The following is a 72,089-nucleotide window of genomic DNA, read 5'->3' on the forward strand; positions in this document are numbered from 1 at the left end:
CTTCTCAAACAACCAGCTTTTAGTTTTATTGATCTTTGCAGTTGTTTCCTTAATTTCTTTTTCATTTGTTTCTGATCAGATCTTTATGATTTCTATCTTTCTGCTAACTTTGGGTTTTTTTGTTTTTCTTTCTCTGATTGCTTTAGATGTAAGTTTAGGTTGTTTATTTGAGATTTTTTCTTGTTTCTTGAGGTAGGATTGTATTGCTATAACCTTCCCTCTTAGAACTGCTTTTGCTGCATCCCGTAGGTTTTGGACCGTCCTCTTTTCATTGTCATTTGTTTCTAGGTATTTTTGATTTCCTCTTTGATTTCTTCAGTGATCTCTTGGTTATTTAGTAGTGTATTGTTTAACCTTCTTGTGTTTGTATTTTTTACAGTATTTTTTCATATAATTGATATCTAGTCTCATAGAGTAGTGGTTAGAAAATATACTGGATACAATTTCAATTTTCTTAAATTTACCAAGGCTTGATTTGTGACCCAAGATATGATCTATCCTGGAGAATGTTCCATGAGCACTTGAGAAGAAAGTATATTCTTTTGTTGTTGAATGGCATTTCCTATAAATATCAATTAACTCCATCTTCTTTAATGTATCATTTAAAGCTTGTGTTTCCTTATTTGTTTTCAGTTTTGTTGATCTGTCCATTGGTGAAAGTGGGGTGTTAAAAGTCTCCTACTATGATTGTGTTACTGTTGATTTCCCCTTTTATCACTGTTAGCATTTGCCTTATGTATTGAGGTGCTCCTATGTTGGGTGCATAAATATTTACAATTGTTATATCTTCTTCTTGGATTGATCCCTTGATACTTATGTAGTGTCCTTCTTTGTCTCTTGTAATAATCCTTATTTTAAAGTCTATTTTGTCTGATATGAGAATTGCTATTCCAGCTTTCTTTTGATTTCCATTTGCATGGAATATCTTTTTCCATCCCCTCACTTTCAATCTGTATGTGTCCCTAGTTCTGAATTGGTGCTCTTGTACACAGCATATACACAGGTCTTGTTTTTGTATCCATTCAGCCAGTCTGTGGCTTGGTTGGAGTATTTAATCCATTTACATTTAAGGTAATTATCAATATGTATGTTCCTATTACCATTTACTTAATTGCTTTGGGTTTGTTATTGTAAGTCTTTTCCTTCTGTTGTGTTCCTGCCTAGAAAAGTTCCTTTAGCATTTGTTGTAAAGCTGGTTTGGTGGTGCTGAATTCTCTTAGCTTTTGCTTGTCTGTAAAGGTTTTAATTTCCCTGTCAGATATGAATGAGATCCTTGCTGGGTATAGTAATCTTGGTTGTAGGTTTTTCCCTTTCATTATTTTAAATATGTCCTGCCATACCATTCTGGCTTGCAGAGTTTCTGCTGAAAGATCAGCTGTTAACCTTATGGGGATTCCCTTGTATGTTATTTGTTGCTTTTCCCTTGCTGCTTTTAATATTTTTTCTTTGTATTTAATTTATGATAGGTTGATTAATATGTGTCTTGGCATGTTTCTCCTTGGATTTATCCTGTATGGGACTCTCTGCACTGCCTGGACTTGACTGACTATTTCCTTTCCCATGTTAGGGAACTTTTCAACTCTAATCTGTTCAAATATTTTCTCAGCTCCCTTCTTTTTCTCATCTTCTTCTGGAACCCCTGAAATTCGAATGTTGGTGTGTTTAACGTTGTCCCAAAGGTCTCTGAGACTGTCCTCAATTCTTTTCATTCTTTTTTCTTTATTTTGCTCTGTGATAGTTATTTCCACTATTTTATCTTCCAGGTCACTTATCCATTCTTCTGCCTCAGTTATTCTGCTGTTGATTCCTTCTAGAGAATTTTTTATTTCATTTATTGTGTTGTTCATTATTGTTTGTTTGCTCTTTAGTTCTTCTAGGTCCTTGTTAAATGTTTCTTGTATTTTCTCTATTCTATTTCCAAGATTTGTATCATCTTTACTATCATTACTTTGAATTCTTTTTCAGGTAGACTGCCTATTTCCTCTTCATTTGTTTGCTCTGGTGGGTTTTTACCTTGCTTCTTCATCTGCTGCATATTTCTCTGTCTTGTCATTTTGATTAATGTACTGTGTTTGGGGTCTCCTTTTTGCAGGCTGCAGGTTTGTAGTTCCTGTTGTTTTTGGTGTTTGCCCCCAGTGGGTGAGGTTGGTTCAGTGGCTTTTGTAGGCTTCCTGGTGGAGGGGACTGGTGACTGTGTTCTGGTGGGTGGTCTTGTCTTTTTGGTGGGCAGTGGTGTGTTGGGGTGTCTGTGAACTTAGTATGATTTTAGGCAGCCTCTATGCTAATGGGTGGGGTTGTGTTCCTGTCTTACTAGTTGTTTGTCATGGGGCTTCCAGCTGTGGAGTTTGCTGGCCATTGGGTAGAGCTGGGTTTTAATATTGAGATGGAGATCTCTGGGAGAGTTTTCACCATTTGATGTTACATGGAGCTGGGAGGGCTCTGATGGTCCAGTGTCCTGAATTTGGCTCTCCCACCTCAGATGCTCTGGCCTGACACCTGGCTGGAGCACCAAGACCCTGTCAGCCACCCAGCTCAGAAGAAAAGGGAGCAAAAAAGAAAGAAAAACAAATTTTAAAAAAATACAAATAAAAAAATTATTAAAATTTAATAATAATAATAAAAAGAAGAGAGCAACCAAACCAATAAAAAAATCCACCAATGATAAGAAGCACTAAAAACTAAACAAGATAAACATAAAAATCAGAAACAAATCAGTCAGAGACAGCAAACCCTAAGTCTGCATTTGCTCCCAAGGTCCACCACCTCAATTTTGGGATAATTTCTTGTCTATTCAGGTATTCCACAGATGCAGGGTACATCAAGTTGATGGAGATTTAATCCACTGCTCCTGAGGCTGCACAGAGAAATTCACCTTTCTCTTCTTTGTTCACACAGCTCCTGGGGTTCAGCTTTAGTTTTAGTCCCACCTGTGAGTGTCACCCTCAGGCATCTGTTCCCACCCAGACAGGATGGGGTTAGAGCAGTGGCTGATTAGGGGGCTCTGGCTCACTCAGGCCAGGGGGATGGAGTGTTACAGTCATCATAATTGGAAAGTGGGGCGAGACTGCGGTGGCAGAAGCTGCTGTGATGTTGCCGCAGCCTGAGGCATGCTGTGTGTCCTTCCAGGGAAGTTGTCCCTGGATCACGGGACCCTGGCAGTGGTGGGCTGCACAGACTCCCGGCAGGGGAGGTATGGATCGTGATCTGTGCTTGCTCACAGGCTTCTTGGTGGCTGCAGCAGTAGCGTTAGTGATTCATGCCCATCTCTGAGATCTGAGCGATAGCTGTGGCTCACGCCCGTCTCTGGAGCTTGTTTAGGTGGTGCTGTGAATCCACTCTCCTTGTGCACCCCGAAACAATGGTCTCTTGCCTCTTAGGCAGGTCCAGACTCTTTCCCAGACTCCCTCCTGGCTAGCTGTAGCGCATTAGCCCCCTTCAGGCTGTGTTCACGCAGCCAACCCCAGTCCTCTTCCTGGGATCTGCCTTCTGAAGCCTGAGCCTCCGCTCCCAGCCCCCACCCTTCCTGGCGGGTGAGCAGAGAAGCCTCTCAGGCTGGTGAGTGCTGGTCGGCACCAATCCGATTTGCCCTTTGTATCCCTATGGCTGCGCTCTCCTCTGTGACTCTGAATCTTCCCCCAACCCACCCCCTGTCTCCACCAGTGAAGGGGCTTCCTGGTGTGTGGAAACGTTTCCTTCTTCACAGCTCCCTCCTAGAGGTGCAGGTTGCATCCCTATTCTTTTGTCTCTGTTTTTTCTTTTTTCTTTTGCCCTAGCCAGGTACGTGGGAAGTTTCTTGCCTTTTGGGAAGTCTGAGGTGTTCTGCCAGCATTCACTAGGTGTTCTGTAGGAGTTGTTCCACATGTAAATGTATTTCTGATATATTTGTGGGGAGAAAGGTGATCTCCACATCTTACTCTTCTGCCATCTTGAAGGTCCCCCCCCCCAAAGACATTTAAATATACAACACTTTCTAAGAAAATGTCCAGCACAGAAATCTAGGTGAATTTCCAACAGTGCTCACTGGTTGATTCCAGATGTTATAAATGTACTTTGTATAGCATATACTTTGTATACATCTTATGGTAGGTGCTTGTCCTGGCGAAGCTTACATTTTTTTCTGAAGAAAATATGAAGCAAAATTGTGACTAAAATATAATCAAGAATTCCCTTTCTATGGTTCTTTATAGGGTAACATGAAAACACTCAGAAAGGAGTCAATAATTGCATTTAGAATTTCTGAGCGGGTATACCCGAGAGATGACATTTGATCTGTGTGTTGGCAGTTGAGTAGATTTCCTGCATAGGAAACTTTAGGTTCTTTGCTGAAAACTAAGGTATCATTTAGATCATTAGTAATCACCTATATCAGATGAAATGTACTGAGACATGTGAAGACAAATATGGTATGGCCACAGTGTCAGATACCACTTGGCCATATTAGTTCCCAGCATTTAGAATTTAGGAGATGACAGAGTGTTCTATTTATGATTTCCAGGGTGTGCATCATAGAATAGACTCAATAAAAAATTGTTGAATTGAATTATACTGAATTGAATGGCTTTCTGAGATTCATATGCACCATTCTTGGGGCTAACTAGAGCTTAGCATGGTAAGGAGTGCTATGTCATTAGGTACATCTTCTGATGGAACAGAATCAATTTAGAAGGAAAAAACTAAAAGCAAGGATGAGATCACAAACCTCCCAGGGGCACTTGTTCTTTTTAGTGGCTCTCAGGAAGTAAGAGTCTCCCCTAACCCTAACCATAACCATAACTCCTGTGCCAGGAAATAGATGTTCACCAATGATTTACATTCTCCCTACTTCCCCATTGCCTGTAATGTAAAGTTGTCATGAAAGGGCTCCCCAGCCAGGGGCTACATATCCCAGGCCCCTTTGCATCCAGATGGGGCCATATGGTGAGTTCTCAGCAGTGGAATGTGACTGGAATTGGTGTGTGTCACTGGCCCTCCTTACACTCACATACACATTGGTCCAACTGCCAACTGCCAGCACCTGCATTTCTTTTCCTGAAGACTTTGTCCTCCAGGGCTTGCTTTGCCCACTCACACAAGCAGGTTGGAAATGCCTGGGAATTACCCTCCCCTAGAAAACAGCTTTAAACAAATGATTGACAACATGGATATAAACCCATCTTCCTCATCCTTCAAGTGAGAAAACTCTGAGACATGCGATTTACACTGGGTCCCAGAATTTCCCCAACAGGATCAACCTCTGGTTGCCCATAGTGGCACCTTGCTTGATAATATACTCTTTATTTGTTTTCTTCCCTTTTTCACTTCCTCCATTGCCCTACCAGCATTCAAACCCATGTCTCAGAGTCAGATTCTGGACAATGCAAACTAAGATTATACATTTTCTCCTAGACCCCACGTTTCTTTCTCTTGTTTTACTCTTTTGATTTATTGGAGTACAACCTCTACTAGCTTTCTAGAAAAGGTCAGTAGAAGGAACAAGTTTTGATTTTGATCTCGTGTGTCAAAATATACCCTTCACAATGGATTTTAAATTCAGCTATATGCATTAAGAGATAAATATTATATATAATAGATAAAATTATAGTAATTTTCAAAATTATTTCCCTTCAAATTTGGAATGTATTAGTCCACTGTTTCTCAGTTTCTAGTGTTGTTCTTGAGAAGGCCAATATCATTAAAATCTCTCCTCTTTTGTATGTGATATATTCTCTTTCTGAAAGATTTCAGAATCTTCTCTCTATCCAGATTTCCTACAGTTTAATGATTAAGTGCCTTAGTGTTGTTTATATGGTTGTTTTTCCATTCATTGATCTGGGCTCTCAAGGAATTCTTACGAACTGGAAACTCCTGTCCTTCAGATCTGCAAATGTGTCTTATTATTTCTGTATAATTTCCTCCTCTTTGTTTTCTTGTTCTTTTTCCCTGAAACTCATTATTTGGATGTTTGAACTCCTGAATAGTTCTCAAATTTCCTTTATTTTTTAAAAAAACTTCATCATTCTTGTATTAAATTTTGTGGAACATCTCCTCAACTCTCTTTGCTTATCTTTCTATTATTTTCTTTTAGATATATCATATGTTTGATTTCAAAAATCTGCCATTATAAGCAGAAGACCTGGAATCATATCTAAATATGTACAGTTTTTAGAGGAGGGTTATTAAGGGGGAAAGAACAAAAATATGTTTTCAGGTACATACCTCCTATGGACACATCCAGTAGTCACTGCTACTCTCCTTGCTCACCTGGCTCCCAGCCTGAAAAAATTGTTACTGTCAATAATAATGATAATGGTATTGATACCTGTCAGTCTAGTTAGGAAGATGGAAATGACTCTAGTTATTTCAAATGGAATTTAACCAAGGGAATTGTTTAGAAAAGTGTTTGAAGGACCCAGGGAATCAAGATGGAAAAGGACGAGATGTTACTCAGAGATTAGTACCTGAGAGGTGCTAGTACACCCCTAGAGCTGCAGGGACAAAAGGGATGGTGGTGTTTTGTGGAATCCACATGGGTTGTGCTGCTGAGGGTATTGGGGTGTCATTAGCAACACAGCTGTTATCAATCCCCCACCACTGCTGCTCTACAGGAAGTCAAGAGCCTGCCCTCCTGCTGACTCTGCAGGGGCCCTGGAGCCCAGTCTTGCTGAAGCTGTTGGAATTGCTGCTGAGACTTTAGAACCCATAGTTGTTTGTTTCTGCTGCTACAGCTGCCATAACCATGCTTCTAGGGCAGCACCTGGCAGTCACCTACATTTGCTTGCCACTGTCACTGCTGCTGTAGCTGCTGCAGGAGCTCACGTTTCTGAAGTTTTGGGCATTCTGCCTGTCACTTCTAGTGACAGAAGCAAAGGAAGGAAAATGGCTTGTCTTTTCTATTGCCTTTTACTCCACCAATATCTCCCAATGGTTAGCAGAGGATAATCAGAAACTGGCAAGGGAGTCTGGGTCACACTGCTTTGAGGTAGGAAGGTTGGAAATGGAGCTGAGAGTCAAAAGGCAAATAACCAACATCTACACTTTTTATGCACTAAATAGGTACCAGGACTATATCTACATCATCTCATTTAATCCTCACAACAAACCACTGAAAGTAGCTACAGTTGCTACCCACATTGTAGAGATGAGGAAACACTCAGATGTTTATGTAGCTGGGAAGATGGCAGATTCAGGATTCTAACTCAGGTCAGTCTCCAGTAAGTCGTGGGCTCTTCATCATTTTGCTTCCTACAGACCTTCAGTGAAATACCCTTCATGCCTCATGGCTGCCCTGGGCGCTGCTGTCATCCTCTGTATTAGTGATTGCTGTTGGTCTTCTCCCCTTCAGGCCAAGAAAAGCCCCTTCTGATTTTTTATGAGCAGCTTTTTCACATAGTAAAGCTTTATCCTAAGTGACCCAGCAGCCTCTTGACCCTTGCCACTCCAAGTGGATCCTGTGTGCCAGCAGAACTGGCATCACCTGAGAGAAGTTAAAGTGCTGAATTTCAGTCCCCATCTACCCACCCTGTCCTCTTGACTCAAAATCTGCATTTTCACAGGAGTGTCAGTTGATTTTCATGTTCCCTAGAGTCTGAGAAAAGGTGCTGTCTACCTCATCTCTCTCCTGCCCAGAGCATGTCCATATATTCTGGGAGGTGGGGAGAGATGGTGGGGTGCATGTCACAGTATCACACTGTACTTGAAGTCATTGCTGCCTTATAAATTCTGCCTTGACCTTTAGATTGATCCACTTTGCCAAAGTTTTTCTTCATTTTGCTGATTCTTTCTCAGTTACCACAATGTCTCTGTTGTTGATCTGGCATGTTTGGGGAATCCTATTCCATCAGATGGTCTGACTCCAAGTGTTCCCTAGTCCAAGGTCTCTTTTATCTATACATCCCTGAACCTCATATAGACCTGCCCAGCTGTCTGCAGATATGATTCAATGCTTCTAGACATGCCATGATAGAAAAGAGTCCCACCCTCCAGCACTCTGAGATAGCAGGAAGCTTATTTTACCATGATCATATTAGAACACGCCCTAATTCCCACTCTAATTGCACTATTCATTCCCTATAGACGGGGAAACAGGTGGTTGTGTAGCAGCAAGCAGAGAGAAATGAGAGAACATAGCCTCAACAGCTCGTATTCACTCCTGTTTCTTGTTCTTTTGTCTGCTCTACGTGTAATGCCAGTTCCCCAGCCTTGCCTGCCCCTCCACCACGGGTGACAGAATTTATATATTCTACTTGTGTGATTAACTTCCCTCAGTTTCCGGGAGCTGCTACCGAAATCCAGACATCTAGAGAGCATGGTATGAATAGACTTTTCAGGGAAACGATAGTCATATTTTCAAGCAATACATCAATGTTTATTCTGCTTCTTGAACAGCTTCTTAATTCTCATTGGAGTTTATTAGTCACCCTTGTTCTCAGTTGATTAAATTTGTTTGTAGTTGCCTCCAAGATTATATTGACAGATATTCCTCCTTACAATTTAATAGCAACATTTTTGCAGCTGACAGAGTAAGACAAATGGAAAAAGTGAATGCACCACACTATATAAATCTGATTCGTCTTTCTTCCCGTCTCCTTGTTTTTGCCATGATTGGGAGCCAAATGAACAGAGTGACACTGGGTTTTAGTAAGATAACTCTATTATTTTTGATTTATGGTTTCATATTTTTGAAAGCCAATACAGTAAAAGTAAAGATAAAAATTAGCTGGTATAATTTGTACAGTCACTATATATATATATATATATATATATATATATATATATATATATATATATATATTTTTTTTTTTTTTTGGCCGTATGTGGGCCTCTCACTGTTGTGGCCTCTCCCGTTGCGGAGCACAGGCTCTGGATGCACAGGCTCAGCGGCCATGGCTCACGGGCCCAGCTGCTCCGCGGCATGTGGGATCTTCCCGGACCGGGGCACGAACCCGTGTCCCTTGCATCGGCAGGTGGACTCTGAACCACTGCGCCACCAGGGAAGCCCAACAGCCACTATATTTTATGAGTTAGTTGTTTTGGAGTACATTATGACTGGCACAAATTAAAACAATATGGAGGAAAAAAATATAAGGTATTTAAAAAGTCTATTCTGGTTACATTTAACTGGTTCTCTTTAAATACGGACACTTCCAAGGAGTAGGAAGTGCATATGACATGCAGCATGAGAGCAGCTGGTCCGTTGAGCAATTTTTATTTAATTTACACAATATAGTGTATGTGTCTACTATGTGCCCATTACCGTATTGGGGATAATTTTTGTAAGGTTGCAAGGAAGAGACAAAATCAAATAACCTTTTGTAGAATAATAGAAAAAAAAAAAGGCTGTCCTTTGTGATCTTATAGTCACTTTGAACCACAGTTCTCCAAGATTAGTTGCAGACTGAACCATGTGGAGAACCAGGTCATCAACTCAGCTACACTGTCTGCCATGACTTTCCCTTTGTTCTAGCAGGTGGATGCCCACAGTACGTATATGAATGAGTTGATTTGCTAATAAACACCACAAGTACCCCTAAAGGATGGAGCTTGTAGACACAGTTGGCCTCTTGAGCATTTTGCCTTTCTCTGGGGTTCTGGTCTGGTGCCCACATAAGCAGAGTTGGTGCCTCTGCTTGGCCCAAGTTACCAGCCATGGCAGCTTTGCTCGGACAGCCCCAAATTTGTGATCATGAGCAAGAGGCACTTATGCCTTTATGGATTCTTCTCCACCCAGGGATCAAGAGATCCGTTTCCCTCCAAAGTTGAAGAATTTAAATAGTTTTTTAATAAGCTGCCATTTGGGTGTTGCGTGAATCACACAGCGTAAGTTCCAGAGGGGCATTGTTTTATTCACTGCTGTATCCTCAGTGCCTAGAGCGCCATTGGGTCATAATGGGCCCTCCATAAACATCTGTGGAAGAAATGTATACAGGTGGCACAATGGTTATGTTTAACATTGTTGGCTAAAAGGTAGGGTCAGGATGTATGAGGTAACCTCAGTAAACTGGAGAGTCTATGTTCTGCCTTTTTAAGTATCTAGGATGAGGGGCGTTTATACCTGCCTGCCTCCTAGTTGTGCTGAGAGGATTATTTAGGTGGTGCTGTTAAGTACTACAGGGTTAGAAAATGCTCCACTCAATTGAATGCTGCTTAATTAGTGCTTATTGTGTTTGCTAAGTTCTTAGGGGTGTGAAGAAGTGCAAGCCCTTCTCAATGCCCTTTATAATCCCATTTTTGTTCTGATAGATGTAGCCCTATGCTCACTCCTTCCCCACTGCTTCACTCTTCCCTCGGTTCTCTCTTGTGGGGCCAGAGCAAGATGGTAAGAGTGCCATCCTGATTGGCTTGTGTGTGCTGGGGGACCGCAGGGGAAGACGGAGGTGGTGAGTCCCAGGCTGTGTCAAACAGGCTTACCTATTGCCGTAGTGGACAGCACAGAACCTGGAAATATGATGTGATGGTCTGTATGCTGAGCAAAAATAAAATAGGAGAATAAGCTTAAGATCAATATCTGGCATGTCCCAAGAAGGGCAGACGTAATTACTGGAAATGGTCTGAACACAGTGGTCAGAAGTCAAGTTTTTAATAGAGGACGTTGGCTGATATTTAGGGACAAGGGTGAGCGCTTAAAGTTGCCACTCGTGGTGGACACTATTAAGTGCTCACACACTTACAGTTTGGGTTCTTTTCCCATCGATGGAAACTCTTCTCCCACGGGCTTCCAGTAACATTCCCGATGCAATGACATGTGCTCTCTCTCTCTTTTTAAAATATTGGGGTATAGTTGATTAACAATGTTGTGTTAGTTTCAGGGGTACAGCAAAGTGATTCAGTTATACATATACATGTACCTATTTCTTTTCAAATTCTTCTCCCATTTAGGTTATTACAGAATATTGTGCAGAATTCTCTGTGCTCTACAGTAAGTCCTTGTTGGTTATCTATTTTAAATATAGTAGTGTGCACATGACATGTTCTCTTTTGCTCCAGTCCCTTATTTCAAAAAACCTTTAAAATATTTTCTCCTCAGTTCCTCCTGCCAATACATAAAGATCCTATCTCAGATGACACTCAACTTTTCTGTGCTTAAAAATTAGTTCTTGGGCTTCTGGGTAAATATGATTCATTAGAAAGTGCATTTACATCTTTCATATTAAGTTTACAGTAAAGGTGTAAACCTGAGACACACTCACAAGAGCAAAGAGGGTGAGAGGAATGCCATAGCAGATAACACACCTGTATATTTCTGTAATTCAAAACTGCAAGGGTGACAACAAATGAAACTGAGCAGAGGAAGCCTCAGCCTAGAATACACACCATGGCGCTCCGAAGTGGTATAGAATCCCAGAGAAGATTCACCGTATGGAGCAGAAATGTGATATGTGGCTAAAATGAGGGGAAATAATTAAAAGTCTGAACAGGCAGTCCCCACATCCTTCTCCAACCTGCAGAAGTGAGGCACAGGTATCCTAGCAATTGGCCCCAGATCAAAGGATCGGGGGAATGTTTTCCTTAAAGGAAATCAGAATGAACCCTAAAATGAGTGGAAGTACCATAGATGAAAGCCCTTCCCACTCTGGCACATGGAATGGGCTTCAGTCATAACAGGTGCCTCCCCACCTGATCATTCTGAGATGCCTGCCTTTGACAAGCCCCTCAGGCCCACACAGCTGCCAGCCAGGCTTCCACCCATGACTGGATGCCCAGGGCCACCGAATATTTGAGGAAAGCCTGTATCATGGAAGAGAAAAGACCAGAATAAAGAGACTGGCAACCTGACCCCAGAAAACATATTTATAATTTCACTAATGTTCTCCAAGTGGATTTAAGAAGGTAGTGCATCTGTAAAACAGGAATAGACTTATCTTTAAAAGTCAAGAGAGGGGGCTTCCCTGGTGGCGCAGTGGTTGAAAGCCCGCCTGCCGACGCGGGGGACACGGGTTCGTGCCCCGGTCCGGGAGGATCCCACATGCCGCGGAGCGGCTGGACCCGTGAGCCATGGCCGCTGCGCCTGCGCGTCCGGAGCCTGTGCTCCTCAACGGGAGAGGCCACAGCAGTGAGAGGCCCGCGTACCACAAAAAAAAAAAAATTAAAAAAAATTAAAAAAACTGAATTCCTACTTGCTACCATATACGATAATAAATTATATATGGGTTAAAGACTGAAAAGTAAAATAAAAAAATAGTTCAATTGTTTGAAGACAGTTTAGGAGAAAATCTTTGTGACTTGGAGAAGAGGTAGATTTCTTAAACTAGAAACCCCTATTCTCAGTATCTCTATGCCAAAGTAAACACAATGAACAGTTTACCTGTATGTGTGTGTGTATTTCTAGATTTTCATATTCATGCAATGTATTTGTATGTAGATACACACATTTTAACCCACACACCCCTCATATATGTGTGTGTGTGTGTGTGTGTGTGTGTATTATATGTATATATATCATTCTCTTTATTCAAACTATAGCACACTAGATGCATGTTGGGAACCTTGTTTTTGTGTTTTTTTACTTAATATCATGATTTAGTAATTTTTTTCATGTTAATGTGTATTGATGAACCTCATTATTTTCAATGACTAGTGTTCCATCACTTAATATGTCATATTTACATAACTAGCTTCTTATTGACTCACATTTATGTTGTTTCCAGTTCTCAGTGTTACAAACCACTCTTCAATGAACATCTTCATAAATGTTTAATGTACATTTTTTTAAACATCTTTGAGTATAACTGTTTTACAATAGTGTGTTAGTTTCTCCTTTTAACAGTACATTTTTAAAAGTATATTCCCAGCTGTAGAATCGCTTTATTTTATCATTCTAAAATACCACATTCATCATACTATATTCCTGCTCAGGAATTTCAGAGGCCCTGTAAGATCTAGAATGAAATATATACACTCTAAAAGCTGGCCAACCACAAACTGCCTCAGTTTACTTTTCTATGTGTACTTCCCTTTACGAACCCCCCATGAACACTCAGTTTGATCAGGTACCTCAGGAACTCTCATCTGGTCACATCATGCCCATTTGTGTCCCTGGGCCCCATCTAGGACTTCTTGGTTATTTTTCAGCCAGTCCAAATCTTCTAAGCAGCAGAATGCTGGGAACGTGGCATCAAATAGACCAGGCCTGGTCCTGACTATCACCCCAGCCACTGGACCCTGGGCAAGTTACTTGGCTGGACCTTAAATCTATAAGATGGAGATAATAATGATCAATAATGCTGAATGAGATCATGCTTATAAAGGCTGGCATACAGTGCTTAATGAATCCTAATTTGTCTTCTCTGTGTATTCCTTTGGATTGAGAATAAATTCCACCTTAGCTGTAAAAATCACTCCCGGGCTTCCCTGGTGGCGCAGTGGTTGGGAGTCCGCCTGCCGATGCAGGAGACACGGGTTCGTGCCCTGGTCCGGGAGGATCCCACAGGCCGCGGAGCGACTAAGCCCGTGAGCCATGGCCGCTGAGCCTGTGCGTCCGGAGCCTGTGCTCCGCAACGGGAGAGGCCACAACAGTGAGAGGCCCGCATACCGCAAAAAAAAAAAAAAAAAAAAAAAAAAAAAAATCACTCCCTACCTCCCATCCTCATTTTAGACCATGTTAATTTCTCCACCTGTGTGACCTTGGGCACTTCTTGTCAGGTACATTCATTTCCTTTAAGTTAAAAAATAATATCGAGCTCTATGAGATGGCAAAACTCATGTAAAGTGCTTCACACAAGACTCGACACATAGTAAGTGCTCTATAAATATTTCTGCAGCTGTTGCTATTGCAAAGGCAACAGTCACTCATGCCCCAGCAGTAACAGCACTTCCACTGATGACTTGTTTGTTCACGGAGAGAAAGACAGGCAGTGAAAGTCACGGTGAAGGGCATACCCTCTGGACCCACTGCCTGGATTAGAATCCTAGCTAGACTGTTTCCAGCTGTGTGACCTCTGGTTTCCTTCACCTCCCTTCTTTAGGATGCCCATAATAGTTATCCACCTGTAGAGTTGTTTTCAGGATCAAATGAATCAAACAATAAAAAGAATGTAAATACCTGACACATAAAAAAACTTTGTATGCTTTCACTGGTGCTGATTTATTTTTAGCCTTTTCAGTCCTGACCGCCCCACCCTCTACCCCACCCCACCGAAGAGTATTTTCAAAGCTCCTAAGGACAGGATGTATATTTATACCCATCTTATCACTTCATGAGGGAAAAATAAAACAACAGATGGCATAGGGTAGGCCTAGTACCATGCCTGGAGCACTGTAAAAGCTCTGTAATAGCTGGTTTCCTTCCCCTTATCTTATCTACCACACCTAATAAGTAGTTCTAGGAATTGCTCTTTAAGCATTTTTGGAAGAGAATGAATGAATATCGATTTTTCCTATATGCCAAGGAACACCATTAAATATAGAGCATTATAATTCACAAGACTGCCTGTTATTCCATGAAATTCTGGTTTGGTAAGGTTATGCCCTATTTTTTAACTTACATCATTTGCTGTGTATATCCTGACTGCCCCAAAGCTTCTTGACATATTTTGTTCAAAGCCCTGAGTTGCAATGTAGTGTTTAAATCAGACATTGTCTTAATTTTCTTTTAGCTTCACCTTCATTTCCTTCCCTGTTTTCTCTGTTCCTTTCCTTCTCTCTCTGGCCTACTTGCATTCATATTTAAATCACTGAACTGTTACTAAATGGCAAAATAACTTTTCTTTACAAAAGGCTAGCTAGAATTGTTCTCGATTGTTTCTATCTGCAACATTTTCAACATTTCAACATTTCACAGGTGAAGCTATGAAATCAACACGGGGAAGCAACCATCAAAATGCCTTTGATCTTGAAGTCATCTTGAGTTTGACAAGTATAATGTAAAGTTAACCCCTGAATAAATCTGAAAGGTAGTAACATATAGGATGACCAAGACACAGATTGTTAGGTTGACTCTGTAATCTTTTTGCCCCTGGCATTATTGAGATATAATTGGCATATAGCATATGTAAGTTTAAGGTGTACAGCATGATGATTTGATGCAACTATATATTACAAAATGTTTAACACAATAAGGGTAGTTAACACATTCACCACCTTACATAATTACCAATTGTGTGTGTGTGTGTGTGTGTGTGTGTGTGTGTGTGTGTGTGTGTGTGTGGTGATAACCTTTAAGATCTATACTCTTAGCTGGTTTCAGGTATATAATAAGGTATTGTTCACTGATTCCCAGAACTTATTCATCTTATAACTAGAACTTTGTATTCTTTGACCAACACCTCCCTGTTTCCCCCAACTCCTAGTCCCTGGAAGCTATATTTTTGTTCTCTATTTCTGTGAATCTGGCTTTTGTAGATTCCACATCTAAATAAAAACATTCAGCATCTCTCTTTCTCTACCTGACTTTTTTTCAGTTAGCATGACACCTTAAAGTTTCATCCATGTTGTCACAAATGTCGAGGGTTTTTTTGTGTTTTTTTTTTAATGGCTGAAAAATATTCCACTGTATATATGGAATTACACATTGTATATATGGAATTAGGGTTAGGGCTAGGAAACATGTATATATCACTTCTTTTTTATTTATTCATCCTTTGGTAGACACTCAGGTTGTTTCCATGTCTTGGCTATTGCTAATTGTGCTGAAATGAATATGGAGGTGCAGATATTTCTTCAAGATAATGATTTTATTTCCTTTGGGTATATACCTAAGTGTGGGATTGCTGGATCATATGGTAGTTCTATTTTTAATTTTTTGAGGAACCTCCATACTGGCTTCTGTAGTGGCTAAACCAATTTACATTCCCACCAATAGTGCTTGAGGATTGCCTTTTCTCCACATCCTCACCAACAGTTGTTATTTCTTATCGTCTGAATAATAGCCATTCTAACACTTATGAGGTGGTATCTCATGTGGTTTTGATTTGTATTTCCCTGGTGATTAGAATAGCTTTTCATGTACCTGTTGGTCATTTTTATATCTTCATTGTAAAAAGTGTCTATTCAAGCCCTCCACCCATTTTTTACTCAGATTATTATTATTACTTTTTTGTTAATCAATTGCCTGAGTTTTTTATCTATTTTGGATATCAAGTCCTTATCAGATAGATGGTTTGCAAGTATTTTCTTTCATTCCACAGGTTGCCTTTTCATTTTATTGATTGCTACTTTTCCTGTGCAGAAGCTTTTTAGTTTGATGTAGTCCTACTTTTTATTTTTGCTTTCATTGCTTACACTTTTGGTGTCATATCCAGAAAATCATTGTCAAGACCAATGTCAATATCAAAAGCTTTTACCATATGTTTTCTAGGAGTCTATGGTTTTGGGTTTTTAATCCATTTTGTCCTTTAATCCATTTTAAGTTAATCTTTTTAAGTCATATATAGTAGGATTCCAATGAAACTGAAACCTGTGTTTCTCCAACTTTCCCAACACTATTTATTGAAGAAACTATTCTTGGCTCCCCTGTGAGATATTAGTTGACCATGTATGCATGAGTTTATTTCTGAGCCCTCTATTCTGCTCCACTGATCTATATATCTGTTTTTCTGCCAGTACCATACTAGTATATAGTTTTGATTACTATAACTTTGTACTAAAGATTGAGATCAGGGAGTGTGATGCCTCCAGCTTTGTTCTTCTTTCTCAGACTTGCTTTGGCTATTCAAGGTATTTTGTGGTTCCATATGCATTTTATGATTGTTTTTCTACTTCTGTGAAGAATGCAATTGGAATTTTGATAGAGATTGCATTGAATCTATAGGTGACTTTGGATAGTCTGGACATGTTCACAATATCAATTCTTCCAATTTATGAACATGGGATATTTTTCCATTTATTTGTGTCTTCAGTTTCATTCATCAACAACTTGCAATTTTCAATGTACAGATCTTTGACCTCCTTGGTTAAATTTCCTCAATATTTTATTATCTTTGATGCTATTTTAAATGGAATTATTTTACTTCTTTTTCAGATAGCTCATTGTTAGTGTATAGAAAGAGAACTGATTTTTCTGTGTTGATTGTTGTATCCTACAACTTTACTAAATTTATTAGTTCTGACAATGTTTTAGTGGAGTCTTTAGGATTTTCTATATATAAGATATCATCTGGAAACAAAGATAATTTTACTTCTTCCTTTCTAATTTGATGCCTTTTATTTCTTTTTCTTGCCTAATTGGTCTGACTAGGACTTCCAATACTGTGTTGAATAGGAGCAGTGAAAGTGGGCACCCTGATATAGAGGAAAAGCTTTCAACCTTTCAATGTCAAATATGATGTTACCTGTGGGTTTTGTCGTATATGGCCTTTATTATGTTGAGATATGTTCCTTCTATAACTAATTTGTTGAGAGTGTTTATAATCAAAAGTGTTGAATTTTGTCAAATGCTTTTTCTGCATCTATTTAAATGATCATATAATTTTTTCTTTAATTTTTTAATGTGGTATGTCACATTTATTGCTTTGTGTATTTACACCATCCTTGCATCCCAGAGAGAAATCCTACTTGATCATGGTGTATGATCCTTTTAATATGCTGTTGAATTCAGTTTTCTAGGATTTTATTGAATTTTTTTGCATCTACATTCATCAGATATTGGCCTATAATTTTCTTCCCTTGTAATGTCCTTTTCTGGTTTTGGGGTGAGGGTGATGCTGGCTTTGTAAGATGAATTTGGAAACGTCCCCTCCTCTTCAATTTTTTTGAAGGGATTGAGAAGAATTTGTATCCATTTTTCTTTAAATGTTTGGTAGAATTTACCAGTGGAACCATCTGGTCCTGGGCTTTTCTTTGTTAGGTGATTTTTTTAAAAAATACTGCTTCAATTTCCTTACTTACTTACTTCAATTTCCCATTCCTTACTTGTTATTTGTTCAGATTTTCTATTTCTTCATGATTCTGTCTTAGTAGACTGTTTCTAGGAATTCATCCATTTCTTCGAGGTTATCCAATTTGTTGGCATAAAATTGTTTATAGTAGTCTCTAGTGGTCCTTTGTATTTCCATGGTGTCAGTTGTAATGTCTCCTCTTTCATTTCTGATATTATTTAGTTGAGTCTTTTTCTTTTTTTCTTAGTCTGGCTAAAGGTTTGTTAATTTTATTTATCTTTTCAAAAAGCCAGATCTTTGTTTTGTTGATATTTTATACCGTTTTTCTGGTCTTTATTTCATTTATTTCTTCCTTGATCTTTGTTATTTCCTTCCTTCTGCTAACTTTGGGCTTAGTTTGTTCTTCTTCTTTTTTTAAATTCCTTGATGTGTAAAGTTGGGTTGTTAATTTGTGATCTTACTTTCCTTAATGTAGGCATTTGTTGCATAAACTTCTTTCTTAGAACTCCTTGTGCTACATCCCCCAGATTTTGGTATGTTGTGTTTTCACTTTTATTTGTTTCAAGATATTTTTAATTTCCTTTTTGATTTCTTCCTTCACCCATTGGTTATTCAGGAGTGTGTTGTTTAATTTCCATTCATTTGTGAATTCTCTAGTTTCCCTCTTGTTACTGATTTCTAGTTTCATACCACTGTTTGTGGTCAGAAAAGATACTTGGTATTATTTCAGTCTTCTTAATTTGCTAAGGCTTGTTTTGTGACCTAACGTATGATCTATCATGGAGAATGTTCCATGTGCTCTGGGAAGAATGTGTGTTGTGCTGCTGTTGGATGCAATGTTTTGTGTATGTTGGTTAGAGCCATTGTTTCTAAGGTATAGTTTAAGTCCAGTGTTTCCTTATTGAATGTCTGAATAATCCATTGTTGAAAATGGGGTACTGAAGTTTCCTACTATTGTTGCATTATTGTCTATTTCAGATCTGTTAGAATTTGCTTAATATAGTTAGGTGCTCTGATGTTGAGTGCATATATATTTACAGAAAATGTTACATTCTCTTGATGAATTGACCCCCTTATCATTATATAATAACCTGTTTGTACCTTGTTACAATTTTTGACTTAAAGTTTATTTTGCCTGATATAAGTATAAGTACTGCTGCTCTCTTGGTTTCCATTTGCATGGAATATCTTTTCCAGCCCTTCACTTTAAGCCACATGTATCCTTAAAGCTGAAATAAGCCTCTTATAGGCAGGGTTTTGTTTTTTAATCCTTTCAGCCACTTGATGCCTTTTGATTGGAGAATTTAATCCATTTACATTTAAAGTAATTATTGGCATATAAGGACTTACTAATGACATCTTATTGTTTTCAGGCCTGATAATAGGTTCTTTTTCCCTTTCTTCCTTTTTTGCCCTTACTTTGTGAATTGATAATTGGAATGCTTTGAGTCTCTTCTCTTATATTTTGTGTATCTACTGTAAGTTTTTGCTTTGTGATTACCATAAGTCTTATATAAAACATCTCGTACATATAACACTATTTTAAGATGATAACAACTTAACTTTGATTACATACAAAAATCTCTACCCTTTACTCCCCCCATCATATTTTATGTTTTTTTTTTTTTATTTGCAGTACATGGGCCTTTCACTGTTGTAGCCTCTCCCATTGTGGAGCACAGGCTCCAGACATGCAGGCTCAGTGGCCATGGCTCATGGGCCTAGCTGCTCCGCGGCATGTGGGATCTTCCCGGACCGGGGCACAAACCCACGTCCCCTGCATCGGCAGGCAGACTCTCAACCACTGTGCCACCAGGGAAGCCCATATTTTATGTTTTTGATGTCACAATTTACATCTCTTTATAGTTTGTATCTATTAACAAACTATTGTAGCTATAATCAGTTTTAATACTTTTGTCCTTTAACCTTTGTACTAGAGTTAGATGATTAACAAATCACTATACTACAGTATTAGAGCATTCTGATTTTGACTATATACTCACCTTCACCACTATGTTTTATATTTTCATGTTACTAATTAGCATTCTTTAATTTCAGCTTGAAGAACTCTTTCCAGAATTTCTTATAAGGAAGGTCTAGTGGTGATGAACTCTTCCAGCTTCTGTTTATTGGGAAATCTTCTTCACTTCTGAAAGACAACTTTGCCAGGTAAAGTATTCTTGGTTGGAAATTTTTTTTTTCTTTCAGCTCTTTGAATATATTAGCCCACTTTCTCCTGACCTGCAAGGGTTCTTTTGTGAAATCCACCAGTTGTCTTATGGGTGTTCTTTTGTATGTATGGGACTTTTTTTTATCTTGACACTTTAAAAATTCTCTCCATCTTTGATTTTATTATAATGTGTGTCTTAGAGATATCATTTTGGGTTGAAATTTTGTGGTGACCTATTAACTTCATAAACTTAGACATCAAATCCCTCCCCAGATTTGAGAAGTTCTCAACCATTATCTCTTTGAATAAGCTTTCTTCTTTCTCCCTCTCTTTTCCTTCTTGAATTCCCATAATGCACAGATTTCTTTTCCTTTTAGTGGTATGCCATAATTCACATAGGCTTTTTTTCATTATTTTTTCTTTTTGCTCCTCTAACCCAGTGATTTCAAATTACCTGTCTTCTAGTTCACTAATTCTTTCTTCTGCTTCATAGACTCTACTGTTGAAGCTTTCTGTGTAACTCTTCTGAGCATTTATTTTACTCTTCAATTGTAGAATTTCCTTTTTTTAATGATCTCTATTTCTTTGTTGAACTTCTCACTTTGTTCATGCATTGTTTTCTCCATTTATTTAGTTGTTTGTGTTTTCTTGCAGTTCACTGAATTTTTAAAAGAGGATTATTCTGAATTCTTTGTTGAACAGTTCATAGATCTCCATTCCTTTTGGTCTAGTCATTGGAGATTTATTAACTTTTTTTGGTGGTGTCATGTTTTCTTGATTATTCATGATCCTTGTGGCCTGTGTTGGTGCCTGCACATTTGAAGAATAGGCACCTCCTCCAGGCTTTACTGACTGGCTTCAGCAGGCAAAGGCCTTCACCAGTCAACCTATCCAGAGATTTTGAGTGAACTGCCTTGTACTGTCCATGGGTGGGCTTGCTGCTGGAGTCCTTGAGTGGGCAGATCTGGTTTCTGGGTCAGCAGGTCATCATGTCTTGTGTTTGGTTTTGTGGGGACCATTGTTGTGCCTGAGTCTGCAGTGATAGGCTTGGTACTTGGGACCTAGGAGACTAGGTCCATAGGACCTTACCTGAAGCCTGGGTCCTCAGGGGCTAGATTGACAGGTATAATTTAAACTCCTGAATGAATCTGAATGGTGATAATGTATAGGATGACTAAGATACAAGTTATTAGGTTGAATCCATAATCTTTTATATTAGCAGGGATAAAAAGGCAGTGTTCAAATTATGCTCAAACCCTTGGTTTGCCACTTGCAAACTGTATATTTAAGGTCAAATAACTGAACCTCTTAGATTCCATTGATACATCTGTGAAATGAGGACAATAATATTTCTTACTCCACACAGTCATTGTGGGAATTAACTAACACTATATGCATTTATAATGTACATAAAATACTTAATACATTGGTTGTGACATTGAAGGAGCTATACAAAAAAACACATTCTAGTGCAGTGGATTTTCAGTTAGGTTAGTTTCCCTGAAACACAGAGTCTAAGATGGAGGTTTGCCTGCTAAAATTTTATTATGGAATCATTTGGAGATAACACCTATGAGGGAGTGAAGGAAATAAGTTTGGATAAAGTTGGGCTGTAATTAAGTCTCAATAAAGACTTCAGCTGATTGCATAGGGTTCTCCAGAACTGGGATGACCCTTCAACGAGATCCCCATTGAGGCAAGAGGGCTGGTCCTTTATACCCCTGAGTAGACCAGATCTGAGTGTGAGCTATCCCCAGAAGTGGTCTGTTCTTGGGTGAGATAATTCTCTGCTGCTGAGGGCAAGCACTAGAGACAGATTGAGCTGACTGCTTTCAGCCACCAAAACTCCAAGCCATTGGGGAAGTGAGTGTCACAGTCTTGAAGGGGGATTGGGTTGTGCACCACAGCATCCAAGATGGGTTCCTAATGATAAATGTATAATAATTGTATATGACACATCACTTTATTTTACTACTTCTTCTAGACAATATGTTCCTATTGGGTAAGAGCTATGCCTCTCTTATCTGCCTGGTACATAGGAGGAACTCAATAAATATGTCTTAAATAAATGGAATTATTTATAAAAACTTTTTAAAAAACATACTCTTTCTAATTCCTTAAATGTAGGATAATCTATCCTCAGACATGCAGAAATTACTGATATTTTTATACTGTGGTATCGATTTTCTTTATAATTTAACAAGGACACAAAATTCCGTGAACAAAACAGCACTCTAATTCCCCTTATTTTGGATATGTAAAGGCAAAGGGTAAACTGAATCTTCCCAAACAATTTATTACCATGTTTGTTAATTTGATCCAATTTATAATATTGTTTACTAAGATCCCTATCTTCTGAATTAATAGTTAAGTAGAGAGATGGGATGAATACTAATGTGATGTAGTGAAACATTGTTTGTAGAATCTAAGAAGTGCCCTTGTAGGTGATCAATATATTATTTTTTTCATCTTTTGCACATTTGAAAATTTTCATAATAGAATTTTGCAGAAAAATAACTCCTTTTTCATTAAGCTGGGTATAGGTTTGTGAAAATATAGAACTGGGTTAGTCCTTAAGTGAAATAAGAGACAGAGCACTAGTGTAAGCCAAGCATTTTGGTATGTAGAGCATTGTAACAAGTTAAGGACATCTCTGTTTGAACAGTGTCCACTATGTGTTCCTAACAACAAATGCATAATAACTTTATTATGACACATTGCTTTACTTTATTAATTTTTCTAGACAGTATGTTCGTGATGGGTAAGAGTTATGTCTGTCTTGACTGCCTAGCACATAGGAGAAATTCAATAAATATGTCTTAAACAAATGAAATTGTTTATTAAAAAAAAAACCCTGCTTAAAAAAACATTCCTGAGTTTTTATTAGTTGTTCCTTTTAGAGGTAGTAGATGAAGGACATCTTGTAACAGTGACAGGTATATTATGGAAGGAGACAGCAGAAGATTTAATTATTGAATACTTTTGTTGATTTATCCATACATGTGGTTATTTCAGATTTACGACTTCGGATATCCTGAACTTTAGCACGTTACCCTCATGAATCTGTGATATTTTTTTCTTTGTCACCTATTTGTACAAATTGATGAAAACTTCAAGGAAAAAAATATGCATAAATAAAAATGCATGCCCATTATTTTAAATAAAATAATTTTGTTTAGTATTTTTAGAAAGCAGTATGAGCTGTGCTTTTATCAAACTCAGTAAAATTTTGACCATTATCCTTTTTTTTTTTTTTTTGTGGTACGCGGGCCTCTCACTGTTGTGGCCTCTCCCGTTGTGGAGCACAAGCTCTGGATGCGCAGGCTCAGTGGCCATGGCTCACGGGCCCAGCCGCTCCGCAGCATGTGGGATCTTCCCAGACCGGGGCACGAACCTGTGTTCCCTGCATTGGCAGGCGGACTCTCAACCACTGTGCCACCAGGGAAGCCCTTGACCATTATTCTTTAAATATTTTTTGCTGCCATTATACTTTCTCCTCCTCTTCCTCTCCTTTTCTAACTTCTCTCCTCTTCTTCTAGAACTCCAATTATGTTTGTGTTATACCTTTTTATACCTTTTGATATTGTTCCATAGGTCCTAAGCTGTTCATTTTTTTCTATCTTATTTTCTTTCTGTTCTTCAAAGTGCATGATTGCATATTGGTATTTCATTGAATTCAGTGATTATTTTCAGGGTGCCAATCTGTGATTGAGGCTATCAAGTGACATTTTTTCAAATATTATATTTTTCAATTCAGTTTGGTGCATTTTTATAGTTTCCATTCCTATTCTGAGATACCCTCTCTGTTCATTCATCATGACTGTGTTGTCCTTTACAATATTTATAAAAGCTTCTTTAAAGTCCCTGTCTGCTAATTTCAACACCTGGACCTTTGGTATTGATTTTACAGACTGCTTTTTCCCTCAAATATGAGTCACACGTTTTTTTTTTCTTACTTCTAGTAACTTTTGGTTATATGCTGAACATTATGAATCATAAATTAAAGGGAGGGGCTTCCCTGGTGGCGCAGTGGTTGAGAGTCCGCCTGCCGATGCAGGAGATGCGGGTTCGTGCCCCGGTCCGGGAAGATCCCACATGCCGCGGAGCAACTAAGCCCGTGAGCCATGGCCGCTGAGCCTGCGCGTCCGGAGCCTGTGCTCCGCAACGGGAAAGACCACAACAGTGAGAGGCCCGCATACCACAAAAAAAAAAATAAATAAATAAATAAATAAATTAATTAATTAATTAATTAAAGGGAATCTGGATTATGCTATCTCCCTTAAACAATGTTGACATTTTATAGCTGACAGATAAATCACTTGTGGATACTTTTGTTCTCGCCAGGCTTGGATTTACTCTTTATTAAAGCTTTATTTATATTTAATTTTAAACTTCATTCTAGGGCATGTCCTTACACTAGAGCAGGGTCCTTACACTTCAGAGATCATTTCCATGAAGTCTCAACTGAATGACAAGTTAGGTCACTTCACTTTGGCTAAGCTGGGACTCCAATAAATTCCAGTACTGTATGCCCTCTAGTATTAGTGTCTAGCTCTCAGCCCTGAAAACACAATCTTTGCTAGGCCTTGTGGGGTCTCACTCTGCACACATGCTGCCCAGCTGTTGGCTAAACACCCACAGTCCACCCCCACAGACACTTCTGGGACCCTCATTAGCATAGCTCCTTTTCTCACGTAACATGCCTTATAGGTTCCAGATGTCTCAGCAGCCTGGATCACCAATCTCTTCTTCTTCAGGTCAGTGAGACCACCCTCCTGTTAGCTCTACTTTCCTGCCACTGGGAAAGTTGAGGTGATTGTGAGGTGATCATGATCATGCTCATGACTTCGCTTTCTCGTCTTTCAAGGATCACAGTTTTATCCAGACTATTGCTTAATTTCTGAAACAATGACTTTACATATTTTCCAATTTTATAGCTCTTTTTGGAAAGAAGGTATGTCTGTTATGAGTTATTTTGTCAGGGTTAAAAATTGAATTTACTTTCAGGGACTTCCCTGTCAGTCCAGTGGTTAATACCCAGAGCTTCCACTACAGACAGGGGGCATGGATTCGATCCCTGGTTGGGGAAACTAAGATCCCACATGCTGCACAGTGAGGCCAAAAAAAAAGAAAAAAAAAGTTGAAGTTGCTTTCAATAGATATTTTATTTTTATTTTTAATTAATTTTTATTGGAGTATAGTTGATTTATGATGTCAGTTTCTGCTGTACAGCAAAGGGAATCTGTTATACATATACATGTATCCACTATTTTTTAGATTCTTTTCTCATATGGGTCATTACAGAGTATTGAGTAGAGTTCCCTGTGCTATACAGTAGGTCCTTGTTGGTTATCTATTCTATATACAGTAGTGTGTACATGTCAATCCAATCTCCCAATTTATCCGTCCCCCCCAAATAGATATTTTAAACCAGTTTCCTCTAACATTTCTGAACTTAACAGTAAAATCAGATAGCATGTTAGGATGTTTTAAATAATCCTCCAAAGAAACAAACAAAATCTAATAATCCCTAGTACACATGCACATGCCCTATACCTTATCAAAATAGAGAATTCTTTCAGAATTTTTGTATAACATGGATTAAATGTATCTTTTTTTTTTCGTTACGGAAATTTTATTTATGTGTGCAAATCCATTCAACTAAGAATTTGGATCTCTTCGGTTAATTTTATTTTTCTAATAATTCATTATCTCACCTAACTTGAATTTTTTTTTTTTTTTTTCGGTACGCAGGCCCCTCACTGTTGTGGCCTCTCCCGTTGTGGAACACAGGCTACAGATGCGCAGGCTCAGCAGCCATGGCTCATGGGCTTAGCCACTCCGTGGCATGTGGGATCTTCTTGGACCAGGGCACAAACCAGTGTCCCCTGCATTGGCAGGCGGACTCTCAACCACTGCGCCACCAGGGAAGCCCAACAATTTTTTTTTAACATCTTTATTGGAGTATAATTGTTTTACAGTGTTGGGTTACTTGCTGCTGTATAACAAAGTAAATCAGCTCTATGTATATATATATCCCCATATCTACTCCCCCTTGCATCTCTCTCCCACCTGTCTAGGAGGACACAAAGCACTGAGCTCATCTCCCTGTGCTATGTGGCTGCTTCCCACTAGCTATCTATTTTACATTTGGTAGTGTATATGTGTCCATGCCACTCTCTCACTGCGTCCCAGCTTATCCTTCCCCCTCCCCATGTCCTTAAGTCCATTCTCTATGTCTGCATCTTTTCTTCTGTCCTACACCTAGGTTCTTCAGAACCTTTTTTTTTTTTAGATTCCTTATATATGTGTTAGTATATGGTATTTGTTTTTGTCTTTCTGACTTACTTCACTCTGTATGACAATATCTAGATCCATCCACCTCACTACAAATAACTCAATTTTGCTTTTTTTTACGGCTGAGTAATATTCCATTGTATATATGTGCCGCATCTTCTTTATCCATTCGTCTGTCGATGGACACTTAGGTTGCTTCCATGTCCTGGCCATAGAGTTGTAGTGAACAGTGTGGTACATGACTGTTTTTGAATTATGGTTTTCTCAGGGTATATGCCCAGTAGTGGGATTGCTGGGTCATATAGTAGTTCTGTTTTTAGTTTCTTAAGGAACCTCCATACTGTTCTCCATAGTGGCTGTATCAATTTACATTCCCACCAACAGTGCAAGAGGGTTCCCTTTTCTCCACACCCTCTCCAGCATTTATTGTTTGTAGATTTTTTGTTGATGGCCATTCTGACTGCCTCTAAAGCAGCAGCAGTCTGAGAGGAGCAGCAGAAGCGGCCACCACTGTCAGTAACTGCCCGGGCGTGGCAGGGATGGACGGGTGATTTCACAACATCATCATTCGGTGACTTTGGTTTTGCAGCTACTCCAGGTCAATGACAGCCCCCACACATTTGGGGAAGAGAGAAGGAAACCCATTCTCCCAGCAGCCTGCACAGCACCAGCCCCATTTTCTTAATTGTTTTGTTATTGTTGGTCTTTTCCTTCTCTTGTGTTCCTTCCTAGAGAAGTTCCTTTAGCATTTGTTGTAAAGGTGGTTTGGTGATGCTGAACTCTCTTAGCTTTTGCTTGTCTGTAAAGGTTTTAATTTCTCCGTCAAATATGAATGAGATCCTTGCTGGGTAGAGTAATCTTGGTTGTAGGTTTTTCCCTCTCATCACTTTAAATATGTCCTGCCACTCCCTTCTGGCTTGCAGAGTTTCTGCTGAAAGATCAGCTGTTAACCTTATGAGGATTCCCTTGTATGTTATTTGTTGCTTTTCCCTTGCTGCTTTTAATATTTTTTCTTTGTATTTAAATTTTGATAGTTTGATTAATATGTGTCTTGGCATGTTTCTCTTTGAATTTATCCTGTATGGGACTCTCTGCACTTCCTGGACTTTACTGAGTATTTCCTTTCCCATATTAGGGAAGTTTTCAACTATAATCTCTTCAAATATATCCTCAGTCCCTTTTTGTTTCTCTTCTTCTTCTGAGACCACTATAATTCGAATGTTGGTGTGTTTAATGTTGTCCCAGAGGTCTCTGAGACTGTGCTCAATTCTTTTCATTCTTTTTTCTTTATTCTGCTCTGTGGTAGTTATTTCCTTTATTTTATGTTCCAGGTCACTTATCCATTCTTCTGCCTCAGTTATTTTGCTATTGATTCCTTCTAGAGAATTTTAAATTTCATTTATTGTGTTGTTCATCATTGTTTATTTAATCCTTAGTTCTTCTAAGTCCTTGTTAAATGTTTCTATACTTTATCCATTCTATTTCCAAGATTTTGGATCATCTTTACTATCATTACTCTGAATTCTTTTTCAGGTAGACTGCCTATTTCCTCTTCATTTGTTTGGTCTGGTGGGTTTTTACCTTGCTCCTTCATCTGCTGTGTGTTTCTCTGTCTTGTCATTTTGCTTATCTTACTGTGTTTGGGGTCTCCTTTTGGCAGGCTGCAGGTTCGTAGTTCCTGTTGTTTTTGGTGTCTGCCCCCAGTGGCTAAGGTTGGTTCAGTGTGTTGTGGAGGCTTCCTGGTGGAGGGGACTAGTGCCTGTGTTCTGGTGGATGGGGCTGGATCTTGTCTTTCTGGTGGGCAGGACTGCATCTGGTGGTGTGTTTTGGGGGTGTCTGTGACATTATTATGATTTTAAGCAGCCCTTTTGCTAATGGGTGGGGTTGTGTTCCTGTCTTGTTAGTTGCTTGGCATAGGGTGTGAAGCACTGGAGCTTGCTGGTTGTTGAGTGGAGCTCGTCTCAGCTTTGAGATGGAGATATCTGGGAGAGCTCTTGCCATCTGATATTATGTGGAGCTGGGATGTCTCTGGGGGACCAATGTTCTGAATGTGGCTCTCCCACCTCAGAAGCTCAGGCTTGACACCCGGCCAGATCACCAAGACCCTGTCAGCCACACGGATTGGCAGAAAAGGGAGAAAGAGGAGAAAAAAGAAAAGAAAAGAAAAGGGAAAGGAAAGAAAAGAAAGAAGGAAGGAAGAAATTCAATTAAATTTATTAAAATAAAAAATAAAAAAAATATTATTAAAATAGAAAAATAAAAAGCTAATAAGAAAAAAGAAAGAGAGCAAGCAAGCCAGAAAACAAATCTACCAATGAAAACAAGCACTACCAACTATACAAAAAAAATTTTAAAAATTGGGGCTTCCCTGGTGGTGCCAGTGGTTGGGAGTCCGCCTGCCGATGCAGGGGACACGGGTTCGTGCCCTGGTCCGGGAAGATCCCACATTCCGCGGAGCGACTGGGCCCATGAGCCATGGCCGCTGGGCCTGCGCGTCCAGAGCCTGTGCTCCGCAGCGGGAGAGGCCACAACAGTGAGAAGCCCACGTACCACAAAACAAACAAACAAACAAACAAAACAAACAAAAAGACAACAGACAGAGACCTAGGACAAATGATAAAACCAAAGCTATACAGAGAAAATCACACAAAGAAGCATACACATGCACACTCCCAGAAAGAGAAAAAAGAAAAAAATATATATATATAAAAGAAGAGAGCAACCAAATCAATAAATCTACCAGTGATAATAAGCTCTAAATACTAAACTAAGATAAACATAAAACCAGAAACAAATTAGATGCAGAAAGCAAACTCCAAGTCTACAGTTGCTCCCAAAGTCTACTGCCTCAATTTGGGATGGTTCATTGTCTATTCAGGTATTCCAGAGATTCAGGGTACCTCAGGTTGATTGTGGAGATCTAATCCGCTGCTCCTGAGGCTGCTGGGAGAGATTTCCCTTTCTCTTCTTTGCTCACACAGCTCCTGGGGTTCACCTTTGGGTTTGGCCCCGCCTCTGCTTGTAGGTCACCTGAGGGCGTCTGTTTCCGCTCAGACAGGACGGGGTTAAAGGAGCAGCTGATTTGGGGGCTCTGGCTCACTAAGGCCAGGGGGAGGGAGTGGTATGGAATGTGGGGCGAGCCTGCAGTGGTAGAGGCCAGCATGACATTGCAACAGCCTGAGGTGTGCCGTGTGTTTGCTCGGGGAAGCTGTCCCCGGACCACAGGACCCTGGCAGTAGTGGGCTGCACAGGCTCCCAGGAGGGAAGGTGTGGACAGTGACCTGTGCTTGCACTCAGGCACCTTGGTGGCTGCAGTAGCAGCCTTAGCGTTTCATGCCTGTCTCTGGGGTCCACACTGATAGCCACGGCTCACGCCCGTCTCTAGAGCTCATTTAGGCAGCGCTCTGAATCTCCTCTCCTCGCGCACTCTGAAACAATGGTCTCTTGCCTCTTACGCAGTTCCAGAGTTTTCCCAGACTCCCTCCTGGCTAGCTGTGTCACACTAGCCCCCTTCAGTCTGTGTTCATGCAGTCCACCCCTGTCCTCTCCCTGGGATTTGACCTCTGAAGCCTGAGCCTTAGCTCCCAGCCCCTGCCCACCCCGGCGGGTGAGCAGACAAGCCTCTCGGGCTGGTGAGTGCTGGTCGGCACCGATCCTCTGTGTGGGAATCTCTCCACTTTGCCCTCTGCACCTTGTTGCTGTGCTCTCCTCCATGGCTCCGAAGCTTCCCCCCCATCCACCCCCACTGCCGTCTCTGCCAGTGAAGAGGCTTTCTAGTGTGTGGAAACTTTTCCTCCATCACAGCTCCCTCCTAGAGGGGCAGGTCCCATCCCTAATGTTTTGTCTCTGTTTTTTCTTTTGCCCTACCCAGGTACATGGGGAATTTCTTCCCTTTTGGGAAGTCTGAGGTGTTCTGCCAGCATTCAGTAGGTGTTCTGTAGGAGTTGTTCCACATGTAGATGTATTTTTGATGTATTTGTGGGGAGGAAGGTGATCTCCATGTCTTTACTCCTCTGTCATCTTGAAGGTCTAAATATATCTTAATAAAAATAGGTTAACCTATAAATTGCTTCACAATTGATTAGTGTCAAGGGCATGGGGACCTTATATATTTATATTTATGTCCCAAATTAAGCATTATATTTTAAAATATTAAATCTTTTTTTAGGGAAGAAGACCTCAATTATTTTGATATTTCAGCAAATCACCTCTACTTAGAGTCTCCAAATTATGCTTTATTTCAGTAGAGTCCTTTGTCTCTTAAGACAGGGTTACACTTACCAAATGAATTTCCAACAGGACCTTTACTCTCAGTGGAGAAAAACTCAATAAATGATTCTGTCATTAAGCTTTTTTATTTCTCTAATATAGTAACAGTCTACTAAAATTTTAAATGGATACCAAAAAGTCAGAATGTGGTACCTCAGATATTTAAACTAAAATTTTAGTCAGAACACCCCTTGAAGAGGTTTTGAAAGTATTTACAATATATTTTACATATTGTTGCTAAGAGCTTTGCACAATTCATCTTCCAGATGTAGACACATTAATGAATTTAAGTGTATTAATTTTCCTCTAGCATTCACAGTTTATTATTGGCTTGCCTTGTCAGTGAGATGTTAAAAGGGGTTCAAGGTCCAGGTGAAATGATTTTTAAGTGCATTGGGAATGATGAGTTATATTCATTTTAACATCACCAAGTCCTTTTAAAGGCTTTATGTTGTCAACGTTAAGGTTTTTAAATCAGAATTTCCTTTGATAAATGCCTCACTGAAACACAGAAAAAAATAAGATAGGCATTTAACAAACAAGGAAATACTTTAGACCAATAAACTGATGAAAATTCAATGTTTTAAACATCCCCATAAATAACCAGGGAGATGCAAAGTGAAACTACAATTAAGTATCATTGTATGCCTGACAGATTGGCAAAAAAATTTTAAGGTTTGATAATACCAAATGTTGGCAAAGATGTGAAACAACAGAAAACTCTTCATATGTTTCATCAGAGAGTATAAATTGGTATAATCACTATGGAAAGTGATTGGGCATTTTTCTAGTAAAATTAACTGTATACAGTTTACCCAACCACCCTTCAAACCCACTTAAAGTACATACATACCCTTGGAAAGGTGATGGGATATTAACATCAGGATAGATATATAAGAACAGTCATAGCAGCATTGCTTGCAAGGCAAAACCTAGGAGCAATTCATTATCCATCCACAGCATAATAGATAAGGAAATAGTGTTATTTCTATACATTGGAATACTGTACTGAAAAGAAATGAAAGAATTAGCTGCAACTATGGACAAGTCTCACAAACATAATATGGAGTGAAAAAAGCAGTCAAAATAATACATGCATTTTTATAATCAGGTAAAATCCAAAAGAGTTAAATCAAACTACATTGTTTAAGGATGCATGTGTAAGTGGAAAAATTATAGGGAAAATTTTAAAAAGTGATTGTTGTGGAAATCAGGAGAGTGGTTATTGTCAAGGGGAAGGACAAGAGTTGTAGTTGGTGAGTGGGAAGTGGAGACTGGGTAGCTGGCCATGTTTTCTTTCTTTTTTTAATTGAAGTATAGTTGATGTGCACTATTATGTTAGTTTCAGATATACACCATAGTGATTAGATCTTTAAATACATTATGAAATGATCACCATGGTAAGTCTAGTAACCATCTGTCACCATACAAGTTACTACAGTGTTATCGACTATATTCCTTATGCTGTATATTATATCCCTATGACTTATTTGTTTTATAACTGGAAGTCTGAACCTCTTACTCTTTCACCTGTTTAGCCCAGTCTTCTACCACCCTCCCCTCTGGAAACTACCCATCTGTTCTTTGTATCTATGTGTCTGTTTCTGTTTTGTTTTGGTTGTTCATTTGTTTTGTCGTTTTGATTCCAAATGTAAGTGAAATCATATGGCATTTGTCTTTTTCTGTCTGGTATTTCACTTAGCCTACCTTCTAGATCCATCCATGTTGTTGCAAATGGCAAGATTTCATTATTTTTATGGCTGAGTAATATCCCATTTTGTGTGTGTGTGTGTGTGCCTGTGCATATATATATATATATATATATATATATATACACACCACATCTTCTTTATCCATTCATCTGTCAATGGGCACTTAGGTTGCTTCCATATCTTAGCTATTGTAAATAATGCTGAAATGAATATAAGGGTGATCATCTTTTTGAGTTAGTATTTTTGTTTTCCTTGGGCAAATACCCGGAAGTGGAATTGCTGGATCATATGATAGTTCTATTTTTAATTTTTTGAAGAAACTCCATACTGTTTTCCATAGTTGCTGCACCAATTTACACCACACCAACAATGTACTAGTGTTCCCTTTTCTCCACATCCTCACTAACACTTGTTATTTCTTGCCTTTTGATAAAAGCCATTATGACAGGTGTGAGGTAATATATGATTATGGTTTTAATTTGCCTTTCCCTGATGTTTAGTGATGTTGAGCATCTTTTCATATGCCTCTTGGCATTCTGTTCTTTTCCTTTAAAAAAATGTTTATTCATGTCCTCCGCCCATTTTCCAATCGGATTGTTTGTGGGTTTTGTTTTTTGATATTGAACCATATAAGTTCCTGTTTTCTTTCCTGACCAAAGTAGTGTTCATAGTAATGTTTGCTTTATAACAATTCATTGTACTCTACATTTCACATTTTTTATCGATTTCTGAAAACGTTATCTTTCATAATACAAAAATTTAAACATATCCAGAAGAGTCTATATAAATGATTAGAACCAGAGGGAGAAAAGAGGTTAGATAAAATAGCATTAAAAATGTGTTATAATGCTTTTGTCTGTAAGTAGAGTAAAACAACTCAAAATAATTGAAATAACTTGAATCATCTTATAAAACAAGAAGTCTTAAAATAAGATGGCTCTAAGTTAGATAATATAGGGGCCGAACAATGTCATCAAGGTTTCTTTAATCTTTCCACCCTGCACTTTCCATCATATTATACTATCTGATTGTTATAGGATGCTTGTCCCCCAAACAGAACAAACTGTGTATCCCTCTTTTTATTAGTAGAGAACTTTTTCCATGTGCCTACACACATACACGTACACATATTTTTCCTCTTGATTCATTGATTGAATTGCATCCTATACTCCTGCCCCCAAAGCAGGAAAAGGGCCCCCATGATTGACTTAGACCAATTATGTTTTACCCTCTTACTTTCCTTAAACACAGTTGTGGGAAGGAGTACAAATAACTGAATAAAATCAAGGTTCTGTTAGATAGGAGAAAGAAGTGTGAATGTTGTCTGTTACACATTAAAAAATATAGAAAATTTCCCTGAAAAATTTGAGTCTTGGATGGAAGCACTTTTAGAGTACTAATCAACACATTACTGAAAATGGCCCATTATCAAGCATTTCCTAATGTACCTTTTTAATTTCAAGAATTAAATTACCAGTAGGTAGACACCGTATTACCCAAAGAGGAAACACAGTCAGGTTATATCAAAATCCAAATGCTACAAAAGGGGAACATCTACAGACGCTTTAGGGGAAATACTCTTTGTTTCTGATCATATTTATTCCTGGTTAGGCTACTGTTCATGGTAAAGGACAACAAAAATATACTGTTAGACAGATAATAAATGTTACCACCCCAAGAAACTTGCTGGAAAAAAAAATGCCTGAAAAGGATTTTCCTGATTTTTTAATCATGAAGAAATAATTTTAGATTTACAGAAAAGCTACATTAGTACAAAATTTCCTGTATATACTCAGATTCCCCAAGAATTAATATTTCACTATTTTTGCTTTATCATTTTACACACACACACACACACACACACACACACATACATTCACACATATTTATATAAACATTTGAGAGTAAGGTACACACATAATCCTCCTCTATCCCCAAATACACGGCATGTGTTTCCTAAAAACAAGGACAATCTCTTTCACAACTACAATACAATGATAAAACCAAGAAAGCAACAATGATACTACTATTTAATCAGTAGGTCTAATTATTTCATTGCTTGCTTTAAGAAAGCAGAAGGAAAAAGGCTAGTCCCAAATCAATATTATGCCCTCAGTTTTCACTGATAGTTAATACAAGGATAGTCAGGAAAAATTGTTTCTTTATTAGCTATAAAGCTATTATGGAAAACACAGTCTACTAAATTTTTAATATTTCCTTGCTAAGAACCCAGTGATAAGTTGCTTTTAGAACTTAGTAAAAGGAAAATATTTGTATCTCTTAAAAAGTTTATACTTCAGTCAGTGTATGGGGAGGTTTCTCTCAAGGCCCTGTCAAAAGCTCAAAACTAACTTTGTAGCTTAATAACCACAACAATATTAGCTTTCTATGCATTCTGTTGTGAGGCTATCTCTAATGCAAATAGAAACAAATATAACAAATAATAATATATAAAAAATTAATAATATGACAAATGATATAATCTCCAAGACTCTATATATACTTATTGTTCTTAAAGTTAGAAAAATACTAAATTCCAATGATATTTTTGCATTGTAAAGATCTTTCTTAAAATTTATCAGGATTTGAAGTTAGTATAGAAGTCACTTAAAAAATAAACATCTACAAAAGTGGTCAAACTTAATTTAATGAACGGACTATACTATTTATCAACTGCTGCATAGCAAATTACTCCAAAACTTATTAGCTGAACATAAAAAATATTTATTATCTCACATCATTTCTGAGGGTTAGGAATCCAGGGAAGATGGGTAGTTCTGGCTTAGGTTACAGCTGAAGCCACAGTGATTTCGAGAAGCCCAGGACCAGAGTGTTCATTCTGAAGTTTACTCAGGTGGTGTAGACTGCTCAGCTCCTCACCACAGGGTCTCTCCAAAGGGCAGCTACTTCCAGCACAGAGAGAGAGAAAGAGAGCCCAAGACAGAAACCTCATCATGGAAATGTCATATTGTATGCCAACTATCATCACTACTTAATTTTATAACATTTTCATCACCCAGAAAAGAAACCCTGGAAAGCTTTTGCTCTGTAAAAGACACTGTCCAGAGAATAAACAGGCAAGCCAGAGGCTGAAAGAAACATTTTCAAGAGACACATTCTGGTATTCAAAACATATAAAGAACACTTAAAACTCAATAACAAGAAAATGAATTTAAAAATGAGCAGAATATCTGAACAGATACCTCACCAAAGGATATATACATATGCAAATGAGCATATGAAAAGCTGCTCCACATCATACGTCCTCAGGGAAATGCAAATTAAAACAATGAGATACCACTATACATCTTTTTAGAAAAATTTATTTATTTTATTTATTTATTTTTGGCTGTGTTGGGTCTTCCTTGCTGCGCATAGGCTTTCTCTGGTTGCGGTGAGTGGGGTCTACTCTTCATTGCGGTGCGCGGGCTTCTCATTGAAGTGGCTTCTCTTGTTGCAGAGCATGGGCTCTAGGCGTGTGGGCTTCAGTAGCTGTGTCATGTGGGCTCAGTAGTTGTGGCTCACAGGCTCTAGACGGCAGGCTCAGTAGTTGTGTTGCATGGGCTTAGTTGCTCCACGGCATGTGGGATCTTCACGGACCAGGACTCGAACCTGTGTCCCCTGCATTGGCAGGCGGATTCTTAACCACTGTGCCACCAGGGAAGTCCCCACCACTACACATCTATTAGAATTCCCCAAATCTGAAACACTGGCCACACCAAATCCTGGCAAGGACGTGGAGCAAATAGAATTCTCATTCATTGCTGGTGGGAATGCAAGATGGTGCAGCCACTTTAGAAGGCAGTTTGGTGCTTTCTTACAAAACTAAACATACTCTTAAGATACCATCCAGCAATCTTGCTCCGTGGTATTTACCCAAAGAAGTTGAAATTTTAGTCCACACAAAAACCTGCACATAGGGCTTCCCTGGTGGCACAGTGGTTGAGAGTCCGCCTGCCGATGCAGGGGACACGGGTTCGTGTCCCACTCCGGGAGGATCCCACATGCCGCGGAGCGGCTGGGCCCGTGAGCCATGGCCGCTGAGCCTGCACGTCCGGAGCCTGTGCTCCACAATGGGAGAGGCCACAGCAGTGAGAGGCCTGTGTACCGCAAAAAACAAACAAACAAACAAAATACTTGCACATGGACATTTATAGCAGTTTTTTTCATAATTGCCAAAACTTGGAAGCAACCAAGATGTCTTTCAGTAGGTGAATGGATAAATGACCCATGGTTCATTCAGACAATGAAATAGTATTCAGGGCTGAAGAAAATGAGCTATCAAGTCATAAAAAGGCATGGAGGAAACTTAAATGTATATTACTGAATGAAAGAAGCCAATCTGAAAGGCTATATATATATCCTAACTATATGACATTCTGGAAAAGGCAAAACTGTGGAGACAGCAAAAGGATCAGTGGTTGCCAGGGGTTACAGGGGCAGAGGGAGCACAAAGACTTTTAGGGTAGTGAACCTACTATAATGGTGGATACATGTTATTATGCATTTGTCCAACCCCATAGAATGTACAACAGCCAGAGTAAACGCTAATGTAAAGTATGGACTTGGGTAATTATGATGTGTCAATATAGGCTCATCAGTTGTAACAAATGTACCACATTCGTGGGGGATTTTGATAGCGGGGTAGGCCATGCCTATGTGAGCAAGAGGTATATGGGAAATCTCCATGCCTTTTCCTCAATTTTGCTGTGAACCTAAAACTGCTTTAAAGATAGTGTATTTAAAAACAAACGAGAGAGAGAGAGGGTGGGGGGGGGGAGAGAAAGAAAGAAAGAGGGAGGGAGGGAGGGAGGGAATGGAAGGGAAAAGGAATGAGAAATCCCTGTATCTATTAGCAGTCACTCACCCTTCATAACCTGCTACCACCAGCCCCTGGTAACCACTAATTCCTATTAACCACTAATTTACTTTCTGTCTCCAGGGATTTACTTACACTGAGCCATTCATACGTGCTGAACCATACACTGTGAGCCCACTCTGTCTTCTTTCTTTAACTTATCATAACGTTTTGAAAGTTCATCCATGTTACAGCATGTAGCAGTACTTTATTTTTATGGCTGAATATTGTTCTGTTGTATGGAAAGACCACATTTTGTTTTCCACTCCTCAGTTTATGGACTTTTATATAAATGTTTCCACTTTTTGGCTAGTATGAATAATGCATCCCCAAACACTTACGTACACATTTTTGTGTGCGTATGTTTTCTATCCTCTTGGGTATATAGGAATAAAATTGCTGGGTCATTTGGTAACTCAATGTTCAAGTTTTGAGGACCTTCCAAACTGGTTTTGGAAGTTGGCTGCACCGTTTTATATCCACATCAGCAACATAAAAAGGATTCCAATTTCTCCACATCCTCACCAGCACTTGCTATTGTCTGTCTTTTTAAAATTTATTATTATACCTATTTTAGTGGATGTAAACTGGCATCTCATTGTGGTTTTGATTTGAATTTCCCTGATAACTAATGATGTTGAGCATCTTTTCATGTGCTAATTGCATATTTGCGTATCTTCTTTGGAAAAACATCTACTCAGAACTTTTGCCAATTTGAAAATTTGGTTATCTTTTTTTTCTGTTGAGTTGTAGGAGTTATTTATATCTTCTTGATACAAGACCTTATCAGATACACTATTTGCAAATATCTTCCCCATTCTATGGCTTGCCTTTTAAATTTTTGATAGTGTTCCTTGATGCTTGAAAGTATTCCATTTTGATGAAGTCCAATTTATCTATTTATTCTTTTGTCACTTGTGCTTTTAGTGTCATATTTAGGAAACCACTGCCTAATCCAAACTCAAAAATATTTACTCTTGTGTTTTCTACTAACAGTTCTATAGCTTTATCACTTGTATTTAGGTCTTTGATCCATTTTGAGTTAATTTTTGTATATGGTATGTAGTAGGGGTCCAACTTCATTCTTTTGCAAATGATTACCTAGTTGTCAGATTATCATTTGCTTAAAAAATTATTATTTCCCCATTGAATGGTCTTGGCACTCATGTCAAAAATCATTGAACATGAATATATGAATTTATTACTGGACTCTTTTTTCTAAACCATTAATCTGTATATCTATCCTTATGCTAGTACTACATGTCTTAATTATTGTAGATTTGTAGCAAGTTTTAGTGGAAGTCCCCTAACTTTTTCTTCTTGCTCAAGATTGTGTTAACTATTCTGGATGCTTTGCATTTCTGTATTAATTTTAGGATCAGCTTGTCAATTTTGGCAAAAAAAAAGAAAAGAAAAAGCCAGTTGGAAGAGTCTGCACTCTGTACCACTGAGCCATTATTGAAGATTATTTAGTACCACAGAAAAATGCCTACTGTGGTCCCTGAATATAAGATTGTATTATTCTCTGGTAGACATAGATACGAATTAAAAGTTAAAGTAAGGTGATTGTTATTAGGAAGAGGAGGTCATGCATTGTATTCTTTTTCCTTTCATAATTTTTTGTTTTAATGCTAATTTATAATAAGGAAAATATGTGTTATGTTCTTGAGGGAAGGATTTATTTCTAAGCTCCTTAATGTACCTGGCATATTGTATTGTACATAGTAGGCACTCGGTAAATATTTCTTGGAATGAGTTTTGCATTTGCTTATTTGCAGATCGAAAAAAAGTGACTTCTTTTGTATTGTATGTCAGCTCAAAGTTGCTCTTACAAAACAACTATTCAATCCAGCTAAATTCAACAAGAAACTTTATGCCTACAAATGTCCTTGAGTCAATTGTATTAGAGATATAGTAGATCCTTCATAAATACTGATTTTTCTGAATAGATTCACAATCTGCCCCCCATCAATATTATCAGTTCCCTTAAAACTGAGCGTTTAAGAAATAATTTTTGAAGTATCACGAAAGAATTTTTTTTTTCAAGTGGGCAGTGTGAGCTAGATCTTATGACATTTTCCAAAAAAAATCTAATCTTTGGGAGATTAGTAACTGAACTCCTTCTGAACTGTCAAAGTCTAAGGCTGTGGTTAGTGAATAAACTTAGGCAACCTATTAATTTATTCTTGGAAAGCTTTACTTGGATAACAAGATGACACTAATTGACGCCCTAAAAAGTTATATCAATAGGGAGAAAAGGATAATTGTAAGTTACTCACAGGTAGTGAATTGCTCTTAGCATCATTAAGGAGAGCAGGTGAGGGTTAGTGGGGGAGCAAGAGGGAGTGGAGAAAACCTATCTCCATGGCATCCCAGTAATACCACAAACCACTCCACTTTTGCTTCCATGATTGATGATGCCACTAAAAACCTCCATGGGACCTCTGCACTTTCTTGAATCTCAAACTGTAGACCATTCATTATGCTCTGTATTTTCTACCCTGACCTGATATTGATGTACACTGTGTTTAATGAATCATATTTATCACGCACTGTTACAGCACAGAAAGTACTATGTATCTTAGCGGCATGATCTAAGTGGGAAATGGAGCAAGTGAGGAGTGGGAATAGAATCAGATGAGAAGGCAGGTCAGGGAGCTCAGGACAGGAAGGGGGAAGAGAGGGAACACCTGAGCTGGACTCTCCAGCTGCGACAACACAGAGCATTCGAAACACAGGTGGAAACCCACAGTGGCCTCCTGCCATCTGTGTGGTGGCAAAGTGGCAACATCAGCAAAACCAGACCTTCCCAGCTTTGGATTCTCATCCGAATCGTTTTCTAGCTGATGCTTGGAACAGTTTCCCCAAGTACTGAAGCCACGTGCGTGTAACCAGAGCTAAAAATTCTAACCAAAATAAACCAAGGTAATATTCATATAAATATTTTAAAGAAAAATGCAAAGGAGAGGAAACCAGCCTATGCATATTTCTAACTAGTGCTTTTCCTTAAAAGAAAGCAAAAGAAGTAGACTTATACATGGTGCTGAGCCACGTGTACTTTTATTGTAGCTTTTCCTTTGTTCCTTGCCTTGCTAATGTCCCCAGCATTTCAGAGCACATGGTAATTGGGCACGACATGTCCCCAGGCAGTGCACCAGCCTTGCCAGGCCACAGCCATTGCAGTAAACACTGGTGTGGAGGCTCCCCTAAGGTAGAGGGAGTTACCTGAGGACACACCACAGGAGGCAGCCAGGAGAAGTAAACAATTCCAAATATAAGCAATTGATTGTACAAACGTAAACGTAAACATGAAATTACATTTCTCTCAAACCATTGGCCCCAAATGCATATGCCAAATCTCTCTCCTGACCAGGTAGAAGACCCCCTTTTTTTTTTTTTTTTTTTTTTTTTTCGGTACGCGGGCCTCTCACTGTTGTGGCCTCTCCCGTTGCGGAGCACAGGCTCCGGACGCGCAGGCTCAGCGGCCATGGCTCACGGGCACAGCCGCTTTGCGGCATGTGGGATCTTCCCAGACCGGGGCACGAACCCGTGTCCCCTGCATCGGCAGGCGGACTCGCAACCACTGCGCCACCAGGGAAGCCCTAGAAGACCCCTTAATAAGACCCTGGGCAGATTCCATAACTTCTGGGTCACTTCAGTTATTCACTTTCACTTCTTAGAAACCCGTCGTTTCAATTTCCAGTTTCTTCTCCAATTCAGAGCTCTCTCCCTGATCACAGGCCTGTGCGTCTAAGGAGCCTCAACTGGGAGGGGCCGTAGCCTGTGCTTTACTTCTCTTCTCAAAACAGCATCCAGGGACTTCCCTGGTGGCACAGTGGTGTTAAGAATCCGCCTGCCAGTGCAGGGGGCACGGGTTCAAGCCCTGGTCCGGGAAGATCCCACATGCCGCGGAGCAACTGAGCCCCTGCGCCACAACTGCTGAAGCCCACGCACCTAGAGCCCGTGCTCTGCAACAAGAGAAGCCACCGCGATGAGAAGCCCGCGCACCGCAGCGAGGAGTAGCCCCCGCTCACCGCAACTAGAGAAAGCCCGTGTGCAGCAACAAAGGCCCAACACAGCCCAAAATAAATAATTTAATTAATTAAAAACAAAGAACAAAAAAACAGCATCCAGAATTCCAGGAGAATCAACGTTTGGTTTCAGGGTTTCTCTTTTCCTTCCGTTTTCAAGGCAAAACTCCCTTCTCCTCTGCTCTTAGGGGCTGGGAGGGGAGGGGAGGGGAGGAGGATGGGCAGACCCTATCACACTGCCTTTGTGTGGGCTGTCACCACTTCTCTGGCTAAGATGAGCGGGGTCATCCATTCATTGTCATCCCAGGCATCCAAACGCTGGGCTCTCTCTTACCAGTGACAGCATTATGAGGACACTGCCAAGCCAGCCTAGAGCTCCGGTCCCTGCCGTGACTGAATGCCCTCCATGCCCCTACTACCCGACCCCATAGGACATCCCATAGAAGCTCGCTGGTGAGCTTCCTATTCTCAGTGTGGACCCCTCTGCGGGGGTCAGGGGTGGGCGTTCAGCCACTCAGCTTATGTCTGGTGTTTGGGCTGGGAAAACTCACATGTTGAAACAAAGTCAGTGCTCAGTTCAGATACGCTCAGATCTTTTCTACTATTTTTGTGGGATATCCTACCTCCTCCAAATTTCTGGGTTCATTGGTTTCAAGAGCTAGCACCCTTGACTTTTCTTTGAAGGACTTTCCTCAAGCTACTGGAGCCGATGCAAAGGCCAAGGAGTTTATTCCCCTTGGGAGGTTGTTAACCAATAAACTGTCCAGCAAAGGAATATGAATGTCCAGCTTTCTTACCTCAGTTTGGGACAATTTAGAGTCTTAGCTGAAACTCCAGAGCTTCCCTGCAGAATGAGGCCAAGGCCAGCTCGCTGTGGGACTTCTGGACCCTTGGTTGGCTTTCTTCTCTTCCCTGTTCTGGTCACCCTAGTTCCCTTAGTGGTTTCCCCTGGAACCACTTTCTTAATACATCTCTGGCCTATAACTCCTCACTCAGAGCCTGCTCTTTGGGAACCTGACATGGCCTTGGGTAAGAATGGAGCTCGGCCACCATGTTGCCCTTGTGATAATTGTATGAGTAAACTTGACCGGCTCACTGGATGCCCAGATTTCTGATTAGACATGACTTCTGTGTGTGTCTGTGAAGGTGTTTCTGGAAGAGAGTAGCATTTGAATTGGAGGACTGAGTAAAGCAGAAGGCTCTCCCCAAAGTGAGTGGGAATCTTCCAATCCCTTGAGAGCCTGAATAGAACAAAAAGGTGGGAGAATAGAGAATTTGTCCTTTCTCCTCCTGAGTGCTTGAGCTGGGACTTCCATCTTCTCCTGCCCCCGGGCTCCTACTTCTCAGGCCTCCAGACACTGAGTAGAATCCACGCCATCAGCTGTCCAGCTCCCAGGCCTTTGAACTACAGCACTGGCTCTTTTGGACCTCCGGCTTGCAGACAGGAGATGGTGGGACTTCTCAGCATCCACAATGATGTAAGCCAGTACCTGACGATAATCTCATTCTGTACATCTGTATCTACAATATATCTGTGTCTGCACCTTATATATCTCCTATCGGTTCTGTTTTTCTGGAGACCCTGACTTAAAGCTCCTCCCCTCTTTACCCTGCCATCTCTTTCCAATTTTCTTTTTGATCAGTTTCTAAGGCCTGAGTAGCAGTTAAAGTTCCTTCCCTCCCTCCCTCTCCTCTTCCCTTCCTTTCTCCCTTCATTCTTTCTTTGTCTTTCTTTTCCCTTCGTCTTTTATCTCTCATCTAGAATAAGCCCTGTGATACCAGATTTCTAGTCCTTTCTCTCACATCACTCTTGGAATCTGGGGGGAAGCTAAACTGTTTTGGATTCTTTAATGGACTACTTCTCTTAATAGTAATTCTCCCCCTTTCATTACTGTACTTAAAATGGTAATGCTATTAGTGCTGAGCGCAGGTTGTCATTTTTTTATGAAAAAGGAACAGGAGCGGGGCAGAGAAGAGGGCTCTTGAAGGCCCCCTGGCTCTGGGTATCACTGTCGAGTCTTCCTTGAGGACCAGACTTCCAGCTTCCAAATCTACCCAAAATAAGGGTGCAAAGCCAGAATAAGTCCCTGGAGAAGCCCCATATGTTCTCCTCTGGCAAACAATGATCAGTTCCTCTGGTGCTTAGTAATAGCTGAAGCTCTGGAAAATACAGAAAAGGATTAGGGCTCACTACCCATAAAACTGTGAGGTGACTTCCATTTAGTGCTTAGAGTTTGAGTCAAGTGATGCCTTGGGAAGTTGAAACCAGAAGCCTGGACAAAAGCTGTATAATTAAAATGGCTACATGGGCAGGGGTGGTCCCCCTGTCTCTGATATACAGCACTCATGAATGGAAGTGCTCAGCATCCCAGTGGCTCTCCTTCTGAACTGACTCATCCATTACTGGGGTAATGATTTTCCGTCTGAGCAACAGCAAAGCCAAAGGCCTATTACACAGGCAACATAAAGTTAAAAAGACATTATGAATAAAACGTTGGCTCTGGCAGGCTTTTGCCAACTCTTCTCCAGAGAAGATTGCCTGATGCCGACACGTGTTTATTACACTTAATAATGTTTACATAAGTCTTCTTGAGCTCATTAGAGCTGTCAGATCAGAAGTAAATGTGCTCCCCCCCTCGGTTTATCTTTAAAGACTTCGCAGTCAATAAAGCAAGATGATTGGCATCCAGGGCACAGACAGCGTACTCTCTCCGGCTTTGCAAACACTGCTAAGTTAAACTCCTCGGTCCGGTTGGGCTCCTGGGTCTTAGGCCTGCGTCTGATCAGTCCTTTCGTTCTTGAGCAAGAGAGCAGTGCTTCTCCAACGTTAAGGGGCTTGGAATCACCACAAGAGCTTGTTAAAATACTGCTACTTTCATCCTGGTGATTCTGCATCAGTGGATCTGGGGTGGGGCTGAGAAACATGAATTTCTAGCAAGCTCTCAGGTGCTCTTCGAGTGCATTGGCCCTTACCGTGTTCTAGGGGTCATTTGCCATCATCTCATTTGTTGGGGTCAGGGGTGCCCCTTGACAATTCGGGGCATCCTGGCCTATGGCATGCAACAGCAGCAGCAGCGGCGGCCACGCAGTGACGGCCGCAGCGACTGGGCAGCAGCGGGAGGAGCAGCAGCCGCGGGAGTTGCCGCGGCTCGCCGGCAAACCCTCCAGGGCTCGCGTGGGTCCGCGCGGGGGCTCGGCCTGCGTGGAGGGGCGGGGCGGGGGGCGGGGCCTGGCTCACGGGGGTGGGGCGCGGCGCGCGGGGCTCGCACTGTCTGCTCTCCGAGGCGGCGGCAGGGGTTGAGGGCACGGCCAGCGGGCGGCGCGCCGCGGAGTCCCAGGCAGTCCTCCGAAAGGTAAAGCCAGGAGAGCGCGCTGGCGGGTCTTCTTGCCTGGCAGCCGCATAAGCCCCGGAGCGTCCAGCCCCCAAACTGGGTTTGGGCGCCCAGGGCATTTGCCTAGCATCCAGGGACCGGCTGCTGAGCTGGGGGTTTGCATGTACGGCGCCGCCGGGGCCCGGGCGGGGGGCTCGGGGTCTGCAGCTGGAGCCTGCGTCCATCCCGGGACATCCGGACTCGGAGACAACTTTGCGCAGCGGTCCTACTCTAAGTTCCCTTTATTGCTATTGTCTTAGCGCCTCCGGTCCGACAATCTTCCCGGACTCCAGCTTTGTTGTTACCAGGCCAAACCCGCGGTCCCCTAAGGCTTGAACCCGGGAATCGCTGGCAAGTTGCACCTGCCTGTCGGGTCCTCCCCGGTTCCCTTCTCGGCCCTGCGAGGTCCAGCACGGTCCTATGCGCACCAGGGCTGGCTGGGCACCTCGAGACCCGGCGCCCACGGGGCCAGCGGTTTTCGCCAGTTTCCCTGTGGTCCGGGATCAAGGGCAGAGGCGTCAGACCTCCGGGATGCGCGTGATTTGAGGCTGGAGAGCGCGCAAGAAAAAGTTTGGAAGCTCGGCTAGTGCTGGGGAGCCGGCAGCGCCCGGCTGCCCATGGCAGGAGTTGGAGAGAGTGCCACGGGCTTGTCGCCGGGCAGAGGGACTCTGGTTACCTAGACGCCAGGTGCGGAGAGGGGACCTGCAGGGCAGAGGCTCCAAGCTTGGACTGTCAGCAGAGATGGGATGCTTGCTGTGTGCACTCCCTCGCAAGAAAAGGCTGTGTGTTATTGCAAAGAAGATGGGCGAAAAAGAGAGAGGAAGAGGGAGGGACTAGGGACACACACACACACACACACACACACACACACACACACATAATTGCATTGTACCCAGGGTACACTTTTTCTACCCCCAGATATTTTGGGAAACCTATGCACGGGATGCCTTCTTGTACCCGAACTCCCAGAGGTGCGGGTGGAGGTGGGGGAAGAGATAAGTTTTCCCCAGTGCTGGAGCTCGTTTTGAAAGCGAACAGGTGACAGAAGCCTTTTTTTTGGGGGGGGGGGGTGTGTGTGCGCGCGCGCAGCGGCGAGGGATGCTGGGCCGCCCGGGGAACCTCCTCCCCTCCGGTCCCCCGTCCCTCTCCCCGCTTCCAGCTCGCGACAGCGGTGTGAGTTTCCGTGCCACTCCTCTCCTGAGGCTGGCAGGCGAGAGGCGAAGTGATGGTCGCGGAGTGGAGCAGACAAAGGGTGCACTTGGATGACCCTCCGAGGGCGAGGCGGCTGGTGTGTGTGTGTGTGTGTGTGTGTGTGTGTGTGTGTGTGTGTGTGTGTGTGTGCGTCTGGAGGGGCTCCCTTTCCTGCCAGGTAGGGAGAAAGCATTGGTAGCAGAGGGATGAGGTAGGAGTGGGAGAAAGGTGAGCTGGGGCGGAGGGGAAGAAACCCTGCGGGAGAAAGAAGAGAGCAGAGATTTAAAACCACCTTGCATGATTGGCTGTAAAATTATAAGTTAATTTTAAAAAGAGTTGGGGGCGGGTGCTGAACTAAAATTTTAGAGGATAGGGACGCAGTTAGTTTGATTAATAAAGGTATTTTAGCGAGTGATGTTAAAGTCTGAAACCTTCGCCCAAGTTTATTGCTTGTTTTAGATAATCTCCTTTGACATATCTTTCCAGCACCTACTCCGGAAGTATCTTTTCACTGTCTTAAAGAAGTAAAAGACATACATACTCAAATAAAATGCAGCTAAAATGAAGTTTAAGTGAAGCTTTGAGCAGTGTTAAACGGCTTGTGTAACTGCTGAATGTTGCTAAAGTACTGTCAGGACTATAAAATAGCCAGACAAAAATAAAGGAAAAAAATAATTGTAACAAGAAAATGAAGGCTTTACAAGAACTTCAGCAATGAACACATAACCATTGGTGGCATGATGCAGTAATTATTTTCATATTTACGCCATTAACGATTGTCTTTTAACGTTAATGTCCTGATATTTTATTCCTTCTCATTTGCAGGCAAAAGCGCATCTGAGACTCCATCAGGGAGTAATTTGGTTATATAAAGTCATGAATAGAAAACACTAAACCATGCTCAGAACTCTGACAACACAGAGCCTGAAACATAACAACCTCATTTGCTGTTTATTATCTGTCTTTATAATTCTGTTTACCATCATTTGCATAAATGAATAGCTAAATTGTATAGTATATCCCTTTTAGGAAAATAAATACTTGATGCTTATAGAGAGACTGGGAGGGAGAGGAGGGCTAGCAGGTAATTCTTACATCAAGCACGAAAAAGATTTTTTAAAAACTTTGTGGGATTAGAAGCCTTCTGGAAATAATCAGAATGCAAATTCAGCCTACTTTAGGCATCCTTAATTTATTTAACTTGGTTCAAGTACTTTTTAACTATATATGTAATTCATCAATGGGAAGATTCTAAACTTCTTTCCTAGCTACTCTTAACAAACCAAACCAAGCCAAAGTACTCTATCTTACATCATAAAGCAATTTTTGTTAACATGAAAATCTCTTTTTTTTTTTTTCTATTCAGACTTTCAAAGGGTAAATTTTCTGAAATGAAGGAAGAGGTTTTTTTCTGAAGGAAGCTCAAAACAAAATTCTTTCAGCAGAAATTTAAATTAATAACATTTCAAGACAAACATCAGAGGTCACACATTTTAAAACTATTATTAATTATTTTAACCGTCGGATCTTTGCTAAAATTGTCTTACTCACATGATAAAGGGAACAACTAATAACTGTATTAAAAGGGCTCTGACGTAACTTGCCAGCTAAACAGCTGAGCAAAACATGTAGTGGTTGGGGGGAATCAGTCAATCCCATGAATGTTTAAAAAAATCTATTTATTCTTGCCAGGCACACAAAATATCATGATGATTGAATGCACCATTTCCTGCCCATACAAATACGCTGGTCTCATGTGGAACAGCACAATGAAATCAGTATTACCTGAGAATGGATTCCGTGTGGGAATAAGAACCTTTTATGTATTTTAAGTGCAGGGGGAAAAAAAGAATAAGTGACAAGCAAGCTGTTCATTATAGTGGAGGCTGGTGTAAGATTGTGTAAGATCAGGGCAAGTTCTTACAGTTTCTCTGGTTACAAACTTGGGAAATGTAATCGTGTGAATAGAGTACATTTTGAGTACAGGTTTATTTATTATGTTCATTCTTAAAGCCACTACTCCTATTATCACTTTTATATTCCAAACGTTTCAAAGGCTGCCCAATATCTCTATATTTCTATTGTTCTTTATATCATTGTTCTGTAGGAAAGTTGTCTATTTTTCTTTTTTTTAAAGGCTAAAATCTGACTTCTGGTTAAACGATTTATTTCTGTGACATACATTTACCAAGTACCCATTATTAACTACCAGATACTGCACTAGGTGCTAGGGATTCAAGGGTGAGTTAGACTCAGTCCTTGTACTTTGAAAGTGAGGGAGACAGTTATGTGGATAAACAGGTGCAATAGAACGTAATCCGTGGCAGTCTGTCCTAAGGCTCTGGAATGACATAGATTGGGTTCAACTTTCAGCTCTGCCTCTTACTAGCTGTGAGACCTTGATCCAATTCGTTAACCTTTCCGAGCGTCAGTTTTCTTTTCTGGTCAATGGGGGAAATAATACCATTCAGATCACAGAGTTGTAAAGATGACATGTCAACATATTTTAATGTCTTACATCTTTAAAACAAACCCTGGATCCCATACTTCTGAGCACCCCTCACGTCATTTCTCTGCTCCATGCCGCCGTCAGATTTCTGAGGATGCTGTATCTTCATGTCCTCTCTCCTTTACTGTTCATCCTACACTTGGGTGGCTTCTGCCCCTACCACTTATGGAAACAACGTCTGTTGAGATCAGCAGTGACCTCTATGTGGTCAGACCCAGGGACCTACATGCTTCCTCAACTTCTTGGAGCATTTGAATGGGTTGATTGGTCCCTTTTAATTCATAAGCTATTCTCTTTTGGCATCAGTGACTTGGGTGGCTTCTGTGACACTAGACATCTCCAGTTTTCCTCATTAGGCTTTTATTATTTCTTAGCTGGCTCCTTGTTCATTATTTGTTTCTAAATGAAGGTTGGATCTTTTTTCCAACCGTGTGGCTCCATCCTAGCCCTCTTATAGCTCCATCCCACACCCAGATGAAGGTCCACCACTACAGAAAGTAAGTTTAAGTCATCACCATTTGGAATGGTCTGCTTTTTCTCTTGGCCAACAGAGTACATTTAATCAAAGGCTAATCTAGACATATAATTAAGAGACTGAGTATCAAGCATGCTAAATGTTGGCTTACAGAAATTTTGACAAATAGTAGAAACTGAAAGCACAGTAACCAGAGTGAGGTGTACCATCGGGGCCGGCCCCAGGACCATTGGCTTTCCGGTCGCCCCCCTTTGGTCTGGGAGGCTGCGTTCTTAGCACTGTGAGCACCCTTGAGTTCACTTCACTTTGCAATTGCCGCATTTGCAAGTTACAAGGATTTACTTCAAGAAGGTAGCAGTGACGTCCATGTAACTGTGTCAGCAAGACTCGGTGACGTTATTGGAACTCAAAGATCAAGCATAGTCTAAGCTTCAGTTTTCTAAAGATAGAGGCATTTCCTTTCACAAAAGAGGCACAGAAATGCAAGAATTGGTTCCATGGTAAGCATTCTCTATATTCTCAGGAAGCCTGCTGGTGCTGATGCTGGCTTTTCCCTTGGATGACAGCGGGCTGTAGACTCAGCCTCTTAGTGCTCCCCCTTTCTCCCTGTCTTGCTCTCTCTTCCCCTTCCTTCCTTCCACTGTTTAGTTCCTTCCTTCTCCTTCTTCAGGGCTGCCTTTTTATTTCTTCAGTTTCTCTTATTCCTTTCCTTTCTTTCTCCCCTTCTCCTGTCTCTCATCCTTTCTATTGTCTTCCTTCATCGTTCTTATGTAAGCAGAAACAAAATAGAAAGATCTACATGAGCTTTTGCCCAGTTGTTCCCACCATCAGAGGATTGAGTCTACCACGTGGCCTCTGCCTTTTCTACTTGGTGGTCTTTCCATCCATCCCTTGAAACTTGAAGAACCTTAAAATTCTTGCCTCAGTTTTCCCTATGTCAACAAATAAACATAGAAGAGGTGGAAACAAGGGATTAGAAAAATTGGTTTGTGGATCCATGCTCTAGAATGACATTTTCCAAGAAGGAGTCTTTACCACCAGGTGATATATATAAAGGTGGCCTCCCTGCTTCCTGAGCTTGGGTACTGTTTACGTCTGTCTTCGCAGTGATGATGGCAACTAGAATAATGGTTTAGATGATGATAACTAATATTTATGGAGTGCTTGCTACATGCCAGATTCTGTGCTACACGTTTGATACATGTTTTATTTATTCCTCACGCCCAGTGGGCCCATATTAGAGGTGAGGAAACGGACCAAACAAGGTTAAATTGCTTGAGCAGAGGTTGCAGGACTCAAAGTTTGGGGGTAGCAACACTGGGGTTCTTTGACTACGTTCATATTGACGGTGAGCCGCAGGAATGCGCTGAAGCCACAGTATCTGATCTAATAACACTGCAAAGTAATGATGGGTGGGGAGACTGGCGCTCATTGGCCTGTGGGCTCAGCTTGTAGAGGAGGTCAGCTGGGTACATCTTAGGATGAGAGCCTTTATAGGAAAGCGTGGTAAGGGCGGCTCATCATTGTCTCTCTCTCTCTCCAGTGTGGCTACTGGGGAAGCCTGAAAACTAGGGTGGTTTTCAGGTGGGGTGACCTAAGCACCACAGCTTTGGAAGAGTCTTAAAAGACTTCAGTGGCTTCTTGCTCTTCTTTCTAAGATGATGCACTGTTTAATTTTTGAAAAGAAAAAATGCTGTAGTTTGTCTTCAGTGTGAATGAATGGTACAAAACACTGGGTTGGAGCGGAGGAGAAGCAGGATGTCCTTGTGTGGGTGGAATGAGCCTTGGCCAAGGAATAAGCACAGAGGGACCTCCTCTTCTGCAGGCGGGGGTGGTATCTCTGATTCTTTGCAGAGGCAGCGCCCAGGAGGCCGTGGATGCTGTACGTGGGTAACTGCGTGTGAAGGAGACGGCAGCTGGCAGTCAGCGCTGACTGTCTTAGAAGGGCTTCCAAGATGTATCTTGTGCTCTGACAAAGTTCCTTCCAGAACCTAGTTGGAGCTGTATGAGAACATGAGCAGTCAAAAACAGGAGTCTTCCAACAGCTCCCTGACTGGTGACCTTGTTTCTACCTTTGCCTCACAAGATGGGCCTCATTCAGATGTTAATCAGAATAAGAAACTTCCTGAGTGATGGGCCACCCACGGCTTCCCACCTCTCTCTCTTCCTAAAAACCCGAGGCCTTGCAGGGGCCTAAGAGACTCTGCGTGCTCTACCCCTGGTTATCCTTCTGACCTCCTTCACTTCTGGCCTTCTTTGTGGAATAAATGAATGACTCTTGAGTGAACCAGGGATCATCCAAGGTGCTCAATAGTGTCTTTTGAACAAATAAAAAAGGAGAGACTTCCTGTTTCAGTGGCGACACTAGAGAAATTAAGGTTAGAAACGAAAGGCATAGGGACAGTTTAGTGAGTGGAGGAATGAGGGTACATGCAGTCTCTCAGAACCGCTGGATGCTAACCTAGAATTTTCATCATCTATTTGTTCATTCATTTAACAAGAATTTAGTGAGAATCTACCATGTAGCAGGCACCAGTCTAAAGGCTGGCTGTCCATCAATGAACGAGCATGCAAAGTCACTGGCCTGTTGTGGCTGACATTCTATTAGGAGAAATATATTACAACGAAGTAGACAAAATGATAATTTCAGGTAACAGTACATCCTGTGAAGAAAACTTCAGCACAGAGTTGCAGGAGGATAGGTTTAATTGCAGACCCCACACGTTCCTGCTTTTAAACTCTGTCCCCCTTTCTCCTGTGCTGAAAATGGTACTGATCGCAAAGATGAATACGGTTTAAACAGTCTCGCATAGTGTGAATATATTGTCTTCCTTAAGGTTTTTCCACTAGGCAAATAAGGCTTAATTTACAGATATTATTTGAAAAACAAACAGTTTGGCAAAAGAGGGCCCCAGAGTGGTGGCTTCTGTGAATCTGTTCTTTATTTAATCTTAAAACTCTAGTAAATGTTGCGCGAATACAAATGTCAGTTTTAGGATTGTTCTGATAAACAATTTAATAAAGAAGTCAAACGTGGAGTAGAAGCTTTTTCTTGCCTTCACACGTTAATACATTCAACATTATAGTTAAAAGAGATCATTCTGAAAAATTTAAATTGAAGAGGTTCAATTTCCATGTGATTTATCATTACTTACTTAATTTTCTCAGTACCAATTTTGGCCCCTTTATTTTCTGATTAGTGTTAATTTGTTAAGGCAGTGATAGAAAATAAATACAGGCTCCAAATCAATAGGATTAGCTTAGAAACATAAATGATTAACAGCGAAGTTAATGGTTAACAACAAAGAAATAATGATTGCTATGGATGAAGCATTCAGAGCCTTTCTGATACTACCCACTGGGGTTACTAGTGACCATGGGGCCTGGATTCATTTTCTATCACTGCCTTAATAAATTGACACAAACTAGGTGGCTTAAAACATTACAAATTTATTATCTCACAGCCTCCATAGGTGAGAAGTCCAGGCAGGTCTGGCTGGATACTCTGCTTAGGGTCTCACAAGGCCCCAAATCAAGGGATGGCCAGCCTGAGCTTTCATTGGAAGTTCTGGGAAATAATTTGCTGCCAGGCTCATTCATGTTGTTGGGAGGATTCACTTCCATGTGGTTGTGAGACTGAGGCCCTCACTTCCTTGTTGGCTGTCAACTGGGGATCATATTCTACTTCCGGAGGCGTTTCTTGGCTCGTGGACCCTCCCATCTTCCAAACCAGCACCAGTGGGCTCAGTCTTCCTCATGCATCAGATCTCTCTGACCTCGTTTCCCCACATCGTTCCTCCCTCCAGCCAGAGAAAGTGCTCTGCTTCAGAATGGCCCCTGTGCTTAGACTGGGCTGGCCCAGATAATCCAAGATAACTGCCTATTTTAAGGTCAACTGATGAGTAATCTTTTTTTTTGTTTTTCAATTTTTAAAAATTGAAGTACAGTTAATTTACAGTGTTGTGTTAGCTTCAAGTGCACAGCAAAGTGGTTTAGTTATACATGCATATATATATATACATATATGTATATATATATTATTTTCAGTCTTTTCCATTATAGGTTATTACAAGATATTGTGTATACCTGTAGTTCCCTGTGCTCTACAGTAATCTTGATTACATCTGCAAAATCCCTTTTCCCAAGTAAGGTAACATATTCACAGGAAAGACATCAGAGAGTGGGAGCTATGGGGGCACACATTTTGTCTACCTGAGAAATAGCCTTGTCAACTGAGAGAGACCAGATGACCTGACATGGAGATGGATTTGAAACCTATACACTTTCGGTGAAGGAGGAAGTGGTGTTCTTTAAGTATAACTTCTATCCGAGCCATTGCAGATTAAAGACACGCTTGTTAAAACAGCAAAACAGAACTCGCTTATTTAGTAATGTGAGACGTGGCCGTTGAAGAGCAAGCTTAAGTAAACGAAGAAGCGCTCTTGTCCTGTGATAGAACATGTCTGGATCAGAGGGCAGGCAGCAGGATGTGTGAGAACTCGAGAGAAGGCAACCCAGCTCCAGGTACTTGCTTTGCTCTGGAGCAATTTCAGCCTCTTAATGACAAATGTCTGACTTGAAATGATGGTTTAGAAATCTGGATTTTTCTGTGAGCCTGGAACTCTGTGTAAAATCTCCAGCGTTTTTTTGTTTGTTTTTCAATGCCAACTAAATCAAAATTTAAAATAATGGGAGCACCAAAACTTAATATATTTGGTGCCTAAATTTGGCTCGTGGGCTGCCAGTTTATGTTTGAGTATTTAATATGATAGAAAATATTCGGATTTTCTGTCGAACGTTGAGGAATATTCGAGGAATTGGCTTGGACAAAGATGTCAAAGTACTCCAATACAGTAAGACTAGGAAATGTTTGGCTTTGGCTTCCAGATGTGAGAGTGTGCCTTAACGATGTACTTTTGTTTTGTTTGCCAAGCAAACAAACAAAAAACCAAGGAAGATAATTAAAGCTCTAATACTATTTCCTGAGGGTTTAACCTTACACAAGTGTTTAGAATGCCACTTTTTCTTGGGTGATACTCCTCAGGTTTGCACAAGCAAAAGGGACCAGGGAAAAGTGTGATGAATTACCCACGGAATTTGAAAGAGTGTGAAGGAACAGTTTGGATAATCCAAGCGTAGCTTCCAATTTGCAGTAAATGACATTTGTCTTCAGAAGATTGGGAGAATGTCCTTTAAAAACACTGATTTAAAAGAAGAATTTATTTTACAATGTATCAAAGTGCACAGGGAGGCCCAGAAAGCTTGTTCTACAGATTGAGTTTGAGGTTCATAAGGTCTTTATAATTGTCTCCCACTGCATGGAAGCAGGGGTAAAAAGATGGTGTGGTTGTTAAGAGAATAGCTCTGAGTCAGACGAATTGAACTTTGAATTAGGGCTCTCACACTCACCAGATGTGTGACCCTTGGCAAGGTTATTTCACTTCTCTGAGACTTAGTTTCATCACCTGCAAAATGGGATCATTAACACCTAACTCAGTGGTGGTTGTGAAGATTAAATGGACTGATGGGCTTAAAGCACTTGGGTTCTTATTACATGATTCTAGATTGGGACACCCAGCATTTTATCAACCACCATCACTGCTCATGCTGTAGATTTAAAAATGAGAGAACGTGGAACTGCCCATATTGGACCAGTGTTTATCTGTTCCTTATTAAGTGAAGCAGTGAGGACATAAAGGAATGACATAGTTAGAATTTGAATCCTGGGTTGAAGCTTCATCTCTTCTTGGCCTGTTGCTGCCTGAGTTGAGGTGGATGGAATTCCAGAAATCCCCAGCATGGAATGTTGCTTTTGGAATTTTTTGCCTAAGGACCTGGATCCAAGCATAGCTTTTACAACATTCCAGCCCAGCTGTAGGAATATGGGAAAGACACACTGTATGAGCTCTAGATTCCCTTTGTATGAAATACAAAACCAAGGTTTCTTACTCACAATGGGCTTGAAAGGATTGCTTGAGACAACATATATAAATACTATTTATGGATTTGGAATCTAAATGGTTAGCATGTGCTCCTATACCTACTGGGCCATTTTCTTTGGTCTGGCATGAGTAAGAGAAAAGCAAAATGTGAAAATGACTTGAAGCACAAATGTGAAGATGACACCCAGCACAGCCACTAGGGAATCACTTAATAAATATTTATTGAGCATCTATCCTGTTTCAGCTATACGAGGTGTCCAGGATAAAAACAGAACACACACAAACCAATGACACAGCACCTAACCTCTTAGAAGTCAGGTTCTAGCTGCGAAGATAAACATCATAATGCACTGTGATACACACGCTGATTCAGGTTCTTCAAAGTATTGGGTTGGCCAAAAAGTTTGTTCGGAAAACCTGAACGAACTTTTTGGCCAACCCAATAGTTTGGAGAGCAATGGGGCAGTAGATTCCAGGAAGACATTTTAAATGAAAACCATTACAGTATTTTCTCTTGAGGTCAGTATCCAGGAGATGCTCTAAAAGATGGAAAAGAGTCAACCAAACAAAACTAGATGTTTGCCTATTGCTTTCTTGAACTTATTATATATTCAAGTGAGCAATTCCATGGATATTTCCCCAGTTTTTCCATTTAAGGTCATCTTTCTAAAAATATTACAGAAGATTTCAAAATACAATTAGAAAAAAGAAATTTACCTGCCATAGCCCTAGAGATGGCATCAACATTGATTGTATACAAAAAGATATACACAAACCCAGCTCTTCAGCCACAGCATATGGCCACGTGCTTGTAATTGGTCAGAACAGATGCCTAGGTGAGGGTTACCATAACCTTCTCAAACTGCTGTCGTGAGTCAGAAAGTCCTTACTTAATTTAAGATATTCCAGGGCTTCCCTGGTGGCGCAGTGGTTAAGAATCCTGCAATGCAGGGGACACAGGTTCAATCCCTGGTCAGGGAAGATCCCACATGCCACGGAGCAACTAAGTCCATGCTCCACAACTACTGAGCCTGCACTCTAGAGCCCGTGAGCCACAACTGCTGAGCCCACGAGCCACAACTACTGAAGCCCACGCACCCAGAGCCCATGCTCCACAACAAGAGAAGCCACAACAATGAGAAGCCCATGCACCACAATGAAGCCCACTCACCACAACTAGAGAAAGCCTGCGCACAGCAACGAAGACCCAATACAGCCAAAAATAAAAACAAATAAATAAATATTTTTTAAAAAAGATATTTCAGAAGGTGTGTTGCATTTTTGATGACTTATGAAATACCATAAAGTATTTTAGTAAGGTCAAGCTTAGACCTAGATTTCAAAGAAAAAAATATTAAATTTATAGTAATCCCTTAAATCAAAATTAAATGCTATTTAATTTAGATGAGTAGAAAAATTAGACCAACAGCAGGCAAGTTAATTACGTAATTCTAATACTAATAGTCTTTTATAATATAACAAAAAACACCTAATAAAATAATTTACCATCAGTGAGATCATTAGCAAACATTTTATAAATAGTTTTATAACTATTAATGATAATAGATTGCAATAGGTTTAGAAATAATTGAAATATAGACATTTTAGAAATCATTTAATATTTATTTATTAATGCATATTTTGGGGGGCTTTATATCTATTGCCTTTTATATTATTACATGGAGCTACTACATATAATTATACGTGAAAGAGCTGACTGAAAAATGGTTTCTTTTGAGTTTTAATAATCTGAAGACAGAAAATATACTCCTGGACCCTTGTCTTTAATTGATGTCTCCTATTTTCATGCTCCAAAGGCCTAATGATGCATTAAGAGTTCTCCATTTTTGTTGATTCAATTTTCTATTGAGCAACATTCCTGAGAGTAATAGAATGTAGTAGGGAGGGGAAAGATTGAGAACCACCTAAGACTGGCTGCAGTTATGGAAATAAGCAAATGATGGGAAATAATCAGGTCATTTTCATTTTTAGTTCTTATCAGAGATTCACTGTATTTAGATATAAAACACGGAAACTATCCGATTATAAATTCAAAGTTATAGTTAGATCAGCATATTAAGAACTACCTCAAAATGGAATTATTTTATCATTTTGACTTATTTCCCTTATAGAAGAAGAAATGCCAATTGGGCTGCAAATTATAGAGGATTATCTTCTCTCCTTAGAAGAGTTAATGATATTAATATTATTTTGTGAGGAATTTGATTTGGGGGTTGAGAGTGATCTTATTAACACCAGACTCCCTTGGCTAATAATCTCCTGACTATGGGATCTATATTAAATCCTTTTCTATTTTTATTCCTTGGAAGGCTGTTATTCATCGCTATTGTGGAGATTTTGTTAAGTAATAGTTCTCCTGAGAAATCATGGGTGCTTTTTGAGGTCACGATCTCCCGTGAGCTTAAAGAGAGAGCTATACATTCTCTCTGCAGTTAAGAATCCACTCCGTACCCATTTTCTTTAACACATACTTGATTTGTAAGGTTTCTGACACTCCTTTCTTCCAAGAACTGAAGAATGATCTATCACTCTTTATTTCATGAAGTAAAATTGATTAGAGGAAACAATAAACATAATTCTTTAAGCATGAAACCCAATATATTTTGAATACTTGGCTGAGCTGCCATAGCAATCCTTGTGTGTTCGTTCTCAGGAGACTTGCTGGGCTGTGCCATAGGCCTCCTGGTAAACAGTCCTCACAGTATTTCTTTTAATGCTGGAAGGAATTTCACCCTTGGCCTTTGTTGTTATTGTTTTGCTCCAACATGACAGAAATCCATCACCTTCCAGATATTGATACCTGTACATTGCTGTCAGGTCATTGCCAGAAGGGGAAAACCTACGAATTTGGTGTTGTTGCTGTTCTTTAACATCCATATAGAGGCTTTAATGATAGCCATGGTTTTAAAAAATTGGATTAATTGAGCAGTGCTGGCGAGCGGAGAGCCACATATTAGATTTTACTGGGCTTCGAGGGCCACCTGAAAGGCAACTCCCATTTCGAAATCTGTGGACTTCAAGCCGTCTATTTCGAGACAGAAGTCAGCCTAAATGGATGAGGGGACAGTATAGGGGGGGTCAGTAAAACGTGGATTTTAAAAGATGTCTAGGGCTTCCCTGGTGGCGCAGTGGTTGAGAGTCCGCCTGCCGATGCAGGAGACACGGGTTCGTGCCCTGGTCCGGGAAGATCCCACATGCCGCGGAGCAACTGAGCCCGTGAGCCATGGCCGCTGGGCCTGCGCGTCTGGAGCCTGTGCTCCGCAACGGGAGAGGCCACAACAGTGAGAGGCCCGCATACCGCAAAAAAAAAAAAAAAAAAAAAAAAAAAAGATGTCTAGACGTCATTTCAAATCTTACCTTTACTACTAACTAGCTGTGGGGCTGGAGACAGATTACTCCGTTACTCTGCGTTTACGCTTTCTCACCTGGGAAAGGGATGTAACGGCACCTACCCATGAGAATTTGTTGAATTTACATCAGCAGGGTACCTGGACTGTTATAGACGCGTCATACAAAGTGAGTTCCCTACACTCGTTTCCTTATGGGCACATGTTAGATTTGAATCAAATACATCCCCCCTATCTGCCCGCACAACAGCCAACTCTGCTATCAGAGCAGCATGAAGACCAGGTAAGCCTCGCACTCCTCGAGGTCGGGTCCTCAGATGAACGGCATCGGCGTCACCTGGGAGCTGGTGAGAAAGGCAGAGTCTTGGGCCGGACCCCAGACCTGCGGAGTCAGAAGTTGCATTTGAACCAGGTGACTGTGTGCACGTCGAAGTTTGAGGAGTGCTGGCATTTCTCTCCTGACCAAGTCCATCCCCTGTGCTTCTGCGTTGTTGGTGTCTTTTCGGTGTTTCTTTGCCACTCGTCTGTTGTTGGGTGATGCTGGGGGGATGGACACCTGTGCGTGGTGCCGAGGAATGCAGCTCACATCCCTACACGTCCAGAGAACAGCCCTCAGCTCGGGCCTGGCACAAGAAGAACCTCAATAAATGTTTATGGAGTGAAATGGAGCTGCCAACAGGCAGACAAGCAGACTCTCCCATCTGTTCTGCAGACACACGGCAGACCTCGATGGGCCTGGAGAGAGATTGATGTGCCTGAGGTCTTTGCCAGGAGGCATGCCCGGCGGGGAGGAGGGCCTTGCCCACCGCCGCTCCTGCAGGGAGATCTGTGGAGCTTCGGGGAGCCTGGCAGATGTGTGCAGCCAGAGCAAAAGCCAGGAAGCGCCCTCTCTTCCTTCCGTGCCCTGCCTGGCAAAGGCGGGTGCCACCATGCTTCAGGGAGCAGTTTTCTTATGGTGATTGTCTTTTTTGCTCGTAAGGGACAGAGGAATGTGCTCAATGGCAGTACACCAGTGTCGTATTTTTCCACATCTGTGACTGACTGGCCTGTGTCTCAACTCTATTCTCTATTGGTGTCAAATTTCCAATTTGCTGGTTCAGAGGCTGGCACAGGGAATGGGTGTGGGGACAGCTCAGCGGGAATGGGAAGCTGATATTGCCCCAAGGACGATGAAGTGGTGGGCAGAGCTTGCTGCCTTGGGCTCAGGGAGAAACAGGAAACTAGGATCCTAAAGGTTTGGGGAATTAATTGCATTGCATGATCTCAGGCAAATCAAATGTGTCACTTTCCTAATCTCTAAAATCATGATAAATATACTTAAGCCAAGCTCCATCAACCTATACCCAGAGTATATTTCAGTGAAGTTCACTCCAAGGTCGCTGGACCCTAGAGATCCAGAACCTGCCTCCCCAGTGGGTCAGTGCTCTAAAGCTCCTCTTCCCCTTGCTCTCGAGGCCGGTCTCGGCAACACTCTCAACTCAGGAGACATCCTACCTCACTCTCTGACTCTGCTCTCGCCTAAAGAATCTGCTGAACCCAGAATGGCCAAGTTCTTCTCTTCAGCAACCTCTTCCTCCATCCTTGCTGTACCATCTCTTCCTGGTCTGCTATCCATCAGTCAGAACTCTCATTTACTGACCTGGCCGATCTCAGCTGGGAGTCAGGAGGAAAACAGCCAGATGAGCACACATACAAAGTAGAATCTCCCCTAATTCTTTGAAGAATAGTTTTTCTTTCTAGATGGAATCTTTATTTATGGAAACATGCAACAATCTGAGTGGCATGCAGAATGAAGCAGCTGACAATGGATTAATCTCCAAAATTTACAAGCAACTCAGGCAGCTCAATATCAAAAAAACAAACAACCCAATCCAAAAGTGGGCAGAAGACCTAAATAGACATTTCTCCAAAGAAGACATACAGATTGCTAACAAACACATGAAAGAATGCTCAACATCATTAATCATTAGAGAAATGCAAATCAAAACTACAATGAGGTATCACCTCACACCAGTCAGATTGGCCATCATCAAAAACTCTAGAAACAATAAATGCTGGAGAGGGTGTGGAGAAAAGGGAACCCTCTGGTACTGTTGGTGGGAATGTAAATTGATACAGCCACTATGGAGAACAGTATGGAGGTTCCTTTAAAAACTAGAAATAGAACTACCATATGACCCAGCAATCCCACTACTGGGCATATACCCTGAGAAAACCATAATTCAAAAAGAGTCATGTACCACAATGTTCACTGCAGCACTATTTACAATAGCCAGGACATGGAAGCAACCTAAGTGTCCATCGACAGATGGATGGATAAAGATGTGGCACATATATACAATGGAATATTACTCAGCCATTAAAAGAAACGAAATTGAGTTATTTGTAGTGAGGTGGATGGACCTAGAGTCTGTCATACAGAGTGAAAATAGGTCAGAAAGAAAAACAAATACCTTATGCTAACACATATATATGGAATCTAAAAAACAAAATAAAAATGGTCATGAAGGACCTAGGGGCAAGACAGGAATAAAGACGCAGACCTACTAGAAAATGGACTTGAGGATACGGAGAGGGGGAAGGGTAAGATGGGACAAAGTGAGAGGGTGGCATGGATATATATATACTATGAAATGTAAAATAGGTAGCTAGTGGGAAGTAGCCGCATAGCACAGGGAGATCAGCTCGGTGCTTTGTGACCACCTAGAGAGGTGAGATAGGGAGGGTGGGAGGGAGACGCAAGAGGGAGGGGATATGGGGATATATGTATACGTATAGCTGATTCACTTTGTTATACAGCAGCAACTAACACACCATTGTAAAGCAATTATACTCCAATAAAGATGTTAAAAAAATAAAATAAATCCTAAAAATAAATAATAAATAAATAAAGTGGCATGCAGCAGATTTTGGGGTAAAGGAAATATTGATCAGTGTAATAGTTTGGCTAGAAGCAGCTGCCAATGCAGCAGACAACCTCGCACACTTCAGTGACTTAATCAATGAAACTTGATGTAACATGTAGGTACTGGGAATGATGACATGCCTGGACTGGGAGGAGCAGCCGTGAGAAGGGCGGCTCCAGGCAGTCACTCAGGAACCCAGGCTGCCAAAGGTCTACTGTCTTCCACGCCTGCTTTCCTAGGCTGCCCTGGGTATTGGCATCCAACTGGCAGATGGGGCAAGAGAGAGAGCATCGTGGCTGGCAGGTATTTGTGGGATGAAACTAGGGGAGGTATGCATGCCTTCTGTTCACCTTTCCCTGTAAAAAGCAAATCCCATGGCCAAGTTTAACTGCAAAGGAGCTGGGAACTACAGCCTAGCTGGATGACAGGTATGTTGATTCATCATTGCTCCTGTCCACATAGGAACTTCCCTGTTCCTCTTTCCTCTTTTCTCCTGCAACTCCTCAGAGAGGTTCGGCATTCCCTCCCCGTCTTGAGCAGCAGCTCTCTGCAGTGAAAAGCCCCCCTCCACCCACCTGAAGAACAAGAATAGAACCTTGGCATGCCTCATTTTGATGGTTGCCAACAATTAAGCCAGTCTCAATTTCCTGTATTTCACAAGGATGTTTTGAGAATTAGTAAATCATTTTAGGTGATTATCATCTGTCTGATCATTGTCTTCGACCTGTGCTTTTACAGTTTACACAGTGTAGGCACAGACTTAACACAAAACCTCCTCGGTGAGAGGCAGAGTGCTTTTTACTATCCTACCCACCACAGGAAGAAGCTGAGATGTACACAGGTTAAAAGACACATTCTGTAGAGTGCAACAGGCTTCCGCCTGCAATATACTTTCCGATAGTACAATTTTTAAAAACCTAGTGTACAAAGATATGACAAAAATGATGGTTTAACTTCTTTTATTAGTGCACCGACTCTGGAATCTGCCTGCTGGATGACTTTGGGCAAGTTACTCAGCCACTCTGTCTCAAATTCGCTAATCTGTAAAATAGGACTAATCATAGTAGTTACCTCCTGGGTCGTTGTCTGGAGTAAATAAGATAATGGATGTTAAGTGTTTAGTAACAATATCTGGAACATAACATGGGCCTCGTAAATATTAGCTATTACTTTCTCTTTCAATTCCAGGAGAATTGGTATCTAGCTCAGGGAATCCAAAGAAGAAGTTACAGGGTGTGCAGCCTTCTGTTAGTGAAAAAGTGAAGTGAAGGTAGAAAATGTGACAGCAATATCATCTATTTGCAGAAGGGAATATGCTGCTTTTCGGTAGGTTGAATGGGTTGGAATCAAATTTTCCCAGGAGCCACAGCGAATAAATGCTGCCCCTCATTTGGAAGGTGCAGGAACTCTTGCAAAGGGCAGGGATTCCGAGGTCTGGCCGCGGGCACTGGTTCTGTCCAGATGTCCTTAGTGGGCTGGTGGGGGGGCTTCTGCTGGGTGGCTGCTTCCCTGGAGGGGCCAGAAGACCTTATGTCCCCTGAGCTAGTGCAAATGCTCCTTCACCGGCAGCGACAGAGCTTTCTGTTCTTGGCGTTGCAGGTAAGGTGTTTTATCCCTGCTGACGGATGAACCTGTGTAGCTGTGAGAAAACAAACTTTCTTCTTCTGTGGTCGAAATAAAAATAAACAAAGGAATAAAGGAAGAGAAGGGTATAGAATACTGGTTCCGAGGAGGTAAAGCAGTTGTAGTTATATGCAGGAGGCAGATTTACCAACCTCTGAACAGCCGCTGTATCAGTGTTCCTCAGACCTTACTGCGCAAGTCAGTCGCCAGGGGATCTTGGTAAAATACAGATCCTGAAAAAGCAGGTCTGGGTGGGGCCTGAGAACCTGCATTTCTAACAAGCTTCCGTGTGGTCTGCATGCTGCTGGTCTGGGACCACACTTTGAGTAGCAAAATACTACATTGCTTCATTGTTGTGCTTTTGTTGTGTTTTGTGTTTTGGAGAAAAGGACATGGCATAAAGGCAGCCGTTTCTCCCAGAACGAGAAGCTGGAACTCTTTAGAATAGTAGTTCACAAAGTGTGAGCCCAGCAAGTCAGCCTCTGCGTGACCTGGGGTCTGAGCATGTTAGGAATGCAAAATACTGTGCCCCCATCCACCGCCGCCCAGACCTCCTCAATCAGAGAGTGGGAGGGTGGGACCCAGCAGTCTGCATTTACAGGCGCTGCAGGTGATTCTGACGGAGCTAAAGTTTGAGAACCGTTGCACTAGAGCTGCAGACTCTGGCTTCGAAAGTTCTGGTGAGAATGTAACCAATGCTACAGAACAGCTCTGGGCTCCCAGAGCAGGTCTCCTGGTCTCTTTCTAGTCAAACTGGATTCCTTGGGCTGTGATGTCCTGGAGTGAAAGGATTGGGTGTGGAGGACGATTGTTCTTCAAAGGCTTAGTTGTTCTTCTCCCACCCTTGTTCTGCTTTCCTTGTGTGGGGACCACGCAATACCAAATGTGTCTCCAAAGTGAAACCTGGGAAATTGTTTCAGGGTGCAGTGATTCCTCAGTGGCTGTGAGTCTCAGATCTCCCTGTCGAGAACTCCCTTTGGTTGTGGTATTGGGATAAATAGGGTGACCAGCTGTCCAGATTTCCTGAATGGTTTTCCACAGCACAGGACTTGCAGTGCTTACACCAGGCCCTGGATAGTTGGTCACCCTAATTGCAGGCTATTGACGGTCCAAATGTAAAGTGTGAATCACCAAGAGATCTTGTTAAAATGCAAGCTCTGATTTAGTACTCGAGGTTGGAACTGGAGAGTCTGCGTTTCCAACAAGCCCCCAGGTGACGTCCTGCTGCTGACCTGTGGACCACACTTGGGTAGCAAGGCAGGATGTCACCCTTGGGATTCAGAGCTGGCCTATGTGCAGATAAATCGGGGTGCCGCATAGCCACTTACACTGCAGGTGGACTGCTTGGCCTTACCAAATTCAGAGAGAATTTCAGGGCCATCTCCAAGGCTTTAGGATTGTGGGTTTTGCCCACAAATATAAAGTATTAACAAATCCTACACTTCTGGGCTATAGATTTTTTACCCATTAAATCCAAATACTCTTTTAAAAAAAATTGTTCTTCACAAGGACAGGTGACTGCTATTGACCCGTGAACAGAACATTCGCAAGCCTATTGATCTAGGTTAGTGTCTGAATACAACTTAATACTTTTTCTTGTTTGGGCTGAGCATCTGCAAATGACCCTGGATGGTGTGTCTGTCATTTTTGGTCTTGTCTCTGCCTCGCAAATGGCACATTTGTCCTTGGGTTTACAGCTGTGGTCGACTGCAGGATCTTTTGCTTTTTGCAGTGTTTCTGCTTTTCAGCATAATGAGTTTTGCTTTATCCATAGCCTGCTTTACTAATTGCAACACAGCAGCACATTCTATAGCCCATCTGTTTCCATGATTGATTGTCTTTTACTTCAGAGTGTCCTAGAGAGTTACTTCTAAAAAAAAGTCAGGCTTCAGTGTAACCTTTAAGATCATCATAAATTGTGGTTACACGTTGTGACCACCCCAAACATGAGAAGAAACGTATTTGATGTTGAGGATGTGATTTCTCCTTACTCCCCACTCTGGACAGGCATGTACTGAGCTCTGTTGCCTTGTGACATCTCTCTCATTCTGTTTGCACCCACCATGGTCAGTCTTCCTGGCTACGTGCCTTTTCTGCTCATGGACAAAGAGAGAGTGGTCACGTCTGTGGCAGAGCTTTGAACTCACTCTCAAGAAGCTGCTGGTCATAGGAGTTTCTGATAGTGTATAAAGTTGTCTGCATGAATAGTTAATTCTCACTGTTCATGGTAGTTATTGTCTATAAAGACACCTCAAACTCTGAGATAGCAAAAGCTGAACATTTGCCTCTAGGGAATGTACACGGTTGGGTTCCTGGTCTTATGGTCACAACATTTTTGGCAACTGATTAATGCATCACCTTGTGTTATGTGTGTTTCTGTTTAAAGACACCTTACTTAATATATATTGTTGGCTCATTCACACTGGCCTCATGGCCAGCAGCATTGCACCCATGCCTGAAGGCAGCTTATCTAACACATGTGTTTGCTCCATAATGCTCAGCACAGCCTTCTTGCATTTTGGACCGCTAGACAGCACTACAGCACTACGCTTGGGAGCCACTTTAAACAGCGACATCAACAAAAAGCACATCAAAAAATGTGAAAATTGTGGCACTAAAAAAACCACAAAAAGGACATTTGTTTACCATATGAGAGCTGAAATAAGAAGGCAGAGTGTTGCCTTGTTCAGCCCCCAGTGATGTGTGCATATGGTGACTCACATTTTTCACGGCTTTGGGCATTTTCACCAATGACTGTGAAAGTGCCATAAGTATTGATTTGGGGGTTACAAATAAATTTTAGTTTATTTTAAAATTTCAGAAATATGGACTCTACAAATAATGAATATTGTCTATACATTGTTTTATGACCATACTCTTTTTTTTCTTTTTTAAAATTTTATTGAAGTATAGTTGATTTACAATGTTGGTTAATTTCTGCTGTACAGCAAAGTAGCTCAGTTATACATACATATATTTTTCATATTCTTTTCCATTATGCTTTATCACAGGATATTGAATATAGTTCCCTGTGCTAAACAGTTGGACCTTGTTCTTTATCATCCTATATATAATAGTTTGCATCTTCTAATCCCAAACTCCCAATCTATCCTTCCCCCACCCCCCTTCCCCCTTGGCAACCACAAGTCTGTTTTCTATGTCTGTGAGTCTGTAAGTTCATTTGTGTCATACTTTAGATTCCATACAGAAGTGATATCATATGGTATTTGTATATGACCATACTCTAGATCGCTGGCTCTGCTTAGTCTATGAAAGGACAAGGATTCATTGATTCTACTCACATAGAGGGTAAAGGCATTTGCTTCAACCATTGCACAACTGCTGGGAGCATGATGATAGAGGTCTGCCTTTCATATGAATGGAGACATATCACCTTGGCAACACCTTCTCGTATACCAGTATCCAGAGCCCTCATTTATGAACAAACATGGCAGCAGGCTTTTGTTGGATACCATGTACAAGGCATTAAGCTCAGTGCATGAATCCCTGTGTTTCAAGGATCTTGCAATCTCCATGAGAAGGGAGGCTCAGATACATCATGGTAAACATTAAGTGCTTAATAGGTAGTACAAACAGTAGGTGCTAGAGAATTTCAAACTCACCAAGGATTGGCTAGTTTTTCTTTCCCATTAGACTGCAAATTCCATGTCTGTCTTTTTACCATTATGTCCCAGTGCCTAGCATATAATGGGAACTCAAAAAGCATTTTTGGAATAAACATGGAAGTATTTGAGCTGGTGCCTCAAGGCCTTACTTAGATCAGTTTTTCAAGCTCTCTTTGATAAATTGCCATGGGATATTTATCAAGCAGAATTACATTTCACAAATCAATTGTTTATATCCAAGACTTAGAAACTTTAGCTTTGGTATACACCCCCCTCAATATTTTATTATGAAAATTTTTCAAATATACATAAAGGTTAAAAGATTTTTACACCATCCATATCCTACAAATAACATTTTACTATCCTTGATTTTTCACAAATTTATCTATCAATCCATCTATCTCTACCTATTCATGAATCCATCTTATTGTTTTATGTGTTTCAAAGTAAATTGAAGACATCAATACATTTCTCCCTTAACACTTCAGCATGCATAACATTAACTAGAGTGATGTTTTTGACATGACTTTTTCATTTGTTTTGGTAACAATTTCTGTATCTATAAGATTATAGGGTTAAGCTGAAAGATACCTGTTACTCTTTCAGGTGGAGTTTCTGTGGTTTTGTGAGTACTTAATGCCTGGCTTAGTTTAGAGGGGTTAAAGTGTTGAATAAGAATAACCCCTAAGTTTTGAACCTTGAACGAGGCAAGTTTTATTGGAACACAGCTGCACCCATTCACTTATGTAGTTTTTAAGGGTGCATTCATACTATCACCATAGAGTTGAATAATTCTGAGAGAGACTATATGGCCTACAAAGCCCAAAATATTTACTATCTGGACATGTACAGAATAAATCTGCTGATCCCTGTTGTAAAAAAAAATTATTATGCAGACTGGGAGGAATCTGGAAATTAGAAGAATGATAATTCTAAAAAAATTTTGTCAGAGTTGGAGAACAGGATGATGTAAGTGCTAGAGAATTCAGATTTAAGTGTACCTTTCAATAACATTCATCTCTCTAGATATGCTCTTTCATATTTTTTCTTTAAATGAAAAAGGGAAAAACAATAGTGATTCAGTGTGTATCAGTCAGCTTATGCTAAAGCGTGCTGTAACAAATGGACCCCAAATCTCTGTGGCTTTCAATAGCAAATCTGTCTGCCCTCTGTAGGTCACCTTTGGTTCAGGTCCATGTTGTCTTCTCTGGACTCTAGTTGACAGAGCCTCCTCCATCTGGGCCATTGACAGTCTTGTGATAATGGAGAGAGAGAGGACAAAGCATCAACTGACTTGAGAGCTTCTGCCTAGAAATGACACATATCACCTTTGCTTACATTTCCTTGGCCAGAAGTCATATAGGCAAACCCAGGTTCCACAGGATGGGGCTGTTTAATACTCCTACAGAGAGAGGAAGCAGATCAATGTGAACAATAGTGCACTCTTCCTCATAGGGGTCAGAGGGTCAAGAGATTTGTGTTGTTGAAAAGAGAGTGACTTTAGTATGTTTGGAGGCAGAAGGAAGAAACCAATGCAGAGAGAAGGAAATGCTTCTGCTGTTACTCTTGCTAGGGGTAGATTTTCAGCTGGGTCATGTGAGGTTCTGGGTCTGTGGGTTAGACCTGGAAGTCCATACTAGCTAAAGTTAATGATCTAGCACATAGGAATCACCTGGGGAGATTGTTAAAAGGCAGATTCTGATCAGTAGGTTAGGGATGAGGCTTGAAATTCTGCATTTCTGAGGAGTCCCCAGGGGATGCTGATGGACCATACTTTGAATAGCAATGATCTACATCACCAGATATTCTAAAACAGAAGAGGGAAACAGGCATTCATTTGCAAACCATGTGAGTCAAACAGGCCAAATAATGACTCCAAAGGGAATAAAGGTGTTCTGAAGTGTTGGGCGTTTCTAGTTCAGAGCATCCCCAAGGCAGGGAAGAACTAGGCTTTGAGGCAGCAGAATGGCCTTTTGAATGGCAGTGAACAGATCAGAGGGATTCATGATTGGTGATACTAGAGTGGGTAGATCAAGAGAGTGGGTAGCCAAAGAAGAGTGAGTGAAGGTTTTGAGCTGGAGCAGTTCCCTCCAGCGGCTTTGGCCGTCACCTTCCGCCAGCAGCCTATTTGAGATGGAGTGGGAGCCAGATGAGACACCAGTACTCTTCAGTCGCAGACAGGACTTCAGAAACTGCAATAAATGTTTTTTGAGCACTCAAACATGAACAGCAGTTGTCACAATTCCCATCTTTAGATAGTATCAAATGATTCAGTACAGTTAATAAAAACCAATCAGCAATTTCATTGCCATGAAGTGTTTCATTTGAGTTTTGATTGTCCTAAATATCTTGCTAGTTAAATCCTGAATCAAAACTACAACTATGGGATTTGACATTTGAAGAGAGAATTTTGAAGTGAAATTATTTTCTAGAATTTCAGTATAATTTCTTTATTTTAAAAAATTTATTTATTTATTTATTTATTGCTGTGTTGGGTCTTCATTGCTGCGTGCGTGGCGAGTGGGGGCTACTCTTTGTTGAGGTGCACAGGCTTCTCAGTGCGGTGGCTTCTCTTGTTGTAGAGCATGGGCTCTAGGCACGCAGGCTCAGTAGTTCTGGCATGCGGGTTCAGTAGTAATGGCTCACGAGCTCTGGAGCACAGGCCCAGTAGTTGTGGCGCATGGACTTAGTTGCTCCGCGGCATGTGGGATCTTCCCGGACCAGGGCTCAAACCTGTGTCCCCTGCATCGGCAGGCAGATTCTTAACCACTGTGCCACCAGGGAAGTCCCCTCAGTATAATTTCTTCAAAAGAAATTCTGTAGTTTTTATATATGTATATGTATAACTGAATCACTTTGCTGTACACCTGAAACTAACACAACAATGTAAATCAACTATACTTCAATAAGACATTTTTTTTTAAAAGGAAAATCCACAGTTATTAGAAACAGTTGAATTTATTGTTTGTTGAGCCCTGTCTTTAATGACATTAAGTGTCTTGGCCATATTATATTTCAAATATGTCTTGACTTCTGCGTGAATAACTCTTGTAGTCAACTTTTGTGTCACACACACCTGGCAGTGAATTCAGATCCTTCCACCTGCTTCCTGGGATTCCATGGGTAACTGTTTAACTTTTCTGAGCCTCATTTCTTTATCTGTAAACTATTGATAATAACTTGCTTACTTAAAAACAATGTACAATGTGAGAGTTGCGAGTTAAGTTTTATTTGGGGCAAAATGAGGACTGCAGCCCAGGAGATAGCATTTCAGATAGCTCTGAGAAACTGCTCCAAAGAGGTAGGGGGAAGGTAAGTGTATAGTGATTTTGGTGAAAGGGGAGTACATGCAATGAAGTCCATATTTTTGCAGAAGGTTTCTGCTGGTCACGAGGAGTAGACATCACCATGAAGGAATTTAGTGCTTTTCTAGATATTAGGAGGTGCAGGAATTGGGCTCATAAAATCAGCTCCTGAAAATATCTATCTGAAGACCTGTTCTGCCAGTTTTTCCAGAACACAGAGTGCCTTATTTCTGCTCTGAGCCCTGAAGTCCCTTCAGGGTGTGTTGAAGGTCAGCAGCTGCAACAGCACCTGATTTAATCCTTGTAGAGGCAGATGGCAAGTGCCCATGGCAAGTGCCAATTTGTAGTTGACAATCTCATTGTGTTAATGATGGGTTAACAGTAATATATTTAAAGAACATTACATAGAGTAGTCCCTCAATAAATGTTAGGTGTATTTTTATATTTGTGGTACAAATTTGAAATCACTGTTATTTCAGCATTTAGAGTGAATCAAAGATGGGCAAAAACAAGTGTAAGAGAGGATGTGGAGAGACTGGAACGCTCATACATCTCTGGTGGGGTTTTAATATGGTGCAGCCACTTTGGAAAACAGTTTGGCATTTTCTTAAAATGTTAAAGATAGATTTACGATATGACCCAGAAAGTCTACGTTTAGGAATCTACCCAAGGGAAATGAAAATATGTCCCCGTAAAGGCTTGTACACAAATGTTCATAACAGCATTATTCCTAGTAGCCAAAACAAAACAAAAGTCCATCAACTGGTGAATGAATAAGCAAATTATAATATATCTAGAAACTGTTTGGCAATAAGAAGGAATGAAGTACTGATATATGCTACAGCATGGATGAACCTCAAAAACAATGTTCTAGGTGAAAGGAGCTGGGCACAATAGACCACATATTATATGATTCCATTTATATGGAATTCCCATAAAAGGCAAATCTGTAGAGACAACAAGTGGATTAGGAGTAGAGTGGGGCTAGTGGTGGGTGACTGCAGATGGGCTTGAGGTGTTTCTTTGGGATGATGGCAGTGGTCTACAATTAGATAGTGATAGCTGCACAGCTTTGTAAGCTTACCCCAAATCATTGCGCTGTACACTTTAACAGGTGAATTTGAAACCGAGTCCCAGTAAAGCTGAGTTTCTCTGCCCAGTTTGTGATTAACCTCTTCATCCAAAACTTTATTCCCTTTCTTGTCCCACACTTGTTCCCCCTGAAGATTGAGGAGCATCAAAGAAAAGGGGAGATTGAAATAGAACTGGACCCTGCAGGGCCCTCCCAGGTTCAAAATTGTTTCCCTGCCCCTGTTTTTTGTTTGTAGGCCTTCCCTAAGTTCCAAAGGGGAGATTCAGACATCTGAATTATGGAAGTGAGGGAATGCATAAACAAAGGAAAAGCAGTCAAGAAACTGTAGTGCAGTGATGGTCAGAGTCCTAGTTCCTCCTCAAGGGATACATATAACAATCTGATACACAGCTCTGAGTTCTTCTGTAGGAACTAAGGTTCCCACCCAGGTGGAGGACGGTCACTACATGCTGAGCACAAGCACTGTACCCCAGACTAGTTGGAACCAGAAGGCTGATGATTGAGATTCCTGGAACCCTGTTACCTCCCACCAACCAATCAGAGAAAGGTCACACACCCTGCAGCCCTCCCCCCCAAATTTGCTTTTGAAAACCCTTCCCTGAAAGCCATTGGGGAATTCTGGTCTTTTGAGCATGAGCCAACCATACTCCTTGCTCAGCCCAGCAATAAATCTTTCTCTGCTCCAGACTCAGAAGTTTCGGTTTGTTTGGCCTCACAGTGCATCAGGCACACGAACGGGTTTGACAACAAATTCCATAGCATGTAAATGACAACTCAATAATGCTGTTTTTCAAAATAGTGAACTGTGTTCATTTTTTAAGATGTTGATTATTTCTGTGTAGATTCTCATTGTTGTACGATGAAGACAATCAATGAAACACTTTTTCACTTTCTGAAATGTGTTGGATTCTCCAGGCAATCATGAATGCCTCGGCTTTCTTAATTCAGTGGGCAGGCTTCACCCCGAAACTAATAGCCTGTGGGCACTGGCTGAGGATCCTAACATCTGAAAACAGTAGAAAGTTCAGTCCTTAAATGCAAATCAATAGTGCTGGCTGATGATTCCACATGAGTGAAATGAGATTTGTAAGATGGAGTGTCTTCACTTTAGCCATTAAACTTCTCATTCACTAGTTCTTCATTCAATGCCTGTCTTAAGCAGGGCAATTGAATCTAAGATATCAGACAATTTTGACTTATGGGGATCAACGGCTCCTCCACTGCTGGCCTTGGGCACAGGTTAAAAGGAACTGAGTTTAATATTCCCCAGAAAATGACGTAAGGAGAGGTAGTAGGCAGCACCCCATCTTAGAGAGAACTGTTGCCACAGATGAGGTTATAGAAGCACAGGTATATTCGAGAAGATGCCCCAGGCCCCATGTGTTAAAATGCTGCAGACCTCACTCAGGCATCAGATTTGAGAACTAAGTGGATGTGTGTTTATGCATGTCTGTGTGTGTGTGTGTGTGTGTGTGTGTGTGTGTGAATGCTCTGGCCTTGCTTTTTGTTTGTTTGTTTTTTTTGGCCGCACCACGAGGCTTGTGGGATCTTAGT

The sequence above is a fragment of the Kogia breviceps genome, chromosome 5 (genome assembly GCF_026419965.1).
Source record: "Kogia breviceps isolate mKogBre1 chromosome 5, mKogBre1 haplotype 1, whole genome shotgun sequence".
In the NCBI taxonomy this organism is placed as follows: Eukaryota; Metazoa; Chordata; class Mammalia; order Artiodactyla; family Physeteridae; genus Kogia; species Kogia breviceps.